This window comes from Coffea arabica, chromosome 4c (assembly GCF_036785885.1).
Source record: "Coffea arabica cultivar ET-39 chromosome 4c, Coffea Arabica ET-39 HiFi, whole genome shotgun sequence".
NCBI classification, from domain to species: Eukaryota; Viridiplantae; Streptophyta; class Magnoliopsida; order Gentianales; family Rubiaceae; genus Coffea; species Coffea arabica.
The window spans coordinates 26,934,939-27,007,027 of NC_092316.1; the positions used below are offsets into that span (position 1 = coordinate 26,934,939).

Below are 72,089 nucleotides of genomic sequence, written 5' to 3' on the forward strand. Positions count from 1 at the left end.
TATTTATTTATTTATTAAGTTTTTAGCATAGAATTTCTTAAAATGAATGAAAAAAGAGGAAAAGGGAAAAATCATGAAAAAATGAAAAAAAGAAAAATCATGAAAAAAAAAGAAAAATGTAGAAAAAATTGAAAATGGCCACTTTGTTTAGTTATTTTAAATTGTGTTCATTACTATTATTATTACCTGGTTTTTGTCAATTTTGTTATTTTGTTATTATTATTATTTATATTTTATTAATTTTTGTATTAATAGTTAAAAAAAAAAAAAGCACCTGCGTCATGCAAGCTGCGTTTTGCCGCAGCTTGCAAAAGGGCTCATAGCAGCCCCTTATCTGCAAAATATAGAAGAGTGTTTAAGGGTTTTAGGGTAGAGGATTCGCATATAAATAGGAAAAGAAAGGCAGCCGACATGGAGAGTTTTTGGAGGGGAGAGGGGGAAGGAACGGTAAAAGGAAAATCAGAACAAAGTGACGGCTGGAAGCTTGGAGAGGCTAGTGACGGTGGGATAGCTAGCAGGGACCGAGAAAGAGCTAAGCAGAGAGAGAAAAGCTTCAGAGAGGAAAAGGATAGCTACGGCTGGGGAAAAGAAACGGAGTCCAAGCAAGGGAGATTGAGGGTGTGAGAACCCGTAAAACCCTAATTATTTTCCTAGGGTTTATTTCCCCCTTAATTGCATGTTTTCTGCATTTTCTGGCTTAGAAATATTTTCTTAGTGGATTTTATGAGCAATTATAGTTTTAAGATGATTTTTCTAGTATTGGAGAGTTTTTGGAAAATTAAGAGTGTATAATGGACGTGGGACCCACTAGTGCGAGAAGTTCGGAAAATTCGGCCAATTTAGGTTAAATTCCGGATACTGTGTAAAATTTATCGGGTGTTAAGAGATAAGTAGAGAGTGAGATTTGATTGATGTGAGAGGAAAGAGAAAGATAAGATTGCATTTATGAAGGTGACAAGTGTCACCACTACATTGGTTTTAACTTAAGAGTTACTATTCACCTTTTTGACTTTTGACCCATTTGAGTAAATATCTTCAAAAATTGCCCAAAAATCACCATTTTTCACCTCTTGTTGGCCGGCCCTCTTAGCTCAAGAAGGAAGAAAGCTTCTTCAATTTTCAAGCTCCCAATTAGCTCAAATCAACCAAAACAATTGCCTAAATTAGATTCTACTCCATAAAATCCTTTCATTTGGTACTAGTGAGTGTTGTGGTGAAGTTTGTTTGAAGAGCTAAGGTGTCCAACATCTTCCTTTCTCTTGTTTCCTAGGTAAGTGATGGTTGAACATCCTACTACACCTAATGATGCTTAAGTGATGCTTAGTAGTAGCTAAAGTGATGGATTATGTGAATTATTTCTTGATTTGAAGTGATTTGGTGAAGTTTTTATATTTTTGAGGAATTTTATGGTTTAATATGAATGAGATGTTGTGGTCATCTATGATGGTTGATAATGAGGGGGAATGACTCTAGTAGGTGTGAATTAGTGATAATTGCAACCAATTTTGGGTTTGGAATGAATTGAGAAATGTTAGGGTTTCAAAACCCCCTTTTCTGTCCGGTTTTGTATCTCAGACTTAGAGGCCGAATTGGCCTTTGTTCAAAACATGAACGTTGTAGGTATTGATGTGGTTGAGGTGCCTGTAAAATTTCAGGTCATTTGGACTAGTGTAGAGTGAGATATATCGATTTTACTGTTGCTGTTCTGGGTTGATCAGAATGCGAAAACTGCACTAGTAATTGGCCATTTTGACTGGAATTGCTTTGGATTTGGATGTTGGTGTCTTCTGATGAAATGTAGCTGGATGTCTTAGCTACCATATGCCTTTGGAATCAATGCATTTGGACTTGTATGGACCGACTTGGACTCATTACAGCATTGTGTGATTTGTGAACCTGTTTTAGTGGTTCTGGTTTGGTATTTTTGGCATATTTGACCTAGTTTTGCTAGGAACTGGACTGAGTGATCTTCTACATTGTTGTAGCCCTGGTTCTTAGCTTCGAAACGGTGGGTCTTACACCCCCATCCGATAATCATAGTGAAATTGACACCATTACCGCAAAATGACGTCAAAACTGTTTTTCTGGTTTTGAGCTTAACCTTCATTTCCAGACTTTTTCCCTAGCTTGACTTGTCTTTGTACTTCTTGGAGCTTGCTGAATGGATATTAGATGAACTTATTTGTGTGACTTTGGGACTGGCTGAAGAAATAATGAAGCCATGATGGCTGGGAAAGTAAGCAAATTTAGGGGAAGTGCTATCCGAAGTTTTAAGGGATCTAAGACTTGAATTTGAGCAAGGCAATGTTATGTGATGGATGATTTCTGAGCCGTGGAGGTGAGTGACCTCAAACTACTTCTAAAGTTATTTATGAACCGTTTCTTACATTATTTACTTTTGAACTGTTTCCAAAGTTACTTTTGAAATGTTTTCTTGCATATCATGCGTGCTGGCATGTGAGTGTGCCTTGTTTGCTATATTTCTTGACTTCATGACTTGTATTTTGGTTGATAACGTGTTAAACGCTTATAATGATTTCCAAAACGAGTTTTCGAGGCGAGTGTGTACTTTATCGCACTCGATCTCGATAAATGTGAAATTTTCGATTGAAATGTTACTTGCGCATGAATGTAAGCCTTTTGGGCTGAACTGGCCATTGCCCCTTGTTACCGGTCATCTTGAGCCAGAAGCGGACTCGGTCAGGCGATTAGGAACTTGGGTGAACGTTTGGTATACTCGAGTATTACCTATGTAGGTTGGTGGAGCCTGGCCAAAAGCCAGGGACGGGGTGAATGAAATGAAATAAATGATCAAATGAGCGAGGAAATGTCACGAGAATGAATGTATCCTTTCATGAATATTACTATCGCTTTCCATTGTACATGTTTCTTGAATTATTGATACTCCATATTTAATGTTTTGTAAATGCTGTAATCGTTTCTGGACTTATCATTTGATTTATGACATCATTGATTTATGACATCATTGAAAAGAAATATTGTTAAACCAATTTGATTACTGATTTTCTGGTTACTCGCTGAGCTTCTAGCTCACCCCAAAAATGTTTTATTTCCCCCCCACAGGGCTCAAGGCGAAGAAAAGCTTGGAGTGCTTATTCACGTGACTGGATGGCTTATATCGTGTACAGTTTAAGTTTGGATCTATTTTATGTATGAGTTGGCCTTGTGTAAATATTTGAAATTGATATGGATGTAAGTATACGTTCCATGATTGGAATCAGTTTCCGCTGCATTTGTAATATGTAATCATTGGAGAATTTGATGTAATTTTGAGATTTATATTGTAATTGGGTTGAGAACTGTAGTGAGCGACTGAGTCCCGGCGAGAGCTGGGCAGGCGGTCCGCCGAACCCTCTGGTTCGCCTTAGGGGGAGGTGGGGCCGTCACAGGTGGTATCAGAGCCACTTCGCGTGGTCTCTGCGCGGAGTGAGACTGGGCCAAGTGGTGTTGTGGTCCTAATTTCATGAATATGTCTAAGTGCTCGTTTGGGCGTAAGTTATGAACCGGGCATGTGATAAGTGTACGAATCATTAGCATGGGACTCGAGGAAGCTAGGTATGTATGTCGGGTAGGAATCTTTAATAAGGATGGTTTACTCTTGGGACCGGCCGGCTCGAGAAGTGAATTATCTTAGACGAGATTCTTGCGCCCGGATACGAAAGATATGAAGGTCTAGGGTAGAAAGGATTTGGTGAACTAGAAAGGCAATTCTATGGAACTTCGTATGGATTGTTCGGGTGGTTAAGCATGATCGACCTTGATTAAGATATAAATATTTGGACGAAGCCCTAGAAGGGGAAAATGCTTGCTCTGTGGGAGTGCTGAACATCAAATTGCTAACTGTCCAGCTCGCCTGCGCGAGCGGCAAGGGACTCTGCCACCAACCACGACCCACCCTGACCAGTCGAAGGGGGACAAGGATGGATCAAAAGTGTCCTCTCGGGTGTACTCTTTAGAACAACATCAAGTTTTTTGACCCATTAGAGGACGTGGAAGGTAAGAATTTACTGAACCTGGCCAGTGAAGGGGCACAGATCTGTTAGCGAAGTATAAAGCTCAATTTAATCCCGGAGTAGTCAATGATAAGGAATTTCGAGGACGAAATTCTTTTAAGGGGGGGAGAGTGTGAGAACCTGTAAAACCCTAATTATTTTCCTAGGGTTTATTTCCCCCTTAATTGCATGTTTTCTGCATTTTCTGGCTTAGAAATATTTTCTTAGTGGATTTTATGAGCAATTATAGTTTTAAGATGATTTTTCTAGTATTGGAGAGTTTTTGGAAAATTAAGAGTGTATAATGGACGTGGGACCCACTAGTGCGAGAAGTTCGGAAAATTCGGCCAATTTAGGTTAAATTCCGGATACTGTGTAAAATTTATCGGGTGTTAAGAGATAAGTAGAGAGTGAGATTTGATTGATGTGAGAGGAAAGAGAAAGATAAGATTGCATTTATGAAGGTGACAAGTGTCACCACTACATTGGTTTTAACTTAAGAGTTACTATTCACCTTTTTGACTTTTGACCCATTTGAGTAAATATCTTCAAAAATTGCCCAAAAATCACCATTTTTCACCTCTTGTTGGCCGGCCCTCTTAGCTCAAGAAGGAAGAAAGCTTCTTCAATTTTCAAGCTCCCAATTAGCTCAAATCAACCAAAACAATTGCCTAAATTAGATTCTACTCCATAAAATCCTTTCATTTGGTACTAGTGAGTGTTGTGGTGAAGTTTGTTTGAAGAGCTAAGGTGTCCAACATCTTCCTTTCTCTTGTTTCCTAGGTAAGTGATGGTTGAACATCCTACTACACCTAATGATGCTTAAGTGATGCTTAGTAGTAGCTAAAGTGATGGATTATGTGAATTATTTCTTGATTTGAAGTGATTTGGTGAAGTTTTTATATTTTTGAGGAATTTTATGGTTTAATATGAATGAGATGTTGTGGTCATCTATGATGGTTGATAATGAGGGGGAATGACTCTAGTAGGTGTGAATTAGTGATAATTGCAACCACTTTTGGGTTTGGAATGAATTGAGAAATGTTAGGGTTTCAAAACCCCTTTTCTGTCCGGTTTTGTATCTCAGGCTTAGAGGCCGAATTGGCCTTTGTTCAAAACATTAAAGTTGTAGGTATTGATGTGGTTGAGGTGCCTGTAAAATTTCAGGTCATTTGGACTAGTGTAGAGTGAGATATGTCGATTTTACTGTTGCTGTTCTGGGTTGATCAGAATGCGAAAACTGCACTAGTAATTGGCCATTTTGACTGGAATTGCTTTGGATTTGGATGTTGGTGTCTTCTGATGAAATGTAGCTGGATGTCTTAGCTACCATATGCCTTTGGAATCAATGAATTTGGACTTGTATGGACCGACTTGGACTCATTACAGCATTGTGTGATTTGTGAACCTGTTTTAGCGGTTCTGGTTTGGTATTTTTGGCATATTTGACCTAGTTTTGCTAGGAACTGGACTGAGTGATCTTCTACATTGTTGTAGCCCTGGTTCTTAGCTTCGAAACGGTGGGTCTTACACCCCCATCCGATAATCATAGTGAAATTGACACCATTACCGCAAAATGACGTCAAAACTGTTTTTCTGGTTTTGAGCTTAACCTTCATTTCCGGACTTTTTCCCTAGCTTGACTTGTCTTTGTACTTCTTGGAGCTTGCTGAATGGATATTAGATGAACTTATTTGTGTGACTTTGGGACTGGCTGAAGAAATAATGAAGCCATGATGGCTGGGAAAGTAAGCAAATTTGGGGGAAGTGCTATCCGAAGTTTTAAGGGACTTGTTTGCATTGAGTTTGTGATCTAAGACTTGGATTTGAGCAAGGCAATGTTATGTGATGGATGATTTCTGAGCCGTGGAGGTGAGTGACCTCAAACTACTTCTAAAGTTATTTATGAACCGTTTCTTACATTATTTACTTTTGAACTATTTCCAAAGTTACTTTTGAAATGTTTTCTTGCATATCATGCGTGCTGGCATGTGAGTGTGCCTTGTTTGCTATATTTCTTGACTTCATGACTTGTATTTTGGTTGATAACGTGTTAAACGCTTATAATGATTTCCAAAACGAGTTTTCGAGGCGAGTGTGTACTTTATCGCACTCGACCTCGATAAATGTGAAATTTTCGATTGAAATGTTACTTGCGCATGAATGTAAACCTTTTGGGCTGAACTGGCCATTGCCCCTTGTTACCGGTCGTCTTGAGCCAGAAGCGAACTCGGTCAGGCGATTAGGAACTTGGGTGAACGTTTGGTATACTCGAGTATTACCTATGTAGGTTGGTGGAGCCTGGCCAAAAGCCAGGGACGGGATGAATGAAATGAAATAAATGATCAAATGAGCGAGGAAATGTCAGGAGAATGAATGTATCCTTTCATGAATATTACTATCGCTTTCCATTGTACATGTTTCTTGAATTATTGATACTCCATATTTAATGTTTTGAAAATGCTGTAATCGTTTTTGGACTTATCATTTGATTTATGACATCATTGATTTATGACATCATTGAAAAGAAATATTGTTAAACCAATTTGATTACTGATTTTCTGGTTACTCGCTGAGCTTCTAGCTCACCCCAAAAATGTTTTATTTCCCCCCCCACAGGGCTCAAGGCGAAGAAAAGCTTGGAGTGCTTATTCACGTGACTGGATGGCTTATATCATGTACAGTTTAAGTTTGGATCTATTTTATGTATGAGTTGGTCTTGTGTAAATATTTGAAATTGATATGGATGTAAGTATACGTTCCATGATTGGAATCAGTTTCCGCTGCATTTGTAATATGTAATCATTGGAGAATTTGATGTAATTTTGAGATTTATATTGTAATTGGGTTGAGAACTGTAGTGAGCGACTGAGTCCCGGCGAGAGCTGGGCAGGCGGTCCGCCGAACCCTCTGGTTCGCCTTAGGGGGAGGTGGGGCCGTCACAGAGGGAGAGGTGGCGGCCGAAGTAGGAAAGAAAACTGGGAAAGGAGAGAGCTTGGTGAGCAATGAGGGAAGATTTGGGGCTGAAAAGAGAGAAGCGTGAGGGACTGGCGACGCAAAACTGGAGATTGAATCAAGAACAAGAGAGGGAGGTCGCGAGAGAACCAGGAAGTCTGGGAAAGAGAAGCCGCGTGAACAAACCAAGCGAGAAGGAACCAAGGACAGGAGAAGTAACTTCATCAGCGCAAGGGTATCTAGCAGGTCTTCGTTTCCAGGAATAGTGTGCTTGTTCTGAGGTAAATCGAGTTTAATTTCAGAAAGTTTGAGTTCATCATATCCATCTTGTTATTTCCTTGCACATGCACCTGTTAAATGATTTGGTTAGAAAGGCAGAAACTTTTGATGAATCTAGCTTTTGTTGGCCGCAAGTTTCTTTCTTTTCTGTATTTCTATGATTGGGCAACATGGTTAGATCTTCTGGAGTTGGGTAATGTTATGAGGGTCGTGTGATTTTAAATGGGCTGTGTGGTCCTATCCCTAGAGCAAACACCTGAGGTCGTGAATTCTTGTCCTAGTGCACCGTTTGTTTTTTCATGGTCCAGACCTGTTATGTTTTATGTTTAGTTGCTTCGATGAGTGTGAGTTTGATGACCGGGTTTGAATGATGGGGGATTACATCATGGTTTGTTTGTTTGAATTTATGGCCAGCATTTGTATGATGAAAAATTGCGGAAAGATAATATGAAGTTTTTGGCAAAGTTCATTTGCTTATGTCTTGTCAATTTCTACCGCCTCCCTTTTGTTGTTGTTTGTGTAGTTTGATGTCTTGTTTTCAGCAGTAAAATGTTGAGTTGTGCATCTTTGCTAGCTTGGGATTCATTTGTATGATATATCTGATTAATGAGAAAAGGAAAACTACTGCGCCAAAGATAGGCATGCTGCCGCAAGTCCTTTTCTTTTTTGTCATTTGTGCTGCATTCTTTGCCCTGTAACGGCTCAAGAGTTGGGTTTCCCTACCTTGTTTGTGTCATCACTATGGCCTTTGTTTATATCTTTGGCCATTTTTTTTTCTGGGTTGCTACAAGCTATGAACTCGCAGCAAAAATGGCCAAGTAGCAGCAGACCATAACGTTTCCCTTGTTCCCTCGTGTTGATGAAACTGGATTTCCGTCTTTGGGTAGCTGAGGTTCTGGTTTAGTCTGTTTGCTCCTTTGGGTCTGTTTTGCTATCGGATAGTGAGCTATTACATATGTTTACTACCATTTTAAAAGCAAGAAATGCATGACACGACAGTTGGCCGCACCTTTGTTTTACTATTATGAAAATTCTGGCTGCACTTTGTCTCCTGCTTTTGCTGTTATTTCTTGCATTTTTGACAGCCACCAATCCAGTTTTTCTGCCTTAATCCTGCAATAAAAGTGTAATATTTGGCTTGGTTGATGATTGGGAGTTGTAGCTTGAGGTTGTTTGATTCAAAGGATGATACTTGTTGATGTTCTATTCGGTTGAGCATGCTGCAGAGGAAAGGAAACCAGAAATGAAAGTCTTTTCTCGTCTGCATGCATGAAATGATTCCAGAAAATTGGACTTTAACCCCTCAAGTTTCCCCTTATGCCACTATGACCCAAGCAATTGAATAATCTCCTCAATTTGGTCCTTGGCAGCTCAAACTTTACCACTTTTCATTGCTTGTTTGCTTCAATTAACTACAATGTTTTGTTTAAATTGCACTTCATGCATGAATTTAAGAGCTTTATGACCATGTGAGCCCGTGTTTGCGTGTTTTTAGTTTTCACAAATAAATTGGTACCTTGACCATTTCTTTTATTTTGGAGGATAAATAAGCTATTTTTCTTTCATTTGGGCACCATTCCAAGGGAGGTATAACTTCTTTTATCTTTTTGTCTCCCCTACGTGCTCCTACGTGTTATGTGAATATGCATGTCTATCTTGCTTCCCTTACCTTTCTTTAATTCCTTTCATTTATTTCATCTTTACTTTTGCTTTTTATTTAAGTTATTCTTTTATGGGGTATGTGTACACCTCTTGGCTTGTAATAGTTAGGGATTTAATTGTTTTATTCCATCTTATTCCCCCTTTTTAGATTGTAGTAGGCCTTCTCCCCCCAATAATGTAATAGTTAGGGCCTTAATCGCTTTGTGTGTCTTGCATGCTTAGTTACTACGTGTTAATTTGCTTTGTTAGGGCCTTGCATCTAGTCGAGCATGCTAAATGTTATGTGCTATGTGTTTATAAGTGTTTGGCATGTCTACTCGCTTTTCATAGCCTGAATGAATGTGATGGATGAATGTACGTTTCCACTAGTCCAACGCTAGTCGGAATTCATAGAATGGGCTAGTCCAACGCTAGCCCTTAGGGATTTCCCCTCGTTAGTACATGTTTGCATGTTCATTACATGTCATGCATTCTTTTTAGTTTTATCATTTTGCATGCCCCTCGAACCCCTTTTCCCTCCATTTTAGGATTTTTGCATTTCATGCTAGTTATAGGGTTCATTTGCTTGAGAGTCCCCTTAAATATGGGATATAAACGAGTGTGGCTTTTTCTAAGCCTTAGCACGCTTGTATTCCCTCTATAAAAGGGCAAATTGAGTCACGATTTAGGTCTCCCCGTACCCAATATGCATGCATTCCCTAGGCTCATGCATTCTAAATCCATTCTATCATTACACTTTCACTTTTCCTCCCATTTGCACACGTACACCTTTTATCCCTTCACTTGCACACGAACACTTTTGTCTCATTTGCACACATGCACCTTTTATCCCTTCACTTGCACACGAACACTTTTATCTTCATTTTTGCACACCGACACTTTCACACTTTTCTCTAATTACATATATGCATTTTGCCCACCTGCACTTGGAGTATGTTTTTACGTTCAAAGACATTTTTTTGCACACCTCTCATATTTTCTCTCCTTACTTGAGCATTCCACTTGCATTATTCGTGACCTCTCCAAAGGGTCATTATTGGGCTTCACAATTAATGTGATTGGCACCACTCAACCTTTGAAGAGAAATTTCCCCATGTCCCCTAGGTCTAGGTTTTTGCATTCATGTAGTACACCCAAATGTAATAAATTCTTTGGTTAAAACAAGAAAATCTTTGATTAAATCACGCAACTAGCCTTGGCTAGGTCGAAGGGGTGCCTTGGATTTTTATCCTTGCCTTCCCCTTCGTCAAATGTGACTCCCGAACCTTTTTCGTTGGTTTACGTGGACTAGGAGCCGTTTAAAAGGGGTTTCTTACTACTTTTTCTTTAAATTCATTTTTAGGTGACTTGGTACACCTTAACTCATTACCAAGTGGCGACTCCGATTTTTTATTTTCAAAAACCCTTTTTGAACTATAATTTTGGGTCAAATCGTCGCATTCTCAAACCCCCATTTAAACCCATTTTTCTTTTAAATCACAATTCATTTTCCAATCACAAATTGAATCAAAAAATACATTTTTTTTTAAAACCATTTATTTATTTATCAAAAAATGGGGCGCGACAGTTGGCGACTCCACTGGGGACATTTGAGAGTCCGAGCAAAATTTGATTTAATCAATCTTTTTCTTCTTTTAATCTTTTCATATATCACATTTGGGTGTTTAGGATTGCATTTTTTCCTTTTATTAGGATTTTTGCATTTCACGCGTATCCAACTACTCTCTCGCTCACGAATGTATGATTGGTTGATTGGATGTATGTTTACTTGCTTACCTCGCTCTTGCATTGCATTTGGGGGGGGTGTGTCACCTTAGAGCCTCGCGTTGGTTCTTGATCCCTCCCCTCCAAACGAGCACTAGCATACGCGCATACGCTTTAATTATTTTTACCCCTCATTTATTTTTCTTTTAGTGGCTTTTCACGCCACTCCACCCTATTAGGATTTTAGGCGACCCACTTGGACATGTGATCGTATCACGACGTGTGCGTAGCATGATCCGAGGGGTCACTCGATCTTCCACTTAAAACTTTAGGTTGATGACCTATTAGTTTTTAGTCGAAGGTTGAGGATTGTTTTTAGATTCGCCCAGACGGGTAGCCGTGACACGACGTGTGCGTAGCAACGTCTGGGGAATCGCTCGAGCCACCGACAAAGAACCTTGGGATTGATGACCCTTGGTTTCTAAGTCTGAAGGCTCGGGGACCTATGACCTATCGAGTCTAGATGCATTAGTGAGCCCTAACCTCATGCATCCATGATAGAATTGCCTAGGGTAGAGTCGGCCTTATCCTGAACTAGGGACACCATTCACGAGGGGAGGGATCCCACCCTCTTTCCTTATTTCTTTGTTGCTTTTATATCATCTAATTGTCCAACGTGTTATGTGATTATGTGTTGAACTAATGTTTTCTTGTTTCTTATCCTTCGCATTCACAAACGTTAGGAAATAAGAGGTCTGGCATGATCCTCTTTTAGGACCTACCCTTGGAGATAAGCTATTGCACGTTTGAAAATTGTGGTATATTTTGTTCATAAATTAATAATGACATACCATTTTAGGCCTACCCTGGCAAATAAAGGGTTCCTTAGGTCACGTTTCATTTCGAATTGCATATTTACATCGCTTTAATAAATGGCATCATGCATAACCCTAGAAAGGGAATGCCATTTAGGCGATCCCGTGTTAGGAATAAACCACCTTGTGTCTCGGATACTTAATCCAACGAGACTAGCACGTTTACATTTTGTACCATCCAAAGGGGTAGTGCACAAGGTAAGGTAGGATCCGATCGTCTTCATAGAGTGATCTTTGGAATATGAGCGTCTAAAATCACTTTTTGGCCATTGTATCAAAAATTGGTAAAAATCCCTTGCGTAAAAGGACATTAATTTGAAGAAAATTCATGAATGATTCCTCCTATTGAGATGATAAATCAATTGAGGCCAAAATTTGATTTTAGAAGGCTCATAGGCTAATGCATCGTAATAAGGTTTTCTGAAACTACCAGTGGATGGCTTGATTTTTAATAAGCTCCTAATTCCATCCAATCCATTGGACCATTTCATTCATCAATTTCATCCAGTCTATTTTTTATCAATTTGCCTTCAATTCATTTGACCAATTTACCCTTTCTAGGGTCATCTGGTCGAATTTTTGAATAAATCATCAATTCATTTGATCAATTTACCCTCTTTAGGGTCATCCGGTCGATTTTTGAATAAATCATCAATTCATTTGATCAATTTACCCTCTCTAGGGTCATCCGGTCGATTTTTGAATAAATCATCAATTCATTTGACCAATTTACCCTTTTTAGGGTCATCCGGTCGATTTTTGAATAAATCTTCATTTCATTTGGCTAATTCACCCATTTTTAGGGCAATCTGTTCGATCTTTGAATAAATCACCAATTTCATTCAATTCATTTGATTATTTAGAGCAATTTTGTCGATTTTCGATAAATCATCAATTTTGTCCGATTCATTGGACCAGTTTACCCTTTTAGGGCGATCTGGTTAATTCTAAATAAATTCTCGATTTCATTCAATTCATTTCATTTTTAAGATGATCCGGTCCATTTTCCATAAAATTGTCAATTTCATTTGATCAAGTTCCTTGTTTAGGATGATTCGGTCAATTTTGAGTAAATTTTTAATTTCCACTCAATTCATTTGACTAGTTTCCCTTTTTAGGGTAATCTGGTCGATTTTAAATAAATGGTCAATTTCATTCAACCCACTTGACCAATTAGGGTTTCAATGTCGAATTTCAAATAGGGAAACCTAGTCGGTTTTGAGAAAACCATCCATGGCATTTGATTAGTTGGGATTTTTGGACCCGTGCTTCACTGAGAAAAGTTGGTCAACGAATCCCAATCTCTACCCGTGCGTTTTTGCAAATTCTTGTATCGATCACAAGTGATCAATCCATTTGGGTGTTGACCTCATTTTTACAAATGTCTCTCGTCACTCCAATTGATCAAATTTTTCAAAGAATTATTTTTTTTACTCAATGAGTTGATCAGATCCGTCAGGTATGGTATAGTGCCTATCCTAGAGGATTGCATTTTCATGCTAGGCCTACCCTTGGCACAAAAAGGGTCCCCCCATAGGACATGCATACCGATTTTATATTCTTTCTTACTAACTCAGAGTATTTTTCTTTTGTTTTCCCCCTCCCCTGCATTCATGAAAGAAAAATGCTTCAATAAGGTGAAAATATTTTTCTACATCTGATGATAATTTGGATCTAATAAAGTGTCAAAATTGCAAGTATTGTGTGATTTTTGGGCAGATCCTACAATGAAAACATAAATGATCTATCTGGAAGCTCTACGCTAAAGCCTCTGGGAGATGTTGTAATTGTTTTTCAAAGGAACTTTTGTATATTTGATTTGTTAATACATTTTGTTCCAAAAGGAAAGGAGACAAAAGTGTATATTTTGAGCTCTTTACGAGTTTCTCTCTTCTCATTTGTATCATAATTGAACGAGAAATTTTGTTTCAAATTGTTTTTCAGCAATAAAATTTTTGGATAATCATTGTTTTGTGTATATTTATGTATATTTCATTCTTTATTCTTACTCATTAGAGATTTCATCATGAATTTTGAAAAATAAGACCAAATTGAGTTTTTTTTTCAACCTTCAGCCTGAAAATTCACAAGTGTATACTTTCTAAAATCCTCATGTACACTAGGTTGGTGATCCGAGCCATACAATAAGAGTGCTCAAAATTAAAAGAGGTCACTCAAAAGGCCCAATGAGATACCTTTCCTCCTTCACTGTATAATTCATATTTTTGCCCACTTCTATTGATCCAGAATAAAATCAGTCACATTGATTGATAAATTGCAAATTGGGGCCATCTTTACTTGAAAATATCCATTGTGTTTAACCGATTCAGTTCACATCCAAGTGAAAGCAAAAATGTGCATTACTCTTGTTTGTTTTGAAAATTTGGAATGATACTTCGAGCATTCTTTTCTCTACCTATATACATTTTATCATTTGCTCTCCTATTTGAGCCTTTGAAAGAATAATTTCGTTTCAAATAAGAGCCCTAATGATCACTACCCTATATTGGGAAATTTTCAAAAATCAAAAAGGGGAATGAATTCTCAATGAGCATTGCGTTACTTTGGTTGTCATGAAGCGTGAGAATGATACTTTGGTCGTCATTTCTTCAACCTAAACACCATTTATCCCTTGCATCCCCGTTTGAGCTAAAATTGGTGGTTCTTTTCGATTGCACATATGATCGCACCCCACATTGGGGAAGGAGATTGGGAAATTTTGAAAAAGAAAAAGATAAAAGGAGAGGGAACCGCAAATTGGGGAAATTTGATTTGGGTTCCAATTTTTTTTAAAAAAAGAGAGAGAGGAAAAGGAAGAGTTTTGTCCGCGTGGATCGCGTATGTTTCACAAATATGGATGAACAAGGGTCTCCCTCAGTCAGTTAATTCGGATACATTCCAGAAGTTTCGCATTAACGAAAGTTTCCTCTCAGAGTTATTGTAAGGAACGGAATAAAAGTCAGGCTCTCTTCTTTTCCAATCAAACATTCTATCCCTAGTTATCCCGTTTGAGCCATCAGAATAAAATATTTCGTTTGGGCAACCCCTGAGAATCGCAAACCCCACACTGGGGCAAGTTTGAGTTGAAAAGGAAAACTTCAAGAAGTGAAAAGGTGAAAAGCCACAAAATCAAAAGGAAAAGAGAAAAGAGAACCTCAGTTCAAAAATAAACTGGGGCAAATTTTGTGAAAGTTTCAAAGAATGGCAAAAGGCCGAAAAATCAAAAAAGAAAGAAAAATGAAAGAGAAAAAGCCTCAATTGAGCATAAACTGGGGCAAATTCTGATTTAACCCTAAAATAGGGTTGGCGTAACAATGCGATCTCAGATTCTTTAAACCACTCTTGAAATCTGCCTTCAAGCCTTAACTTTTCTAAACACCCCACCAGACCCCATTACAAAAGCCGGAAGTCCTGACTTCTGTTCTTTGCAATGGCCCTGTCAAGAAAATTTCTGATGCCGAAAAATTTTAGCTGTATTTCTGAATTGCTTGAGTATGAGGTTGACGCTACTCACCATGTGAAAACCCATCAGCTCGAGGGAAAAGAAAAGAGGCAAAAAGCAAAGCAAGAAAAGTAAATGCAAGGAAAATGCAAAAAGACTTGACGCTGAAGTCCCTGGGGAATGATGAGAAAATCCAAACAAAGTCTGAAATCTTTTGAGTTCAAAATAGGGGCAATTTTGGGAAAATGCGATCTACGGTGCTATGTCCTTGAAAGTTTTATTCTTTAGCTATCGTTTTCAAGCCACATTACAAGCTAACAAAGTCCATCGTTGACTTATTCCTTCATGACAATCCAAAGTGAGGATTATGCTCGTAAGAAATCCATCAATCATTCGTGATCATGGGAGTATAACCAGTTTTCACAGTTTTAGCTATCGCTTCTACCCATTGTGTTGCAAGCCTATAAAGCTTGTATGTTGACTAAGTTTTCTTGAAAAAAATAAGGGTGACAAACTATTTTGCTTTCGCGAAGACGTGATATCGAATGAGCACAAAATGAGACAAATCTTGACCTCCCATTTTCCTTTAGCCATTTCCAAATCAAAAATAAAGTCACTTGATTGGTCCTGACAGATGAGCCAACCAAAAATGGTGACCCGTTACCCTAAACACCAATGCTAAAAGTGAGGAAGAAATCTTCTTGAATTTGGTGTTATTTCGAGGAATTCATCATGAAATTTCTGCATGAGTTCAAACTTGACGTTTAAAGTTTCTTCACATTGTTGTATATGTGCATTCTTTTCTAAATTTTAGAAAGTGCGGTTTTTCTTTGTTCAAATAAATGGGAAATCATCTGAATGAATTTTTGCAATCAAGGGAGCCCACACTGGGGCAAAATTTTATTTGTAAGATTTCATGATATAAGCCCATACTGGGGCAAATTTTTTGTAATACATTTGAGATTTTTGTCCAAAATCAAATAATGACATTTTTCGGATCAATCCCGCTGCTCTTTTCCTGGATTTTAAGTGCATGTCATACTTTGATGAATCCCTTGTACAGGTATTCATGGTTCAAAATGACGAAAAGCATCCAGTGAGGCGGGAAGGCCGATACTGCAAAGAGAAGCAAGAAGGAGGAGGGAAAAATGGACTCGACACTGGGGCAAATTATTTTGAAAAGGATTCTCTCGAAAAATCAGAAAAATTCGAAAAAAAAAATCCAAAAGTCAAAAATCAAGTTCAAATTCTTGTTTCTTGAAAAATCAAATTTAATTGCTCGTTTCTTGACAAATCAAATTCAATTTCTTGTTCACAATATCAAGTTGGGCCTGGACTTCGTGCCGCCAACATTCCAAAGATCACGTTGGGCCTGGATTTTGTGCCGCCAACATCACAAATATCAAGTTGGGCCTGGATTTGGTGCCGCCAACTTCACAAGATCCCGTTGGGCCTGGATTTGGTGCCGCCAACTTCACAAGATCCCGTTGGGCCTGGAATTTCGTGCCGCTAACTTCACAAGATCACATTGGGCCTGGATTTCGTGCCGCCAACTTCCCATTGGGCAGGCTTGGGTTTAATCCCACTGACCAATTCATCACACTGAGGCAAATTATTTCGACAAGTCGCTCTCAGTCAGGAAAATTCAAAAAAAAATCAAAAATCAAAAAAATCAAAAATAAAAAAAAAATCAAAAAATCAAATCAAGTTCATCACGGCAGGCTCGGGTTTGATCCCACTGTCCGATTGTCAAAAGCATCTTATTTTCATTGCCACTGGATCGTGGGTTGGTCCCGCCAGTGAGCATTTTTTTTCCGTTCTGCCACTAGCCGTGGGTCAGTCCCACTAGTGAGCACTTCCTTTTGTTCCGCCACTAGCCGTGGGTCAGTCCCACTAGTGAGCACTTCCTTTTATTCTGCCGCTAGCCGTGGGTCAGTCCCACTAGTGAGCACTTCCTTTTATTCTGCCACTAGCCGTGGGCCAGTCCCACTAGTGAGCATTTCCTTTTATTCAGCCACTAGCCGTGGGTTAGTCCCACTAGTGAGCATTTCCTTTTTGGCACCGCCACTAGCCGTGGGTCGAGCGTCCCATGATTAAAAGCTTATTCGGGCCAGTCCCATAATTAAAAGCTTATTCGGGTCAGTCCCATGATTAAAAGCTTATTCGTGTCAGTCCCATGATTTTAAGTTTATTCGGGTCAGTCCCATGATTAAAAGTTTATTCGGGTCAGTCCCATGATTTTATGTTTTATTCGGGCCAGTCCCATGATTTAAAGCTTGTTCGGGTCAGTCCCATGATTAAAAGCTTATCCGGGTCAGTCCCATGATTAAAAGCTTATTCGGGTCAGTCCCATGATTTTATGTTTTATTCGGGCCAGTCCCATGATTAAAAGTTTATTCGGGTCAGTCCCATGATTTTAAATTTCTGTCTGGGTCTATCCCATTTAAATTTCTGTTCAGGTCTATCCCATTTTTACATTTCTGTCTGGGTCTATCCCATTTAAATTTCTGTCCGGGTCTATCCCGTTTGCATTTTCTGTTCGGGTCTATCCCGTGGGTCTATCCCATTTAAATTTCTGTCTGGGTCTATCCCATTTTACATTTTCTGTTCGGGTCTATCCCGTGGGTCTATCCCATTTGAGTTTCTGTTCGAGTCTATCCCGTGGGTCTATCCCATTTACGTTTCTGTTCCGGTCTATCCCGTGGGTCTATCCCATTTAAATTTCTGTCCGGATCTATCCCGTTTGCATTTTCTGTTCGGGTCTATCCCGTGAGTCTATCCCATTTAAATTTCTGTCTGGGTCTATCCCATTTTACAGTTTCTGTTCGGGTCTATCCCGTGGGTCTATCCCATTTTACATTTTCTGTTTGGGTCTATCCCATTTTACATTTTCTGTTCGGGTCTATCCCAAATTTTTCATTTTCTGTTCGAGTCTATCCCGTGGGTCTATCCCATTTACGTTTCTGTTCGGGTCTATCCCATTTTACATTTTCTGTTCGGGTCAGTCCCGTTTTTTTAATTTTATGTTTGGGTCAGTCCCATTTTAGAATTCTTGTTCGTTGGAATCATTTTTGCAGCCAAATAATGCAGGTAAGTATTTGGTGTCTATTTCTTTGTCTCAAGTTTTTTCAAAACTCAGACAAAGAGGGGCAAACTATATACACCAAATTTTTGGTGTAATTTCATTTACTGTTTATTTTTAGTTTTTTATTTGTCATGTTAGTTTTATTCGTTTTTTGGTTTTTAGTTTTTAGTTTTATTTTTATTTATTTTTTTTTTAAGTTTTTAGCATAGAATTTCTTAAAATGAATGAAAATAGAGGAAAAGGGAAAAATCATGAAAAAATGAAAAAATGAAAAATCATGAAAAAATGAAAAAAAGAAAAATCATGAAAAAAAAAGAAAAATGTAGAAAAAATTGAAAATGGCCACTTTGTTTAGTTATTTTAAATCGTGTTCATTACTATTATTATTACCTAGTTTTTGTCAATTTTGTTATTATTATTATTTATATTTTATTAATTTTTGTATTAATAGTTAAAAAAAAAAAAAAAAAGCTCCTGCCGCATGCAAGCTGCGTTTTGCCGCAGCTTGCAAAAGGGCTCATTGCATCCCCTTATCTGCAAAATATAGAAGAGTGTTTAAGGGTTTTAGGGTAGAGGATTCGCATATAAATAGGAAAAGAAGGGCAGCCGACATGGAGAGTTTTTGGAGGGGAGAGGGGGAAGGAACGGTAAAAGGAAAATCAGAACAAAGTGACGGCTGGAAGCTTGGAGAGGCTAGTGACGGTGGGATAGCTAGCAGGGACCGAGAAAGAGCTAAGCAGAGAGAGAAAAGCTTCAGAGAGGAAAAGGATAGCTACGGCTGGGGAAAAGAAACGGGGTCCAAGCAAGGGAGATTGAGGGAGAGGTGGCGGCCGAAGTAGGAAAGAAAATTGGGAAAGGAGAGAGCTTGGTGAGCAATGAGGGAAGATTTGGGGCTGAAAAGAGAGAAGCGTGAGGGACTGGCGACGCAAAACTGGAGATTGAATCAAGAACAAGAGAGGGAGGTCGCGAGAGAACCAGGAAGTCTGGGAAAGAGAAGCCGCGTGAACAAACCAAGCGAGAAGGAACCAAGGACAGGAGAAGTAACTTCATCAGCGCAAGGGTATCTAGCAGGTCTTCGTTTCCAGGAATAGTGTGCTTGTTCTGAGGTAAATCGAGTTTAATTTCAGAAAGTTTGAGTTCATCATATCCATCTTGTTATTTCCTTGCACATGCACCTGTTAAATGATTTGGTTAGAAAGGCAGAAACTTTTGATGAATCTAGCTTTTGTTGGCCGCAAGTTTCTTTCTTTTCTGTATTTCTATGATTGGGCAACATGGTTAGATCTTCTGGAGTTGGGTAATGTTATGAGGGTCGTGTGATTTTAAATGGGCTGTGTGGTCCTATCCCTAGAGCAAACACCTGAGGTCGTGAATTCTTGTCCTAGTGCACCGTTTGTTTTTTCATGGTCCAGACCTGTTATGTTTTATGTTTAGTTGCTTCGATGAGTGTGAGTTTGATGACCGGGTTTGAATGATGGGGGATTACATCATGGTTTGTTTGTTTGAATTTATGGCCAGCATTTGTATGATGAAAAATTGCGGAAAGATAATATGAAGTTTTTGGCAAAGTTCATTTGCTTATGTCTTGTCAATTTCTACCGCCTCCCTTTTGTTGTTGTTTGTGTAGTTTGATGTCTTGTTTTCAGCAGTAAAATGTTGAGTTGTGCATCTTTGCTAGCTTGGGATTCATTTGTATGATATATCTGATTAATGAGAAAAGGAAAACTACTGCGCCAAAGATAGGCATGCTGCCGCAAGTCCTTTTCTTTTTTGTCATTTGTGCTGCATTCTTTGCCCTGTAACGGCTCAAGAGTTGGGTTTCCCTACCTTGTTTGTGTCATCACTATGGGCTTTGTTTATATCTTTGGCCATTTTTTTTTTCTGGGTTGCTACAAGCTATGAACTCGCAGCAAAAATGGCCAAGTAGCAGCAGACCATAACGTTTCCCTTGTTCCCTCGTGTTGATGAAACTGGATTTCCGTCTTTGGGTAGCTGAGGTTCTGGTTTAGTCTGTTTGCTCCTTTGGGTCTGTTTTGCTATCGGATAGTGAGCTATTACATATGTTTACTACCATTTTAAAAGCAAGAAATGCATGACACGACAGTTGGCCGCACCTTTGTTTTACTATTATGAAAATTCTGGCTGCACTTTGTCTCCTGCTTTTGCTGTTATTTCTTGCATTTTTGACAGCCACCAATCCAGTTTTTCTGCCTTAATCCTGCAATAAAAGTGTAATATTTGGCTTGGTTGATGATTGGGAGTTGTAGCTTGAGGTTGTTTGATTCAAAGGATGATACTTGTTGATGTTCTATTCGGTTGAGCATGCTGCAGAGGAAAGGAAACCAGAAATGAAAGTCTTTTCTCGTCTGCATGCATGAAATGATTCCAGAAAATTGGACTTTAACCCCTCAAGTTTCCCCTTATGCCACTATGACCCAAGCAATTGAATAATCTCCTCAATTTGGTCCTTGGCAGCTCAAACTTTACCACTTTTCATTGCTTGTTTGCTTCAATTAACTACAATGTTTTGTTTAAATTGCACTTCATGCATGAATTTAAGAGCTTTATGACCATGTGAGCCCGTGTTTGCGTGTTTTTAGTTTTCACAAATAAATTGGTACCTTGACCATTTCTTTTATTTTGGAGGATAAATAAGCTATTTTTCTTTCATTTGGGCACCATTCCAAGGGAGGTATAACTTCTTTTATCTTTTTGTCTCCCCTACGTGCTCCTACGTGTTATGTGAATATGCATGTCTAACTTGCTTCCCTTACCTTTCTTTAATTCCTTTCATTTATTTCATCTTTACTTTTGCTTTTTATTTAAGTTATTCTTTTATGGGGTATGTGTACACCTCTTGGCTTGTAATAGTTAGGGATTTAATTGTTTTATTCCATCTTATTCCCCCTTTTTAGATTGTAGTAGGCCTTCTCCCCCCAATAATGTAATAGTTAGGGCCTTAATCGCTTTGTGTGTCTTGCATGCTTAGTTACTACGTGTTAATTTGCTTTGTTAGGGCCTTGCATCTAGTCGAGCATGCTAAATGTTATGTGCTATGTGTTTATAAGTGTTTGGCATGTCTACTCGCTTTTCATAGCCTGAATGAATGTGATGGATGAATGTACGTTTCCACTAGTCCAACGCTAGTCGGAATTCATAGAATGGGCTAGTCCAACGCTAGACCCTTAGGGATTTCCCTTCGTTAGTACATGTTTGCATGTTCATTACATGTCATGCATTCTTTTTAGTTTTATCATTTTGCATGCCCCTCGAACCCCTTTTCCCTCCATTTTAGGATTTTTGCATTTCATGCTAGTTATAGGGTTCATTTGCTTGAGACTCCCCTTAAATGTGAGATATAGACGAGTGTGGCTTTTTCTAAGCCTTAGCACGCTTGTATTCCCTCTATAAAAGGGCAAATTGAGTCACGATTTAGGTCTCCCCGTACCCAATATGCATGCATTCCCTAGGCTCATGCATTCTAAATCCATTCTATCATTACACTTTCACTTTTCCTCCCATTTGCACACGTACACCTTTTATCCCTTCACTTGCACACGAACACTTTTGTCTCATTTGCACACATGCACCTTTTATCCCTTCACTTGCACACGAACACTTTTATCTTCATTTTTGCACACCGACACTTTCACACTTTTCTCTAATTACATATATGCATTTTGCCCACCTGCACTTGGAGTATGTTTTTACGTTCAAAGACATTTTTTTGCACACCTCTCATATTTTCTCTCCTTACTTGAGCATTCCACTTGCATTATTCGTGACCTCTCCAAAGGGTCATTATTGGGCTTCACAATTAATGTGATTGGCACCACTCAACCTTTGAAGAGAAATTTCCCCATGTCCCCTAGGTCTAGGTTTTTGCATTCATGTAGTACACCCAAATGTAATAAATTCTTTGGTTAAAACAAGAAAATCTTTGAATAAATCACGCAACTAGCCTTGGCTAGGTCGAAGGGGTGCCTTGGATTTTTATCCTTGCCTTCCCCTTCGTCAAATGTGACTCCCGAACCTTTTTCGTTGGTTTACGTGGACTAGGAGTCGTTTAAAAGGGGTTTCTTACTACTTTTTCTTTAAATTCATTTTTAGGTGACTTGGTACACCTTAACTCATTACCAAGTGGCGACTCCGATTTTTTATTTTCAAAAACCCTTTTTGAACTATAATTTTGGGTCAAATCGTCGCATTCTCAAACCCCCATTTAAACCCATTTTTCTTTTAAATCACAATTCATTTTCCAATCACAAATTGAATCAAAAAATACATTTTTTTTAAAACCATTTATTTATTTATCAAAAAATGGGGCGCGACAGTTGGTCTCCTTGATGAGAAGCACGTTCTAATTCGGCCTTTTGTGGAAGAAGATTTCACTCGTTTGTTCGCTCGTATGGTGTGGTATATTCACGACTCGCCAATGTCGATCTCGAAGTGGAGCATAGACTTCAGGGCGGACCAAGAGATAGCCATAGTGTGACGCCCCCACTTCTCCCTAAGGCGAACCAAAGGGTATCTGTGGGACGCCTGCCTAGCTCTCGCCAGGACTCAAGCAATTCCATTCAAGCTTATTATCGAACTACACAACACACGTAAATAACTTAAATACAGTAAATGCGGAAGCGTTCAAACTTAACAATATTCATCCATTATCCAACCCGCACGTCGGATGTTCAAAGTACATCATGAATCCCAAAAGTTACATTTTAAATTCCAAAAGTACAACCCAAAAATCAAGGCATAGCCAAAATGTAACAGAAACCCTAAACAAAAGCACATCAGGAGGGTTTCTCCAGTACACCTCCGAGTTCAAACCTGTTAAGAAAAACAAATCTACAAGGTGAGCAAAAACGCTTGTGAGGCCAAGAACACACATGCAGGCACATAGTTCAGGTAACAAACCCAGGTAACAATTCAAGTGATAACTTGCAAGTAATCAATAATGCCGGCAAAAATGTAAACAGAAACAATCCAAGGATATGGTAGCTCTCAGGAGCTAAGTTCCACTTGTTTCGCCAGTTCATTCGTATATCTTCCCGCGATGGCTCTCCGTCAACCGGATTGATATTTCCAAACCGTAGATCACCACTTACTTCTCATCCGTCCACCATACACCGCTTCGGGCCCGCACGACATTTATAAGTCGATACTCCACGAGTATGCCAAGCAAGATCTCTCAATAGATCAAGCTTATCATGTGAATCTCATGGCTCACCGAGGTTCCCGACCAAACCCATGCCGGCTCGAGTTCCAAGGTCGTCTTATGAGTTTGGGCGTCCCCCATGTATCATGTAAGTGTCGAGAATATTCACTCCAACGACGTATGCAGCCATAGCATACCATGTCATGTATTCAAGCATTTGACAGCTTTAAGCATGTATTTCAGGTCATGTAAACCAGGCAAATCATGTTAAGCATGTATCATTTATTGCAAATGAGAACGAGTGCGATAAAGTACACACTCGACTGCATTTTTCAAAACCAAGTAGGCTAAGCATGTAATCAGGTAAGCCAAGCATGAATCATATCCATAAAGTTCAAGTAGTCATACACTTGACACTCACCGAGCAAATCAAGAAGAAATATTTTCTGAAAGTTCAAGTGTTCACTGTAGGATCCTCTTGAAGGTCTTTGCGTGCGCCTGAGCAAATAATAATGTATTATCATTCACGTGCCCCAATTATCAAGGAAGATTGTATGTTAGTACAATCTAAGGAAATTTCACGAAAACGAACCTCAATTACTCGTAAATCGAGATTCAACTAGAGTTTCTTAAAGTACAAGAGCGATCAAGTTTTCATTTTGGGAAATCAAGGATAAAACGTTCAAATAATATCGAAGGGATAAGGAGTGCTTGAAGACTCCCTTCCTTTGGAATTCGGAAAATTTTTAGTTTTGATACGATATTTTGAAAAATCGTATCTCACATTCTACATGTCAAAAATTGGAAAACTTGGTACCGTTGGAAACCTCTTTGAAAGTACTAAAAGTTCTTAGAAGACACGTTTCCGTGATTCTAAATGAAAAATATTCAAAAATGGGCTCAAAGTTACTGTTTCAGAGTACTTAAGGTTGTGTTGGGTTGGTTTTTCGCTAACTTTGGAAATTCGGCAAAATTCACACGTTGCAAGCTAGCCTCTGAAATTTGTAAATCAATTAGAGTTGCAAGTAAGGTTTATAACAGAGAAAGCGGATCAAGAATTGGAGTTTTGAACACCGAGATACGGTAGCTCAAAGTTAGGGAAAAATTCAAAACTGGTGAACAAATTTCCGGATTTGAGCTTCCAACTTTAGGACTTTAGTTAGGTATCGAAATGGACTTGGATTGGTATAAAATTTGGTAGTATAATACTCATATATAAATAGTACCCCTCTATCAAATTTCATGGAAAAATACCTTCGGGAAGGTAGTCAATCAAACAACCAAAGTTTTCAAAATTCCAAGACAAAACTGCCTTGACCCTTTTGTTTTCCATTCCAAACATTTGGTCAAGGAAAAATCCCTCAAACATGGCTCATTAGTGTAGCCAAGGCCTAAGAAACATTCATGGTACACTTGGAAAGTGCTTAGAACCAAAATATTCAGTTAGCAAGTCTATACCAAACCTTGCATCAAATCTGTCCAAAAGTCAGGGTTTTCAAGAGCAGGGCAGGCTTCGTATTTGGATCACAAATCACTCAAATTAACTCGGAATTGGGCATGGTTTATGGCATTGGAAAACACATTCATAGAGCTATAATTTCAGAGAAGAAATTATTCGGAAATTCGGCACACAACTAGCTCGAATTCGAGCCACAAGTTGCAGCCTCAGCATTTCGTTCCAGTAAAACAAAGAAACAGAACAGCCGAATTTAAATGGTTGGTTCGACTCACATACATGGAACCAGAATGTACATTTTATACCGTCGGAAAGGTGGGAATGTGTAGTTTCAAATGCCACTGACGGCACTTGATTTCGACATCGTATTACAAAATTATAGCCGAAACACGAAAACTGGTCAGAGCATTACGGGAACAGTTCCAGATTTACTAGTTTTCTGTAATTGATTCATTTGACCAACCAAACCTCAATATTTTTCAATAACATTTTATACACCATCTATACAACATATAAACATCATAAATAAGTCATTACAACCTCAAAATTCCGCAAAAATAGGTATGTTCAAGGCAGGGGCAGAATTGGAACGTTTCCCCTCATGCATCTCTTGAAGTTCATACGACTAATACACCATTAATCTACCATTTTGAGCACGCAACCAACATTACACCCATCATTAATCATCACATCAGCCATCAAGATAAGAGTGGGAGTTCATAGAGCCTACCTTCACAATTTTCCAACAATCACAACCACCCATTTGGATACAAGAGTTTAAAGGTGTTAGACAACCTCTATAAACCAAGATTAGAGTGTTGGATCATTACCTAATTTAGTTGAAGACCAAGGCAGAATTTTCGGTCCTTAGAAGCTCCAAGAAACTCGTGAAAAACTCCTCCTTTTGATAGCTAGATGAACTCTCCAAGTGACAAGCTAAGTGGTCTTCAATTTTGGTGTGAATCTATGAAGGTTTGGTGCAAGAATTGAAGATGAAAAATGACAACTTTGTGTTGTGTTTTGCAGCTGAGAATTTGGCCAAGAGAGAGACTAAGAGAGAGAGTGTTTGGTCCAATTTTAGCTTCCTAAGAAAGATACAATGTGTGGTGCAAAATCATCCCTAAAGTCAACTCTCAATAGGGCGCGTTTGGGCTCGATTTCTCTCACATTTGTTTCACTAGTGCACTAAACCTCTAATGCACTTATATTCACACAAATATTATTCACTCTTAATTGTCCCAAAATAATGGTCTAAAGTCCCTCATTTAAGCGCACGCGTGAAAACGCGTATTTCCAATCTAGGCGCGATAACGTGAAACCTTCAAGAAATTCTTATAATGATCGTACCACTAACTATCACTTGAGTACTTAAACCTAAAATTACCTATTTTAGGATCATTGTACATGTCTCCAAATTTTCGAGCTTATTGTACTCCCAATTGGCTAAAGTTTTCAGACACGTTTTCACTATTTACATTAATCGAGCTTCCAAAAATTAATTTTCGAAACGAGTCACTTTAAAAATATAATGAGGTCATAACTCCATGTATTTAAGTCTAATAAAGTTAGAAAATAATAATCGAGGCAAATATTCGAATAAATAATTAAATAAGCAAAATTAGGAGTCGAATAAATAATAATAATTTTTACGAGTCCTCACACATAGCTCCGATTTGGGTAAGCTTTCCAAGTTTGCCTATTTCGTTCTTCCAAAGGCATCAGTTGATGAAATTAGCTTCGACCTTGGGGTGTCCACTCAAGATTGATGCGGCCACCAGCGACCTTCATCGCCCTTCTGTCACATGGGTGCTGGTAGAGATAGATGTGACTCTGCCCATCGTCAAGCGCGTTTGGATAGGGGATGAGGAATATGGGTTCTAGCAAAACGTGGACTTTGAAGATGTCCCCCTTTACTGTTCTTTCTGCACCAAATTCGGACATCAGCAGGAGTGCTGCTTTCGGAAAGACCCTTCCCTTCACCTTGTGAATGTGGGTTAGCCTTCACAGAAGATTCGACAAGTTTTTGCCCATAGCAAGGGAGGAAAAGGGCAAGGCTAAGCTAGGGGAGATAGTTTCTGCGCCCGCGCTTGGGACTCTTGCGACAGTGGCGAAGCTCGTTAGCACTGGGACGGAAGCAGCTTTGGTTTCGGTGGAAACCCAGGCACAGGGTCAGGAAGCTCGGGCGGCCACGGGAGACACTGTGCAGCACCCAGATCACGTGCTGCTAGTTGCAGAGGTTACCACTGCAGCTGCACTGGAGAGGGTCCCTTGTGCTAGTGCTTCCATGGTGGTGGCAGCAATGGAGGACCTGGGGACGGCAGTGGTCGAAGTTCAGGCACCAATGACGAAAACTCTTGCATGCAGACTGGGGGAAGGGGACGTCGAACTGGAGACCGAGAATGCTTTTAGTCCTTTAGTAGCTTTGGAGTGTGAGGGAGATGCAGATTCGCTCCCAGCTAGTGGCTCTTCACTCTCGTCTCCTCGGGGCTTGCGGCTAAGCCATCTACCGAAAAAGATGTCGGCAAACAACATTGGGCAGCTGGTCGCGTCGGCAGCGGAGTTGAAGGATTTCCACGAGGACCTTGTTAGGCATTTACGGCAGGTTTCCTCTTCAGAGCTGGAGGCAACTCAAGGGGGTGTTCTTGCCGATGACGTTTTGACATCGAAGACTTCAGTGGATACGGAGAATAAGCTGCCAGCCACCAAAATGAGGCGCGGTAGACCTCGAAAAGAGGAACGTGCTGGTCATACGTCCCTCACTTTAAATTCTTACCCTTTGCAGTCTCATGTTAGATCCGATTAACTTGCTTGTGTGGAATATTAGGGGTGCTTCTCGTGCTGATTCTTTATGTTACTTACGAAAACTTTGTCATGACAATGGCATCCGCTTGCTTGTTCTTTTAGAACCCATATCTAATGATGATCAACGAGAGGTAGTGCGCCGCCAGCTACGGTTTGACAGGTCCTCTAGTTTTATTGGCGGGAAGATTTGGTTTTTCTGGTCAAATATGTTACGGGTCAACTGTATTGAGTATGCTGAACAATTGGTCCATGCCCAGGTCTCTTTTTTTTCTGGTGCTTCTTTTTGGTTGTCTGGGGTTTATGCGAGGTATACCCGTATCGAGAGACGGCCACTGTGGGAGGCGATGGAGGGCCTGGCCTAGGGGATGAGTCAACCATGGATGGCAGTAGGGGATTTCAATGTTATTGCCTCGAGTGACGAACGCAAAGGAGGAGCCCCAGCCAACACCCGCAACATGGAGGAATTCAATACCTCTATGTTCAAATGCGGTCTATCCTCTTTAGCTTTCGATGGATCCACGTTCACGTGGACTAATGGCTCTATCTGGCAGCGGCTAGATAGGGCAATAGTAAATAGGCAATGGTTGGGTGCCTACCCAATCTCTAGAGTGTCTCACTTAGCAAGGGGGCATTCGGATCATGCCCCTTTACTCATTTAAATGTACAGCCCATCGGTTCGCTTCCTCTTGCTTTCGATTTTTGAACATTTGCCATCAACATCCCCAGTTTCATAAGGTAGTTTCTATGACATGGGGAATGCAGGTCCAGGGAGTTGGTATGACCAAGTTCTTTAAGAAGTTGATGGCAGTGAGGAAGGCTCTGAGGCGGTGGAACCGAGAAGTGTTTGGTAATGTCACATCCACTGTAAAGAAGGCAGAATAGGTGTTGCGACAATTGAGAGTGTTTATGATCACTGCTATGATGAGTAATCTAGGACTCTTCTGCAGGAAGCTAGAGCAATCTTTAACAAGGCCCTGGCTCAAGAGTGTGCTTTTTGGCGACAGAAGGCGGGGGTCAGGTGGCTTCAAGAGGGGGATGCTAATACCGCGTACTTTCACTCCTTGGTCCAACAACGACGGAACACTAACTTTATTTCTCGAATCAAGATGGACGACGGGCGATGGTGCGAGTCTCTACCAGGTATCAAAGTCTCCGCTATTACGTTCTTTTCGAGACTTTTCTCATCTAACGGACATCGGGGGTCCCTTGAGGAGCTACCCTTCGATGTCCCATCCATTGGGGCGGCAAACAACGCGATGATGAAGGATCTCCTGACATTGGAATAGTTTCACTTGGTGGTATTTTCGTTGGATATTGACAGTGCCCCGAGCTCGGATGGATTTGGAGCAGGATTTTATCAAAGCTGCTGGAGCACTACAAAAGATTATCTGATAGAGGTGGTTCGGGACTTCTTTAGAGGCATGCAGCAATCGCGAGGCTGGACTAGCTCTCTCCTAGTGCTCATTCCCAAAATAGAGAGTGCTTCCCAATGGCGGGACTTTCAACCAATTAGCCTGTGCAATGTTGGCTCGAAAATTATTTCTAAGATTCTAGCTAATCATTTGAATAGGCTCCTGCAAGATCTGATTTTGCCATGGCAGACTGGCTTCGTTCCGAGGAGAGGGATCTTTGATAACATCTTATTGGCACAAGAGCTTATCCATGAATTAGATAGGAGGTTGGTTGACCCAAATTTGGTTCTAAAATTGGACTTGGACAAAGCGTATGACAGGGTTGACTGGTCATTTTTGTTGTTCATGCTTAGACAGTTTGGGTTTGACGAGCAGGTGGTTGATTTGTTGTTCCGCACATTCTCCAATTCTTGGTTCTCAATCCTAATCAATGGAGAAGCTGTAGGCTTCTTTAAGTCTACCCAAGGGGTGAGGCAAGGCGATCCCATTTTCCCGGCTTTGTTCCTGTTTGTTGCCGAGTTTCTTGGGAGGGGTTTATAGCAGCTATGTCAAGCTTCGAGCAGTCGTTATTACGTGTCTGCTGGCTTGCGGGTCCCGTACCTTGCATTTGCAGATGACACGATTATCTTCACCAGGTGCTCAGCTGACACTTTGACCGCGATCAAGGATCTTTTGCCACTCTATCAAGCCTGCTCTGGTCAAAAGGTAAATGTCGCCAAGAGTTCTGTATCTCCGTCACTGAGGATGACAAAAGCTTGCTATAGTCTAGTTCGGTCAATTCTTGGGTTTAGGGAGCAGAAATTACCCTTTACATATTTGGGAGTACCTATGATTAGGGGCAGGGTAACTTGTGCTGTGTTTGACGGACTACTGTCTAAGATGCGGCAACAGCTTTGTCATTGGAGTTCGAGAATCCTTCAATGGGCGGCAAAATAGTCCTTATACGACACGTTCTGTGCTCCCTTCCCATCTATTGGCTATAGGTCCTCTCCCCTCCGAGAGCTGTAGTTGCAGCACTGGCTAAAATCTGTAATGGCTTTCTCTGAGATAACTCCATTGAGTCCAAGAGGATCTATTGGGATGCTTGGGAGAAGGTATGTTTTCCGGTTGGGGAAATAGGACTAGGGTTTCGCTCGTTTGATGCTGTGGTCAACACTTTCTCGTGCAAACTGTGGTGGTATCCCTATTTGGTGGTAGTAGACCATCCATCCCCTGTGTGGCGCCGTTTGGTTCAAGTTAGGGATCTGGCTGAGGGGAATATTCGATGGTCCCTGGGGGAGGGCCTCGTCAACTTTTGGCATGATCGATGGTGCACGGATGTCCCCCTGGCTACCTTGGTGCCTGGCTCGGCCTGCCCCCATATGCTGGTAGTGGAGTTATATAGACCTCACAGATGGGATGAGCACCGTCTTCGGCAGTTTCTCCCTGGCCACATTGTGACACAAATCTTAAAGCTCCGGATCTTCCTTGGTCGTAAAGATAAGATGGTTTGGGGTGCATCCTCTTCGGGTGCTTTCACGGTGGCATCAGCATGGGAGCAGTTGTGGTGTGAAAAGAATCTGTCCACAGTCCACTCACTGGTTTGGAGCACGGTGGTTCCGCTCAAGGTCTCATTCTTCACATGGCGTCTGTTACACAGATGGGTGCCTCTGGATCATGCCTTCTAGCGGAAGGGTGCTATGCTAGCCTCTAGGTGTTGTTGCTATGGGAATGATATGGAAACGAGCAACTAACTTTTTGTCATGGGGCTGGTGGCAGCAAAGGTATGGCAGTTTTTTAATAATTTGTTTGGTATCATGGACCAAGTGAGTGGGGTGTCTGCTAAGTTGGCTTCTTGGTTCTTCTCACATCGCTTTGTGATGCGGAACCATGTTTGTGTTATTATTCCTCTTTTGGTCCTGTGGTTTATGTGGAGGACTAGAAATCAAGCGCGGTACAAGGGTTCGCCTCTGTCGGCGAACCAAGTCATTTTTCAGGTCTGCAACTTCATGGAGCAAATGCATGTGGGTCGGCTCTTGCAGCCACAATATTTCAAAGGCGATGCGGATTGTATATGCGCTAAGAGTGTCTAGGGGAGAAGGAGGAGGCTTCGTCAACCTTAGGTGGTCACTTGGGTTAATCCTCCACAGGGCAGTTGTAAGCTGAATATGGACGCGAGTGTGTCGCCCACAGGGGCCTTTGGCGGGGGGATTCTTCGATCGACAGAGGGGGATCTCATATTTGCGTTCTACAAAGAATCTGGGGATTGGGATGTTCTCATGGCGGAGGCACTGGCGCCGTTGGAAGGGTTGTTGCTTTGTCAGCAAAGGAACCTGCGACATTGTGTGGCAGAGGTGGATTCCAGGGTGCTGGTTAGCTTGGTCTCGTTGGATGCTTCCTCCCATTGGCCTTTATGTAACTCTATTCGACATATTAAAATAGTGGTAACGGCTTTGGGTGCATTTGTGGCCCATATTTTTTGTGAAGCAAACTCGGTTGCGGATGCTTTGGCCTCGTCAAAACTCCCATCAGATGTTGTTTTCTCTTCTGAGGCATCTCTGCCACCTAGGACCCGCTCTACCCTTCAGTTGGACAGACTCCAAATTCCTTATGTGCAGTTTTGCCATTTACAGTAGCAGTAGTATCATTATAGGAGTGTCTTCCCCCACTCATTGTATCTCATTCTTGAATTCTTCATGGTGAATAAAGAATACCAATTTTGAAAAAAAAAATCAGAAATTTGAAAATTTAATTAACGAATGTAAGTTGAAAGGTAAAAAGAAAGTGGCTTTAGATGTTCAAAATAGGTAGGATTCTACCTTCACAATGCTTGATACTGCATTACCACTAAAGGAAGCTTTGATCAATTAGACCAAATAGACAAAAACTATAAGTATAATCCATCTCAAAAGGAGTGGGAAGTTGTTGCTGCTGTTCATGGTTGATTAATACAGTTTTATGATGCAACTCGTCATTTTAGTAGTACTCATTTTCCAATAGAAAATGTGTTTTTTCCTAATATTTGTAGCATTCAACTTCAATTGATGAAATGGGAACAAAGTCAATATGTCTTTCTTATACATATGGCTGGTCCAATGAATTAAAGAGAAATTTGAAAAATATTAGGAAGAGTGTAGTTTGGTGTTGGCAATACCTGTAGTGCTTGATCCAAGGTTTAAGATAGATTTGGTAGAGTATTATTATAGACAAATTCTTGGGCATAATGCTGAAAAATATATTCAATGAGTTCGTAGTACTTTTGTTGATTTGTATATGAATCATGGAGGTGAACTTCTACCATCATTAGATCTTTGGAATAGTGAAAGTGTTGAGAAAAATATTTCAAGTAATGATACATTGATTGACTTTGGTATATGGTACTTTGAGTCTTGCTCATCTAGCCTTCATGCAAATCAAAAGTCAGAATTGGATCAATACTTAGAAGAGCCAAAGTTTCCAAGAAAGTACAATTTTGATATTTTAGAATGATGGAAAGCTAATTGTCTAAAATTCCCTATTTTGGCAAAAATGGCACATGATATATTGGCTATTTCAGCTAGTACAATTGCATCCAAATCTACATTTATTTTTTTTGAAAATTGAATTTATTGATTGAAAGCGAATCAACATGGATACAAAGCCAACCCGGACTCCTGTCTCACCCACCCATCAGAGCTAGCCTACTCTCCTTCTTCGAACCGAAGGAACACCTGACTTATCTAGCCGAATTTCACCCCGTGCCAATTGTGGGAGAGCACTGAACTGTTCGTAGATGCTAACATTCGGGTGATGAGTCGAAGCGCCTACTCTCCAAATCTACATTTAATGTTGGTGGTAGGCTGATTGATGAGATTCGTGGCAAATTGCTACCAAATATTGTTGAAACATAAGTGAAAACTGATGATTAGATTGAATCAAAGAAAAAAATGAGTAAGTGTTTATAAATCTTCCTATTCTATTATTTATTTTCCATCGATTTTTAGTCAAATGACTTTTGTCTCGTTCACCATTTTAAGGCTAGATTGCTAGACATCTACCGACATTGAGACTTAAACAAGAGAAAGAGGTACAAAATTATATTTTTTAATAAGGCTGAATATTTATATATGTTATGATTGTTTTCTTTGTTTTTTAACTAATCCTAGTTGTTATTGTAATTGGTACAAACTTTTTCAAGAAACGGAGAAAGTAAAGGCAGACAAATGAAAGATTAGACGTGGATGCAGTTGAATCTTTGAAAATATATAGAAATAGTCAATAATATTTCTTTCTTTCAGTTCATAATATTGCATGCAATTTGTTAAATGTTAATTTTACTATTTGATAACAAAAATTGGATAGTATTTATATTATTTATGAAATCTATATAATTTTACTTTAGTATGTTCAAAAGGGTCTAGATATGGGTTTACACTTTTATATTCAAAAGGGTCTGGATCTAGATTTTGATCTAACTAAATTAAATGGGTCTAAATTTGAATCAAAGAGATTCAACTCAAACCCTACCTATTGACATGCCTATCTGTCGCTGTCACATTACTATGTCCATTGTGTTTCCCCATGTGAACTGTAGGACACACGTACTTTTTTTCACGATTTACATGACTTCCTATCACTTTTCTGTCGTTCACTATCTGTAAGCAAAAATAGCATCGCTGGTAGAAGAATTTTCTACATATATATACATACAAAGGGTAATAAGGAACAATGACTGCTATTATCATCTGAGATGAGGAATAATGTTATGTTTAAGGTCAGTCACCTTTAGTTCTAATCGACCTTTAATTTTTACCTATCTTTTGATTCTTTTCTTTTTTTCCCCTTTCTTTGTAGATATACATATATATACATACACACATAGGAACAATGACTTCTACAGCACAAAAAGATAGATCACCTACAGCACAAAAAGATGCAGAGTGGCTTTTTCCCAGTTTTAACTCCAATGCGTAAGTTAGTAAAATTACGAATTCAATAATTAAGGGATAGGAGAATGAAGATGAATGTTGGGTTACCTCAAAATAGTGCAAAAGAGAGTATTTATAATATGAGAAAAGTGCATAGTTTTATAGGTTTTTTGGCTGCCATAGTGGGGTAGAGAGCTGCCATAGGTCAGCTGCAAGGCTAGATGGAGTGTAGCATAGGTCTATAGGGGTGACTGTTAAACGATAGAGGTCACATCAATCACTTAACCCACATGCACGTCATATGGGACTTCCTAAACTCTTTTTGAATGGCTTCCAATATGAGACATCAGTTTAGGAAGATTGCCAAGGACATTCTGGGTCCCACAATTAGTCCCTCAACTCGGGTGGTTTCAAAACTAGTTACGTGTGCAATTTTTGTGAGATAGAGTATTCAGTGTTGTGGAAAAAGATTGACGGGGCATGTAGCAAATATGGGCATCTTACATCACTAAATGCAAGGTACAAACTACGAATGGTTTCATTGAACCACCTTCTTGTCTTCCCTTCCCTATAAATATAAGGGTTAGTTTTTCATTTCTACACTCTGCTTTTGCAGATGCTAGATTGGTTTCTTATTCCTAAGGTGATCAGATTTACGCATGATTTTCTTATTAACTTTGGCAACATTTCCAGAAGTTACGCATGGATATTTCTTCCTTTCGAGACAAATCCCAATAAGTAAATTGCTTTCTTCATGGTACATAGAGTACACCATCATCTACAACCCTCAGGAGAGGAAATGAGTAGAGTAAGGGAGGACCTGAGTGAACAAGTAGAATCAAACTAGGTTAGAATGGATTTGGATGAGCATGATTGTTCTCAAGAGGAAGATTCTAGAAACCCTAAGAAATCCGTGCTCACATCGAATTTCTAGAACTAGCTGAGGTGTTCCTGTCTCTTGAGAACTTGGCAGAAATTGATTTTGGGGTAGTCTAATTTTAAGAGTTATGTCATATCCCAAAACGTAGATGATATCATTGACCAATAGCCATGGCCTTTTGGGATGACAGCAAAGATCCCAATCAAAGGATGAAGATGTTATCGGCCCATTTATCACAAGCAAGTAAAAGCTAAGCTGAGACTTCCATTGATGAGATTCTTCCAAGCCAATCTCTTCTACTAGATGGTTCAAATTACTCAATTCGTGCTGAGTGCTATTGGAACATTGGTTGGTTTTGAGATGCTCTGCAAGTATCTTGGGAATACTATTTTTGTGGATTTGTTTAGGAGGTTTTATACTATAAAATGCAAGGAGTAGGACAATGGATCGTTCTATTTTGAGGTTTGTACCTAATCAAGAGTGCAGATGTGACCATTGGTGGTAGAGGTTCCATCTTCAATAAAGCATTGGAAGAATGAATCTCAATTCTTCCCGAAAGGTTTTTATGGCTAGCTGATGCGACCATGGATCTGGATCCCAAAAATGTGGAAAAAGATTCTTTTAAAAAGTTGAACGACTATGTGTTAATAAATTTTAACTACTTCTTTGCCAAGACTGTGTTGACAGATGATGGAATAAACCATGCTTATATCAGTCCAAAGAGCAAGCCTTACTATTTCAAGAGGCTTAAGAAGAATTGTAATTTCTCTTCCCTTGTGCTTCTTGATTTAGTAGTCAAAAATAGGAGTCCTCTTTAGTTTGATCAAGACAAACTTTGACACTAGTTGCCACGTCAAAAAAGAATAGGACATATCCTCCTAACCACTTTTGTCCAAAATGGGATGTGAATGTCAATGACCTAGCTTCTATCCCTAGTGTAGCTCAGGATTTTGGCTTGGCTACAATCCTTCCTTATGACTGAGCATACACTAAGTAGATGACCCCTAAGCTCTTGGACGATTACTTTGTTACAAACACCGCTATTAGTTTTTTACCATATTTTCCATACTTTTTTTTAATGGCAATATCTAAGAATAATGCTCTCATTTGTCAAAATGATGCATTTATTGTAGGTATCCTCTCCTGATAGTAAAATCTTTGACGAATGCTCTATGTGAGAATCCAAAAAATTTCTTTATTTTATTTTATTTCTTCAAAAATATTTTCTTTACCTTACTTTACTACCTTAATTTCCTAGATATTTTTTATAAGAGAGTTAAGATTCTTAACCATTTTCCATGTATAAGTTAGTGTATGTTAAGTTCGTAGTGCATTATGGTAGTGGGACCCACTAATGTAGTGTGTGCTATAAATTTTTGAAGATTAGGAGGAGTTTTGTGCAAAGGAATATTATTTTATAAGGTGTTCAGGGATAATTAGAAGTAGGCTAGATATTAGCATTTCAAAGACAATAGGATGAGGATTTCCCCTTGGAAGCCACTTGTCACAAAAGCCATGGAGCTTGGACTTTGACTAAGACCTTTCTTAACCTTTAATTAACAAAAAAATTGACCAAAAAAAAACATCATCTTTCCCTTTCCTTTCGCCGACTTCTTGGAGAGAGAAAAAGGAGAAAAAACTCCATCTTCAACCTCCAACTCTTGCTTGAATCCTTGAGTTTTCACCATAAACTTGCAATCTACTCCATAAAAGGTGATCTTTAGGAAGGATTAAGGGTTTTGGTGGAAAGATTTGGGGGAGAAAAGCTCTTGGCTTTCTTTTCTTCTTAGGGTTTCAAGGTAACTATATGAAAAAACCATCTTCTCTTTTATTACTTGCATATGAGTAGATTTAAGACTTGATTTTGGTAGTTTTCATGGAAAATTTCATGGTATGTGTGGTGATTGGAAAATTCCAGCTTTGAGTGAGAAACTTCAGCTTTGGTATGATGCGTTGAGCTTGGATATAATCTAGTAGCTTTGCCATGTGAATTTTCTAGCTTTTATATATTATTTTGGCTTGATTATAGAAAATTTGAGCTTGTATTTGTAAATTTCAGCTTAGGGTTACAAATTTTCAGCCCTATTGTGATTGAATTGGAGCTAGATAATTGGCTATTTTGGATGGTTTTGTAGCCTTAAACAATTGTACTTTATAGCTTATGTGGCGCCCCACATCTCCCTAAGGCGGACCAAAGGGTATCCGCGGACGCCTGCCCAGCTCACGCCAGGACTCAAGCAATTCCATCCAAATTCAAACCGAACTAAACACTTCGATGAGAGCAACATGAATACAATAATGCGGAAGCGTTCAAGCTTGAGAAGTCACTTAATGTATAACCAGTACATCGGTAAATCATGCAACGACTTAAATTCAAAGTACACATCAGGGCCCAAATCTTTCAAGTTTACAATTTCCAAAAGTACAACCCAAACCAGGGCCTAGTCAAAATATATAACAGGAGTCTTAACAAAATTACAACGGATGGTTTCTCCATATTTCTCCAAGAGTCGGTCCTGTTAAGGAAAACAAAACTATAGGGTGAGCTAACGCTCGTGAGGCCAAGAACACACATGCAAGCACTTAGTCAAATAACAAACCCAAATTTAATAAATAAAACCATGTCTTTTCAATAATCAATTATTCAAACAGGAAAAGTAATCAGAAACAATTCAAGGATATAGTAGCTCTCAGGAGCTAAGTTCCACTCGATCTGCCGTTGTCATTCGTATACCTTCCCGCATTGACCCTCCTGTCAACCGGGTCGGTATTTCCATTTCCGTAGATCACCACTTACTTCCCTCCGTCCACCGTACACCTCAAGGGCCCACAAGTCTATTATTGGGCGATACTCTACAAGTATGCCAAGCAAGACCTCTTATTAGGTCGAGCTTATAATCTCATGGCTCGTTCGAATCCCCGACCAAGCCCATTGCTGGCTCGAGTCTAAGGACGGCCTATGAGTTTGGGCGTCCCCCATTCATTTGAAAGTCGAGGAGGTTCACTCCAACGACACAAGCATTCATGACATAACATTTCATTTCATTCATTCATTCAAGACATTCCATTCATTCATTTGAAATTAGAACGAGTGCGATAAAGTACACACCCGCCCTTAATTTTTAAACTTTCAACAAATACCACAATTAAACAAGTATCAAAATTCACACACTTGACACTCACCGAGCTATTCAACAAGAATTATTTTCCGGAAGTTCAAGTGTCCACGGTGAGATCCTCTTGAAGGTCTCTTTGTGTGCCTGGCAAATTAGTAGTGGATAATCACACAATTAACCCACTTATCAAGAAAGATTGTACACTAGTACAATCTAAGAATTATTTTGCAAAAAGGAACCTCAATTACACGTAAATCGAGGTTCAACTTGCCTTTTATTAGGTATAATATTATTTGAGTTTTTATCATGAAATTCGTAAGCAAAGCGTTTAAGAACATCAAAAGAATAAAGAGTTTTTTTGAAAAACTCTATTTCTTTGAAATTGGAAAATTTTCCAGTTTTATGATGAATCTTTGAAAAATCGTAACTCGCTCGGTATAAGTCGAAAATTGGAAAACTTTATACCGTTGGAAACCTCTTAGAGAGTACTATAAGTTTCTAGAAGACACTTTTCCATGAATCAAAGTGAAAAGTGGTCGAAAATGAGCTTGAAGATGCAGGGTCGGTTTTCATGGCAGAACGAAGTTGGTTTTTGGCCAACTTTGAAAATTCGGCACGATTCGTACGTTGCAAACCGGCCTCTGAAATTTTCAGCTCAATTAGTGTTGCAAGTGAAGTGTATGAAAAAACAAGCGGATCAAGAATCGGAGTTTCGAGCACCGAGATACGGTAGCCCGAAGTTGAGCAAATTCAAGACTGGAGAAGAATTTCCAGATTTGAACCCCCAACTTTGGAATTTTAATTAGGTATCGAAACGAACTTGAATTGGCACCAAAATTGGCAGTGTTTCAATACTATATGGAAGGTATCTCTCTATCGAATTTCGGGGAAAAATACCTTCGGTAAGGTAGTTAATGAGCCAACCGAAGTTCAAGAAAATCCTTAGGCAAACTGCCTTTGACTTGCATTTCCCAATTTGCAATCGTCTAACCAAGAAAGTTATCCAACCATGGTTCATTTGTGAAATAAGGGTCTAAGATACACCCATAATATCTTTGGTAAGTGTTTAATACTAAAACATCAACTAACAAGTTCATTCCAAGATTTGGTTCCAAACCAGTCCCAACATTAGGGTTTTCCAAAACAGAGCAGTTCACTTGATTCAGTCACAACTCAGTCATTATAGCTCGAAATCGAGCATGGCTTACGCCGTTGGAAAATACATTCATAGAGTTAAAATATCACAGAAGAAATCATTTCCAAATTCGGCACCCATCTGGTTCAAATTTGGGCATCAAGTTGCTGCCTGAACACTTCATTCCAGATGAACAGAGCAACAGGACAGCGAACTTAAAACATTTGGTTCGGCTTTCTCACAAGGAATCAGAACGTGCATTATATACCAAATTAAAGCTAGGAATGTCTAGTTTCAAACGCCACCGACGGCACATGATTTCGACATCCGAGGACAGAGTTATGGCCAAATTACTACTGCTGGTCAGAGCATACGCGAATCAGTTTTCCAGATTTGCTGGTTTCGAACAAAAATTCATTTGCTCCATCAAACCCCAATATTTTCCAATGAAATTTTTCACACATCAAATACATCCTATAAACATCCAATCCAAGCCATTAAACCATTAAAATTTGGCCTGGAAATGGCCGAACATAGCAGGGGCAAAATCGGAAAGTTTAGCTTCTTACACCCAATGAAGTTTCCACTAATTACCCATCACTAATGCATCATTATAATCACTAAACCAACAATATAATCACCATTAATCATCACATCAGCAACAACAACCCAAGTGTGGGAATTCCAAGAGCCCACAATCACATTTTTACACCATAAACAAGTAACTAAGTGCATGCATGAGCTTAATCTTGCTATATAACCTCCAAAAGACAAGAATTCATGGGTTGATCATTACCTCTTCCTTAGGTGTGCAAGACCAGAAAATTTCGGCCCTCTTGAAGCTCCAAGAAACCGTGAAGATGCAGCCTTTTGTTAGCTAAATGTAGTCTCCAAGTGGTTTGCTAAGAGATCTCCAAGTTTGGTGTGATTTGGGTGGATTTTGGTGCATGGATTGAAGATGAAAAATGAAGACAATGGAGAGCTCTTCTCCTTCTTGTTGTTCGGCCAAGTGAGGTGAAGAGAGAGAGAGAGTGCTGATGCAATTGGCTTCCAAAGGAAGATTCTTTGTGTGGTGCAAAATGCACCTCAAAGTCAACTCGAAATAGTGTAATTTAGGGTGCGTTTGGACTTGATTTCTCGCGCGTTTGGTTCACTAGTGCACTAAACCTCTAATGCACTCATGTTAATATAGATATTATTCACTCTTAATTGTCTCGAAACAAGGGTCTAAAGTTCCTCAAATAAAGTCGCGCGTGTGAAAACGCGTACCGCCCATTTTACCGCTATAACGCGAAACTTTCGAAAAATTCTTATAACGATTGCACTACTAACTATCACTTGAATATTTATGCTTAAAATTACCTATTTTAGGACCATGGTACAAGTCTCCAATATTCCAAGCTTATTGTGCTAATACGCGGATAAAATCTCCAAGTACTATTCACTATTTTTACTAAACGCGCTCTAGGAAATTAATTTTCGAAACGAATCATTTTAAAAATATAACGAAGATATACTACCACTTATATAGGTCTAACAGGACTAGAAAATATTCCTTGGAAATAAAATCCAATTAAATAATTTGTTAAGCCATAAATTAGGCATAAAATAATAGTTTTTGCGAGTCCTCACATCCTCTCCCCCTTAAGAAAATTTCGTCCTCGAAATTTACCTTGGTCGATGAACAAGTCTGGATACTTCTCCTTGATTGTCTCTTCAACTTCCCATGTTGCTTCCTCGACTCCATGGTTCTTCCATAGAACTTTCACTAGTGGTATCTGCTTGTTCCTCAATTCCTTCACCTTTCGATCCAGAAGTTTTACCGGTCTCTCCTCATAGGTCAGGGTTTCATCAATCTCAATATTCTCCGGTTGTAAAACATGAGAGGGGTCTGGATGATACTTCTTAAGCATGGACACATGAAACACGTTATGGATACGAGATAAACTCGGTGGTAATTCCAGCTTATAGGCTACATTCCCAACTCGCTGAATAATCTTATAAGGCCCTACAAACCTTGGTTGTAGTTTCTTCCCTTTTCCGGACATCAAACTTGCTTTTAAAGGCGTAATCTTGAGAAATACCATATCTCCAACAGTGAACTTCAAATCCTTCCTCCGATTATCGGCATAACTCTTTTGTCTACTCTGAGCGGTTTGAATTCTTTGCCGTACCAATTTCACCTTCTCATTGGCCTCCTCAGTCCAAGATACAATAGTCGTGTCTAAGATTTTCCGTTCACCTACTTCATCCCAACAAATTGGGGATCTGTAAAAACCTCAAATGTCACTCCGTATAAATAGTGTCTCCATTTCTTCAAAGCAAAGACCACAGCCGCTAACTCCAAATCATGGGTCGGATAGTTCCCTTCATGCGGCTTCAATTTTCTAGAGGCATAAGCTATCACTTTATCATTTTGCATCAAACACATCCCAAACCTTCCTTAGATGCATCTGTGTAAACCACAAAACTATCATGTCCATTTGGTAGAGCTAGGACAGGCGCTCTAGTCAACCGTCTTTTCAACTCCTGAAAACTTCCTTCACACTTAGAACTCCAAATAAACTTTCCATTTTTCTTGGTCCACTTAGTCATAGGTCCAGCAATTTTCGAAAAATCCTGGATGAATCTCCGGTAATATCCTGCCAATCCTATAAAACTCCGAACTTCCGTTGGTTTTCCGGTCGTTTCCATTTCGAAACAGCTTCCACTTTAGCTGGATCCACTTTAAACCCATCCTTAGAAATTATATGCCCTAGGAAAGTCACTTCCTTCAGCCAGAATTCACACTTGCTAAACTTAGCATATAACTGATGTTCCCTCAAGATTTGTAAAATGATCCTCAAATGTTTCTCATGATCTTTCACATTCTTAGAATACACTAAAATGTCATCAATGAAAATCACCACAAATGGATCCAAGTAAGGCTTAAAAACCCTATGCATTAAATCCATGAAAGCGGCAGGTGCATTGGTTAACCCAAAAGGCATTACTGCAAACTCGAAGTGCCCATACCTCGAGTTAAAAGCAGTCTTAGGTATGTCCTTTTCCAAAATCCTCAATTGATAGTAACCTTGCCTTAGATCCAACTTTGAAAACACTACCGCCCCTTGCAATTGATCAAACAGTTCATCGATGTGGGGTAGTGGGTATTTATTCTTAATCGTAACATCATTTAAACCTCGATAATCTATACATAACCTCAAACTCCCATCTTTCTTCTTTACAAACAAAACTGGGGCTCCCCACGGAGAATCACTCTCTCGTATAAAACCTCGTTCCAACAAATCCTGTAATTGTAACTTCAACTCCTTCAACTCAGCTGGAGCCATCCTGTATGGTGTCCTTGATATAGGTGCTGTTCCCGGAGTTAAATCAATTTTAAAAGCTATTTCCCGTTCCGGAGGTAGAGACTCCAATTCTTCAGGAAAAACATTAGAAAATTCTTTTACTACCAGTGTGTCCTCCAGATTCACCTTATCGCTAGGGGTATTAATAAGAAAAGCCAAATACCCTTGAGCTCCTTTACTTAACAACTTTCTAGCCCGAATTCCCGAAATAAGTGCAGACGAGGCTAACTTACCCCTTACATCCAGTAGAGCATGGCTTATATAATAATCACTTATCAGGTTCAAGTATTACATATCACACCAATCCAACCTATCAAATAGTCATGGTCCAATATGGAATTAATCGCGTAATCAGATAAAACAGGCAAAAGACTTGAAGTCGGACGTAGAGTCCCAGACATTTGGAAGAAATTCAGGATATAGCGAAGTTTCAAATCAAAAGTTCATCCCTGGGGGTGCTGGACAACACAACAAGCAATGCCCCACCAGAGAGGTTCAGTTCAACCGCTACAGAAGAGTAGTTGCCGGTCTACAACCACACCAGTATGAATAAGTTCAAGAGTAGGGTCAAAGCGGAGCCAAATACTTCAGGTTCATGGTGCATGAGTACGAACAAAAGTATAAGTTCAAGTTCAAGTGCAAGTTCAAGTTCAAATTCAAGGGTCATGAGTACGAGTAAGAACACACTGGCCTAACCTCTGTCCAGCAATTCACATTCTTAAACAGTCACAAAATTCAAGTCCACATTCCATATATTCAGTCAAATTAGGTCCATTGAGGATACGCAAGAGCACACTAGCCTAAACAGGTTCAAGTCTCAAGTAAGCTCAGTCTAATCGGTTTCAGGTAGTTCGAGTTCTCTTACCAACCCACTGCAATACTTTCGGAGTTCAAACTTCCTAAGATTGAAATACTGGCACAGAACCAATCATAACAGGTGTTGCGCACAAGAAAAGCTCACCAAGTTTCTAGCTAGGTTAATCCATTATACACTAGTAGATCGGATCTTCGGGTTTATGTTCGATTCATATTCGGTACTAGGGACCTATTAAATTATATGAAACTGTCTATCAATTTGTCTCACAAGTACAGGGTTGTCTAAGCCCTCGGTCACGGTCCCCTTTTCTCGTTCCTGCTACCCTACTTAAGAAAAGTCTACAAGCACAGGAAAAGGCATAACTAAGCATAAAGAGCACATTGCGTATACAAGTTGCAAACACATTTAAAATCAGGTCATGATTCATTACATGTATCAAAAGTTATGGCACGGTTAGAAGTTACAAAACAAGACCAATATGTCCAATATTGCACATAGGCAATTAAGTGCCACAAAAGTATAGAAGTACATACAAGCAGGATACAAAAGGCCTCACAGCGTGCACTACCCCTTTCTAGGTCCATAGTTAAACCAAAGGGTCCAGACATCACTAATTTCAATCAGATCACACGCCTTTACGAAATTAGATCCAATAAAGCCATAACACAAGCTAAAACCAAGATTATCCATTCGAAGTTCAAAATCTTTAATAACCAGCCACCAGTCGGAACACCATTATCTCCAAAAATAACCAGTCTTAAGGTTTTGTAATTAAAGTTTCAAGCTCCAAGTTCAAACCCAAGAATAAGTACAACTTACAACCTTACGTGTCAAATGGAAACCAAATCAATTCACACTAACTTGTACTCTTGAATGCAGTTGCTCTCTATATCTCAAAGTTGCCTCAGTCCGTACATTTAAAATTGGCTCACTCTTCTTGAAAGTCAAGAATTTTAAAACATAAGAAGAGTATTTCAAGTAATCAAAAATCTTATCAAGTTCAGGATTCACATTATTAAACATAAGCTTGCCATTCTTTCGAAAACTCAGGATATATATATATATTTCTTCGTGTAAAGCATGGACAAATTCAAGTGTGAGATTACACCAATATACAATCAAGGGGGAAAACTTAGTTTAGAAAATGTTAATCTTGTATTAACCCATCATACACAAAGTTCAACTACTCATTAGTTATTCACAAATTTTCAAATGTGAAATTCAAGTAAAACTCACCCTTTTACCAAAATCGGAAAATTACACATATTTAAAGCATATATATATATCTTACTTCCACTCATTGCTTACAAATAAAACTAGTACATCCTAGTTTTTCTTTAAATTTTCAAAGCAGAATATCTTTAGAAGATATGTGGGCGGAAAATACATTTTATTCCTTTGTACTTTTATCTTGGTTCAAAATCATCACACATGGAGTTCGACTATCAAATCTCGGTCTCTTACCCTCCATAGCCTGTACTAATAATTATCTCAATTCTTTCCACACTTACAAATATAATGATAATTCAAATTCATCCAATCTTTCACTACAAATCTCTCATCCCATATCTTCCTTCAATATAACATCACCTAATTCCTCAGTTTCTTCTGCAAGTCCCAAATAAGAACTCCCAAATAATATATTTTTTTAACCCCTAAGATACAATAGATCCTTGTCACATAATATCCAAATTAATCCCACAGTCAAGCATCCTAAACTTTAAGCCTAGGATACGCTACAGAGATCTGAAGCCTAAGCTCTGATACCAACTGTGGCGCCCCACATCTCCCTAAGGCGGACCAAAGGGTATCCGCGGACGCCTGCCCAGCTCACGCCAGGACTCAAGCAATTCCATCCAAATTCAAACCGAACTAAACACTTCGATGAGAGCAACATGAATACAATAATGCGGAAGCGTTCAAGCTTGAGAAGTCACTTAATGTATAACCAGTACATCGGTAAATCATGCAACGACTTAAATTCAAAGTACACATCAGGGCCCAAATCTTTCAAGTTTACAATTTCCAAAAGTACAACCCAAACCAGGGCCTAGTCAAAATATATAACAGGAGTCTTAACAAAATTACAACGGATGGTTTCTCCATATTTCTCCAAGAGTCGGTCCTGTTAAGGAAAACAAAACTATAGGGTGAGCTAACGCTCGTGAGGCCAAGAACACACATGCAAGCACTTAGTCAAATAACAAACCCAAATTTAATAAATAAAACCATGTCTTTTCAATAATCAATTATTCAAACAGGAAAAGTAATCAGAAACAATTCAAGGATATAGTAGCTCTCAGGAGCTAAGTTCCACTCGATCTGCCGTTGTCATTCGTATACCTTCCCGCATTGACCCTCCTGTCAACCGGGTCGGTATTTCCATTTCCGTAGATCACCACTTACTTCCCTCCGTCCACCGTACACCTCAAGGGCCCACAAGTCTATTATTGGGCGATACTCTACAAGTATGCCAAGCAAGACCTCTTATTAGGTCGAGCTTATAATCTCATGGCTCGTTCGAATCCCCGACCAAGCCCATTGCTGGCTCGAGTCTAAGGACGGCCTATGAGTTTGGGCGTCCCCCATTCATTTGAAAGTCGAGGAGGTTCACTCCAACGACACAAGCATTCATGACATAACATTTCATTTCATTCATTCATTCAAGACATTCCATTCATTCATTTGAAATTAGAACGAGTGCGATAAAGTACACACCCGCCCTTAATTTTTAAACTTTCAACAAATACCACAATTAAACAAGTATCAAAATTCACACACTTGACACTCACCGAGCTATTCAACAAGAATTATTTTCCGGAAGTTCAAGTGTCCACGGTGAGATCCTCTTGAAGGTCTCCTTGTGTGCCTGGCAAATTAGTAGTGGATAATCACACAATTAACCCACTTATCAAGAAAGATTGTACACTAGTACAATCTAAGAATTATTTTGCAAAAAGGAACCTCAATTACACGTAAATCGAGGTTCAACTTGCCTTTTATTAGGTATAATATTATTTGAGTTTTTATCATGAAATTCGTAAGCAAAGCGTTTAAGAACATCAAAAGAATAAAGAGTTTTTTTGAAAAACTCTATTTCTTTGAAATTGGAAAATTTTCCAGTTTTATGATGAATCTTTGAAAAATCGTAACTCGCTCGGTATAAGTCGAAAATTGGAAAACTTTATACCGTTGGAAACCTCTTAGAGAGTACTATAAGTTTCTAGAAGACACTTTTCCATGAATCAAAGTGAAAAGTGGTCGAAAATGAGCTTGAAGATGCAGGGTCGGTTTTCATGGCAGAACGAAGTTGGTTTTTGGCCAACTTTGAAAATTCGGCACGATTCGTACGTTGCAAACCGGCCTCTGAAATTTTCAGCTCAATTAGTGTTGCAAGTGAAGTGTATGAAAAAACAAGCGGATTAAGAATCGGAGTTTCGAGCACCGAGATACGGTAGCCCGAAGTTGAGCAAATTCAAGACTGGAGAAGAATTTCCAGATTTGAACCCCCAACTTTGGAATTTTAATTAGGTATCGAAACGAACTTGAATTGGCACCAAAATTGGCAGTGTTTCAATACTATATGGAAGGTATCTCTCTATCGAATTTCGGGGAAAAATACCTTCGGTAAGGTAGTTAATGAGCCAACCGAAGTTCAAGAAAATCCTAAGGCAAACTGCCTTTGACTTGCATTTCCCAATTTGCAATCGTCTAACCAAGAAAGTTATCCAACCATGGTTCATTTGTGAAATAAGGGTCTAAGATACACCCATAATATCTTTGGTAAGTGTTTAATACTAAAACATCAACTAACAAGTTCATTCCAAGATTTGGTTCCAAACCAGTCCCAACATTAGGGTTTTCCAAAACAGAGCAGTTCACTTGATTCAGTCACAACTCAGTCATTATAGCTCGAAATCGAGCATGGCTTACGCCGTTGGAAAATACATTCATAGAGTTAAAATATCACAGAAGAAATCATTTCCAAATTCGGCACCCATCTGGTTCAAATTTGGGCATCAAGTTGCTGCCTGAACACTTCATTCCAGATGAACAGAGCAACAGGACAGCGAACTTAAAACATTTGGTTCGGCTTTCTCACAAGGAATCAGAACGTGCATTATATACCAAATTAAAGCTAGGAATGTCTAGTTTCAAACGCCACCGACGGCACATGATTTTGACATCCGAGGACAGAGTTATGGCCAAATTACTACTGCTGGTCAGAGCATACGCGAATCAGTTTTCCAGATTTGCTGGTTTCGAACAAAAATTCATTTGCTCCATCAAACCCCAATATTTTCCAATGAAATTTTTCACACATCAAATACATCCTATAAACATCCAATCCAAGCCATTAAACCATTAAAATTTGGCCTGGAAATGGCCGAACATAGCAGGGGCAAAATCGGAAAGTTTAGCTTCTTACACCCAATGAAGTTTCCACTAATTACCCATCACTAATGCATCATTATAATCACTAAACCAACAATATAATCACCATTAATCATCACATCAGCAACAACAACCCAAGTGTGGGAATTCCAAGAGCCCACAATCACATTTTTACACCATAAACAAGTAACTAAGTGCATGCATGAGCTTAATCTTGCTATATAACCTCCAAAAGACAAGAATTCATGGGTTGATCATTACCTCTTCCTTAGGTGTGCAAGACCAGAAAATTTCGGCCCTCTTGAAGCTCCAAGAAACCGTGAAGATGCAGCCTTTTGTTAGCTAAATGTAGTCTCCAAGTGGTTTGCTAAGAGATCTCCAAGTTTGGTGTGATTTGGGTGGATTTTGGTGCATGGATTGAAGATGAAAAATGAAGACAATGGAGAGCTCTTCTCCTTCTTGTTGTTCGGCCAAGTGAGGTGAAGAGAGAGAGAGAGTGCTGATGCAATTGGCTTCCAAAGGAAGATTCTTTGTGTGGTGCAAAATGCACCTCAAAGTCAACTCGAAATAGTGTAATTTAGGGTGCGTTTGGACTTGATTTCTCGCGCGTTTGGTTCACTAGTGCACTAAACCTCTAATGCACTCATGTTAATATAGATATTATTCACTCTTAATTGTCTCGAAACAAGGGTCTAAAGTTCCTCAAATAAAGTCGCGCGTGTGAAAACGCGTACCGCCCATTTTACCGCTATAACGCGAAACTTTCGAAAACTTCTTATAACGATTGCACTACTAACTATCACTTGAATATTTATGCTTAAAATTACCTATTTTAGGACCATGGTACAAGTCTCCAATATTCCAAGCTTATTGTGCTAATACGCGGATAAAATCTCCAAGTACTATTCACTATTTTTACTAAACGCGCTCTAGGAAATTAATTTTCGAAACGAATCATTTTAAAAATATAACGAAGATATACTACCACTTATATAGGTCTAACAGGACTAGAAAATATTCCTTGGAAATAAAATCCAATTAAATAATTTGTTAAGCCATAAATTAGGCATAAAATAATAGTTTTTGCGAGTCCTCACAGCTTATAACTTGTGGTTGTGATTGAGGTTGGATTGCTATGAATATAGGTGTTGAGTTTGGATGAAAAAGTTAAGAAAATAAGGGGAGGTGCTGCTGAAATTTTTATTACTTCCTTTCTTGTGAAATAAGTGATGTTAGAGGGATGATTTTGGGTTGGTTTGGATTTAGGTTACATGTGATTGATTGAGTTCACTCTGGTGGTGGTGTATAAGTGAAATTTTGATAAAATCATGTGTAAAATAAGAGAAAAAGTAATGGTTTCCTTTAGCATGCCTTCTAGTTCCATTTGTTCTACTCTAAGTTCGAGGTTGGTTGTTTTCTTCACTATTTTGCTACTGGAAATTTCCAGCCATGAATTGGAATGAGGATGTGACAGCCACACCTCCCCCTAAGGCGAACCAAAGGGTTCGGCGGACCGCCTGCCCAGCTCTCGCCGGGACTCAGTCGTTCACTTCCATCCTCAATTAAAACCAGAACAAACCCATAAGAATAAACATAACAACGATCCAAAAGTTAAACGAAAATTATATACATTGCTATCTCAAAAGGAAGTACAACCGTCGAATATACAAAGGTTTTCAATTCACCATACAACCAGCCCGTGCCAAACACTAGGGCGAGAACCATTACAGAAACCAAGAGCTAGACCAAGCTAGTCTATACAGAGCTCTCGTCCTTGCTCGCCTTCCCCTGTTAAGGAAAACAAAACTAAAAGGATGAGCTAAAAGCTCAGTGAGGTTCCGAACACATAATCAAACAATCAATCCATTACATTAAACATAGAGCATTAATAACTCAGGAAATATTTACAATGGAAAGCTAGAATAACACATTCATTAAAAGGATATGGGTTCACAGGGAGCCATTCATTCGTTCGTTCATTCGTTCTCCTGTCATTTCCCCTTATTCCTCCAATCATTTGAAAATGCATTTTTTGTTAGTAAAACCCTCGTTCGTTCATTTATTTCATTCACCCCCTTCCTGGAGGTTGGCCAGGCTCCACCAGAATTCAAGGTAATACTCGAGTATACCACTTTTACACCCAGGGTCACCATATCGCCCGACCGAGTCCGCTTCTGGCTCGAGACGATCAGTAACGAAAGGTAGGGCCCAGTTCAACCAAAAGGCTTACATCATGCACAACTAACGTTTCAATCATTAAATCATTGAAATTTCACATTCATTTAGGTCGAGTGCGATAAAGTACACACTCGCCTAAAAAACTCGTTTAAAAATCATTGAGAGCACTTAACATGTTATCAAACAATAACACAAATCATGAAGTCAAGGAAAATATAACAAACATGGAACACTCACCTATTTACACAAAATAACGACCAAAATATCCTTCCGGACAATACCCTCAGTCACCGATGAAACTAAGATTAAGCAAGAGAGAATCTTACAATCCATCTAGCAAAAGTTAGGTCGATCAAAGAAATCCAAAGTACCAAGTATACATATGATTTTTGGGATGAAAAGTGTACATTTAAACCAAGGGATACGGGGAACTAAAAGCTTTCCAAGTCAAACACAAAACCTACATATATTTAAGTAGATATTATATAACAAGTATCTTGGTGAAAATCATGTGAAAAGGAGGACAAAATACCTTAATTTCACACTAAAAATCTCACTTGAGAGTAGTTTTCTCGTGGCCGAGAAAACCCTAATTCATACCTCTTTATTTTGGTAAGAACTAAGTAAACATTTGAAGTTTCAAACTGAAGAGATATCCTGTTTTAAAATGGTTAAAACAGTCATGATATTTACCAAGTGAAAATATATAAGTTCATATAGAAGAGTAGCTCCTCGAACCCCCTTCGAGAGAACTAATATAACGAAATAAACCTAACTCGGTATAAAATCGCATTCCCAAAAGTCATTTTTACTCACTCAATTTACAAGAGAATAAATGGATAGCATTTCCCGTTAATTTGCTTATTTTCCATCCTACAAACAAACACCAACTCACATCCCAAATCAAATACAATTTCACATACAAATCATAGTCGATAAAACACCTTTTGGTATAACAACCACAACCGAAGCTATACTTATCGGATGGAAACGAATCTTATGGTGTTTCAAAGCCAAGACATATACCTACATTTCTTATGAAGACCTCCAAAGCCAAATCATGCATTTTCATGGTCAAAACTGGAAATCTCCACGAAAACAGAAATCTGTTCGAGAAACAGGCTCATGGGCAGTCAAGGGTATTTTGGTCATTTCACATGTTACAGTACTCCGATTGAGCTGAAATGTTACAGGAAGATTGCTAACTCAATTACCTACAACTTTCATGTTTTGAGCAAAGGCTGATTTAGTCCCTAACATGGTCAAACGTACAGTGCCAAAAACAGGACAGATTAAACCCTAAAACTGAAATTTGACTACACAAAATGAAATTTTCATAGGAAATCACACTAGCATATACAAGCTTCACTTCACACACAACAAGGCTATCAATCCATGGCATATGCTTAAGCATCAAATAAGGGCAGAAAATTCCCTTAAAATTGAAAAATTACCATAATACTACTTTAAACCATGAAATCTTCCACAAAACTACCTATTTAACAACTATAAACCACTACTATGCAATTATTAAAAATAAAGGGAGGTTTTCTTGGTGTAGACACCAAATTTTGAATTAATGCTTTGTGTTGCGTTTTAGTTCATTATTTGTTTGTCTAGCCCTTTTAGGTTTATTTTATTTTAGTTTTTAGTTGTTTTTGTAGTTTTTATTTTGTAAGTTTAGCGTAGAATTTTTAGAGAAAAAAAGAAAAAAGAGAAAAGGTGAAAAATGAAAAAACTATGGAAAAGAAAAATGTAGGAAAAAGATGGAAAAATGGCCATTTTTGTTGTTTCTAGTTGTTTAGTTTTTAAATTATTTTCATTATTATTATTATTACCTGGTTTTTGTCAATTTATTATTTTTATTTTTATTTTATCATTTTTGTAATTATCAAGTTGTTTTAAAAAAAAAGAAAAAAAGAAAAAAAGGGAAGGATAGCCGCGGCAAGCTGCATTTGTAGCAGCTTGCAAGGAAAGTTTGGGACGGCTCCTTTGGCTGCAAATACAGAAGAGGGCTGGGAGTGTTTAGGGTTGTGAGGTTTCCATATAAATAAAAAAGGGTGGACAGCCGCAAAGGAGGAGAGAGAGAGAGCTGGGGGAGTGAAGGTCGACAACAGCAAAGGAAAAGAAAAGCTACGGAGAAAGCTGAGGGAGAGGTTGGGGCCGCAAATCTGGAAAGGAAAAGAAAAAGAAAACAAACACAGCGAGAGGGACAAACAAAAAGAGAGGGGGCGGCAGGAAGAACTAGGGGGGGTGTTTCTGGAGTTCGGACCGTGATTAGAAAGGAAAAGCTGTCGGGCAAGCAAGTGAAAAGGGGAAGGAAGAAACAAGAAATAGAGAAAGAAAATCCGGAAAAGAGAGAGAGTGGAAAGAGGTCGACTTAGGAAAATCTGAGAAATTGCAATCGCCATCGCCGACCGCTTCTTCACCGCCGGCCGCCAATCGCCCCAACCCAAATCCTCCGATGCTCAGGTCAATAAAGTCACCGCTGTCGGCTGCTACCGACCATGCCATCATCGACCTCCTAGTCTAGCGGCAGCGGCAGGTGGTTGCTGCCCACCAGACGTTTCCTAGCGCTCCGACCGCTACCTCTGCTGCTCAAAACCACTCAATCTGTATCGGAGAAACCACCGTGAGAGGCCAAGGTAAGTTTTTCTTTCTCTTTTACATTTCAGTCTTCCTTCAAGTACGGGTTCTGGAAGCTCTCAGAGCATGGCTGCCGTGGGTCTGTCATCATGATTTTTTTTTCTGTTGAGGGTCTGTAATTTTTTGTTCGCATATGTTTTCTGTGTGTGTGTTGGACTGAATTCCTTGTTTTTCTGATGATTTTGGGGCCGGTTGTAATGTAATTTGAGCAGAAATCTGTTGAGTTTTTTCATGCCCATTTGCTGTTAGTTAAAATGCCCGAATGAACCTTCTGCTTGAAGATGATTAATTTTTTTTATGGAAGAAAGCTGTGTTGATTCGTTGTAGTTTTCATGTTTTAGTCTCATACCTCTATGCTGAATTCGAATTGATGTTATGAGAAGGAGCATTGAGAGTCTCATTGTTTGTTGAAATGGTTAGAAATTGAAACCAGATTTCTGGTTGCAGAATGTTAATTGATGTTAGCTCGGCGGAGAAGACAATTACTTGTCAAAATTGTGATTTCAATCCTTCCATTTTGGTTTCGTGTTGTGTTTTCGCCCCAGAGTTCCAGAACTTCAGAATTTTGCCCCCCAAGCTGCTATAATTCATTCAATTGGGTCCCTGTTCTTGTTACATCTAAACCCCTCAAGTTGCCCTTTGTTCTGCATTGGCCCAGAAAATTAGATAATTAACCAATTTTTGTCCTTTTAAATGTTTCCTTCTTTGATGCGATTTTATGTGACTTTGGATAGATTAATTTTGGGGTTTAATGCATAATCAGAGGTTAGCGATTTTTAGTTGGGTTTTATCTTGTTGGACTTTTCATAAAAATAAAATTTGATTTGGTTTGGACTTTTTTGTTTGGGCTCAAGCAAGTGGTTTTAGTTTATTTTGTTGGGTTTCTGACGTGGGTTTAGGAAGATAGAGCCCAACACTTTTGGTTGGGTTTTAGAATTGGGTTTGTGATTTAATTGGATCATTCTTAGGATCAGAATATTAGACTAGCCCATTTGTTTTGCTTGGATTTCTGTTGGGCCAAGTGAGTCTGACCCAAACAAATAAAAATGGCCCATTCTTTTTTGTTTTGAACTTCAGATTGGGCCAAGTGGTTTTGGCCCAAGAAATAATTAAAATGGCCCAACAGTTTGTTTGATTAAAAATCTGATAATTGGATCTGCGAATCAGTCCCTGAATTTCTCTTTAATTGTAATATGGCCCTGGATATTTTCAACCTCTTTCAATTGGGTCCATACTTTAATTGCAAATAAGTCCTTGAACTTTATTTTTTCTTTAAATTTGGCCCCAAAATTTTGTCAATCTTTGCAATCAAGTCCTTTCTTCTTTTGACTTCTTAAATGTGGGTTGTTGACATGATTTAATTGATTCAAATTCATGTTTATTTTTTATCCTTTGTGATTATTTGCCAAATAAACTGGTACCTTGACCATTTCTTTTATTTTGGAGGATAAATAAGTTGATTTCACTCCATTAGAGCTTCATTTCAAGGGAGGTATAATTTCTTTTATCTTTTTGTGTCTCTCCTATGTGAATCAACGTGCTACGTGAGAAATACATGTCTACTTTGCTTTCTTAGCCTTTCCTTAATTTCTTTTATTTATGTCATTTACTTTTGCTTTTTATTTAAGTTATTCTTTATGGGGTATGTGTACACCTCTTGGCTTGTAATAGATAGGGCTTGGCGAGCTTTCTTGTCCAATTTCCCTTTCCCCCCTTTGTTTTAGTTAGCAAATGCAATAAGTTCATTGCTTGCTTTCGTTGCTACGTGTTTAATCGCTTTATTAGGTCCTTGCATCTAGTCAAGCATGCTAAGTGTTATGTGCTACGTGTTTATAAGTGATTCGCATGTCTACTCGCTTTTTATAGTCATGAATGAATGTGATGGATGAATGGACGTCACCACACTAGTCCAATGCTAGTTGTGGCCCCCTTTCCCGTCACCACACTAGTCCAACGCTAGTTGTGGTTCATTGTTCCGTTTTCACTAGTCCAATGCTAGTAGAAATTCATAGAAAGGGCTAGTCCAATGCTAGACCCAATAAGCCATTTCCCTTTTTCGTTAGTACATGTTTGCATGATTCATTACATGTCATGCATTCTTTTTAGTTTTATCATTTCGCATGTCCCTCTAATCCCTTCCCTCTCACTTTAGGTTTTGCATTTCATACTAGTTATAGGGTTCATTTGCTTGAGAGTCCCCTTAAATATGGGATATAGACGAGTGTGGCTTTTTATAAGCCTTAGCACGCTTGTATTCCCTCTATAAAAGGGCAAATTGAGTCACGATTTAGGTCTCCCCGTACCCAATATGCATGAATTCCCTAGGTTCATGCATCCTAAGTCCACTCTATCACTACACTAACACTTTTTCCTCCCATTTTGCACACGTACACCTTTATATGTTCACTTGCACACGAACACTTTTATCATCACTTGCACACATACACTTCACATTTCACATACCGTACCTTGCTCACTCACGTGCACGTTTTCATTTACACATTCTTGTCTTTTATTATTTTTTCAAACTCATGTCCTCACATTGCATACATGCATTCCATTCATTTACATCGCACTCGCATTATTCGTGACTTCTTCAAAAGATCGTTATTGGGCTTTCACGATTAATGTGATTGGCACCACTCAACCTTTGAAGGGAAATTTTCCCCAATCCCCCTAGGTCTAGGGTTTGCATTCATGTAGTGCATCCAAATGTAATAAATTATTTGGTTGAAACAAGAAAATCTTTGATTAAATCATGCAACTAGCCTTGGCTAGGTCAAAGGGGTGCCTTGGATTTTATCCTTACCTTCCCCTTTGTCAAATGTGACTCCCGAACCTTTTTCTTTGGTTTACGTGGACTAGGAGTCGTTTAAAAGGGGTTTCTTATTACTTTTTCCTATTTTTCCTTTAAAAAATTCATTTTAGGTGACTTGGTACACCTTAACTCATTACCAAGTGGCGACTCCAATTTTGATTTCAAAAACCCTTTTTAAACTATAATTTTGGGTCAAATCGTCGCATTCTCAAAACCCCATTTAGACCCATTTTTCTTTAAATCACGATTCATCTTCCAATCAAAAAACACATTTTCAAACCATTTATTTTTCTTATCAAAAATGGGGCGCGACAGTTGGCGACTCCACTGGGGATATTCGAGAGTCCGAGTAAATTTGATTTAATCAATCTTTTTCTTCTTTTAATCTTTTCATATATCACATTTGGGTGTTTAGGATTGCATTTTTCCATTTTTTAGGATTTTTGCATTTCACGCGTATCCAACTACTCCCTCGCTCGCGAATGTATGTTTGGTTGATTGGATGTATGTTTACTTGCTTATCTCGCGCTTGCATTGCATTTGGGTGGGGGACATCACCTTAGAGCCTCACGTTGGTTCTTGATCCCTCCCCTCCAAACGAGCACTAGCATACGTGCATATGCTTTAATTATTTTTACCCCTCATTTATTTTTCTTTTAGTGGCTTGTCACGCCACTCCACCCTATTAGGATTTTAGGTGATCCACTTGGACATGTGATCACGACACGATGTGTGTGTAGCATGATCCAATGGGTCACTCAATCTTCCGCTTTAAGCTATGGGTTGATAGCCTTTAGCTTTTAGTCGAAGGTTGAGGATTTTGATAGATTCACTCAAACACGTAGCCGCGACACGATGTGTGCGTAGCGGTGTTTGGGGAATCGCTCGAGCCACCGACAAAAAACCTTGGGATTGATGACCCTTGGTTTCTAAGTCTGAAGGCTCGGGGACCTAAGATTATCGAGTCTAGATGCATTAGCGAACCCCAACCTCATGCATCCATATTAGAATTGCCTAGGGTAGAGTCGACCTTACCCTAAATTAGGAAACACTATTCACGAGGGGAGGGGTCCCATCCTTTTTTCCTTATCTGTCTCTGTTGCTCTTTATATTATCTAATTGTCCAAATGTGTTATGTGTTATGTGTTATGTGTTGAACTCACGTTTCCTTGTCTCTTGTCTTTTACATTCACAAACCCTAGCAAATAAGAGGTCTGGCATGACTTTCTTTTAGAACCTACCCTTGTAGATAGGCTATTACACGTTTAAAGATTTTTGTATATTGCATTCATAGATTAATGATTGCATATCATTCTAGGCCTACCCTGGCAGACAAAGGGTTCCTTAGGTCACGTTTCATTTCGAATTGCATTTTTTCTTGCTTTGATAAAAATGGCATCATGCATCCACCCTAGAAAGGGAATGCCATTTAGGCGATCCCGTGTTAGGGGATAAGCCACCTTGTGTCTCGGATACTTAATCCAACGAGACTTGCACGTTTACATTTTGTACCATCCAAAGGGGTAGTGCACAAGGTAAGGTAGGATCCAATCATTTTCATAGAGTGATTTTTGGAATATGAACGTCTAATAATCACTTTTTGGCCATTTTATCAAAGTTGGTAAAAATCCCTTGCGTAAAAGGACATTAATTTCAAGAAATTCACAAATGATTCCTCTTGTTGAGACGATGAATAAATTGAGGCCAAATCGTGATTTTAGAAGGCTCATAGACTAATTTTCTGAAACCACCAATGGCCGGCCGATTCAATCGATCCATTTTATCAATTCATAATCAATTTTGAATAAACCATCATTTGACCAATTTACCCTTTTTAGGGTCATCCGGTCGATTTTGAATAAATCGTCAATTCATTTGACCAATTTACCCTTTTTAGGGTCATCCGGTCGATTTTGAATAAATCGTCAATTCATTTGACCAATTTACCCTTTTTAGGGTCATTTGACCAATTTACCCTTTTTAGGGTCATCCGGTCAATTTTGAATAAATCGTCAATTCATTTGATCAATTTACCCTTTTTAGGGTCATTTGACCAATTTACCCTTTTTAGGGTCACCTGGTCGATTTTGGATAAATCGTCCATTCATTTGACCAATTTACCCTTTTTAGGGTCACCTAGTCGATTTTGAATAAATCTCAATTCATTTGGCCAATTTCATTTTTAAGATGATCCGGTCCATTCTGAATGAAATTCTCAATTGCATTCGATCAAGTTCCTTTTTAGGATGATTCGGTTAATTTTGAGTAAGTTTTAAATTTCACTCAATTCATTTGACCCGTTTCCCTTTTTAGGGTAATTCGGTCGATTTAAATAAATGGTCAACTTCATTCAACCCATTTGACCAATTTGGGTCTCAATGTCGAATTTCAAAACCTAGTCGAGTTTGAGAAAATCATCAGTTGGAGTTTTGATCCGTGCTTCATTGAGAAAATTTGTCAACGAATTCCAATCTCTTCGGTAGGAAGTTCGTCAAGGTCAAACCCGTACGTTTTTTGCAAGTTCTTGTATCGATCAAAAGTGATCAATCCCTTCGGACGAGATCCTCATTTTGACCAACGTCTCTTCTCATTCCAATGGGCCAAATTTTTCAAATTATTTTTCACTCCATGAGTTGATCAGATCCATCAGGTATGGTATGGTGCCTACCCTAGAGGATTGCATTTTCATGCTAGGCCTACCCTTGGCACAAAAAAGGGTTCCCCCCATAGGACATGCATAGCGATTTTGCAGTTTTGTCTACTAACTCGGGGTATTTTTCTTTTGTTTTCCCCCCTCCCCTGCATTCATAAAAAACACTTCAATAAAAGAGAAAATATTTTTCTATATCTGATGGCACTTCCGATCTAATAAAGAGTCAAAACTGCAAGTGTTATTTGATTTTTGGACAGATCCTACAATGAAAACATAAATGATTTATCTGGAAACTCTACGCTAAAGCCTCTGAGAGATTTTGTAATTATTTTCCAAAGGGAAATTCTGTTTATTTGATTTGTTAATACATTTTGTTCCAAAAGAAAAGGAGACAAAAGTGTATATTTTGAGCTCTTTATAAGTTTCTCTCTTCTCATTTGTATCATAATTGAATGAGAATTTTTTTCAGCAATAAAATTTTTGGACAATTCTTTGTTTTGTGTATATTTATGTACATTTCATTCTTTATTCTTACTCCTTGGAGAGTTCATGATGAATTTTGAGAAATAAGACCACATTAAGGTTTTTCAACCTCCAGCCTGAAAATTTGCAAGTGTATGCTTTCTAAAACTCTTGTATACACTAGATTGGTGATCTGAATTACACAATAAGAGTGCTCAGAATTAAAAGAAGTCACTCAAAAGGCCCAATGAGATACCTTTTCTCCTTCATTTGACTTCATTTGACCCCAAAATAAAATCAGTCACATTGATTGATAAATCATAAATTGGGGCAATCTTTGCTTGAAAATATCCATTGTGTTTAACCTATTCAATTCACATCTAAGTGAAAGCAAAGGTGCATTATCCTTATTTGTTTTGAAAATTTGGAATGATACTTTGAGCATTCGTTTCTCTACCTATACACATTTTATCATTTGCTCTCCCATTTGAGCCTTTGAAAGAGTAATTTCGTTTCAAATAAGAGCCCTAATGATCACTACCCTATATTGGAAAATTTTCAAATATCAAAAAGGGAATGGATTTTCAATGATCATTTCGTTACTTTAGTTGTCATGAGGTGTAAGAATGATACTTTGGCCGTCGTTTCTACAACCTAAACACTGGTCATCCCTTGCATCCTCATTTGAGCTAAAATTGGTGGTTCTTTTCAAAGCACTTACGATCGTACCCCGCATTGGGGAGGGAGATTGCAGAATTTTCCAAAAAGGAGAAAAGCAAAAATGCTAGAATAAGGAGGGAACCGCAAATTGGGGAAATTTGATTCCACTTGGGGTCCAATTCAAAAAAAAAAAAAAAAGAGAGTTTTGTCCACGTGAATCGCCTATGTTTCACAAATATGGATGTACAAGGGTCTCCCTCAGTCAGTTAATTCGGATACATGCCAGAAATTTCCCATTAATGAAAGTTTCCTTTCAGAGTTATTGTAAGGAACGGAATACAAGTCAGGCCATCTTCTTTTCCAGTCAGACGTTCTATCCCTAGTTATCCCTTTTTGAGCCCTCAAAATGAATTATTTCGTTTGGCAACCCCTGAGAATCGCAAACCCCACACTGGGGCAAGTTTGAGTTGAAAAAGAAGTTTCAAGAAGTGAAAAGTGAAAAGTCACAAAATCAAAAGACAAAAGAAGAAATGAGAACCTTAGTTCAAAAATAAATTGGGGCAAATTTTGAAAATTTCAAAGAATGGCAAAAGGCCGAAAAATCAAAAGAAGAAAGAAAATGAAAGAGAAAAGCCTCAATTGAGCATAAATTGGGGTAAATTCTGATTTAACCCTAAAATAGGGTTGGCACAACAATGCGATCTCAGATTACTCAAACCACTTTTGAAATCCGCTTTCAAGCCTTAACTCTTCTAAACACCCCACCTGACCCCATTACAAAAGCCGAAAGTCCTGACTTCTGTTCTTTGCAATGGCCCTGTCAAGAAAATTTCTGATGTCGGAAAATTTTAGCTGTATTTCTGAATTGTTTGGGTATGGGGTTGACACTACTCACCATGTGAAAACCCACCAAGTTGAGGGAAAGGGAAAAGAGGCAAAAAGCAAAGTAAGAAAAGTAAATGCAAGAAAAGCAGAAAAATTCGACGTTGAAGTCCCTGGTGAATGATGAGAGGAATACAAACAAATTCTGAGATCTTTGAGTTCAGAATAGGGGCAGTTTTGGAAAAATGCGATCTTCGGTGCAATGTCCTTGAAAGACTTATCCTTCAGCTATCGTTTCAAGCCACATTACAAGTTAATAAAGTCCATCGTTGACTTATTCCTTCATGACAATCCAAAGTGAGGATTATGCTCGTAAGAAATCCATCAATCATTTGTGATCATGGGGGTATAACCAGTTTCCACATGTTTAGCTATCACTTCTGCCCATACGTTGCATGCCTAGAAAGCTTGTATGTTGACTAAGTTTTCTTGAAAATAAGGGTGACAAACTCTTTGTTTTCACTAAGATGTGGTATTGAAGGAATTACAATTTTGGGCACAAGAACCAAACAAATCTCATCTTCTCATTTCCCTTAACCCCCTCAAAAAATCAGATCACTTGATTGGTCCTGACAGATGAACCAACAAGAAATAGTGACCCATTACCTAAAGCATTGATGCTAAAGTGGGGAAGAAATCTTTCGTAATTTGGCATTATTTTGAGAAATTCATCATGGAATGTGCTATATCAGTTTAAGCAAGACATTCAATTTTCTTCATGTTAGAAAAAGCAATTGCTTACCCTGTGCAAATAAATGGAGAAGCATCCAAACCAATTTTTACAATCAAATGGGCCCACACTGGGGAAAAATTTTTATTCATGGGATTTCACAGAATAAGCCCACACTGGGGCAAAATTTTTATAGTTCATTTGAGGATTTCGTCCAAGAATCAAATAATGCATTTTTCAAATCAATCACGCTGTTTCTTTTCATGAAATTCAAGTGCATGTCATATTTTGGTAAGCCCCTGTGCAGGTATTCATAGTTGAAATCGACGAAGGAGCATCTGGTGATGTGAAAGGCCAACGCCGAAGGAAGAAAAGAGAGAAGGAAAAAGGGACCCTACACTGAGGGCAATTTATTTTGAAAAAGATTTTCTCGAAAAATCAGAAAATTCAAAATTCAAAAAAATCAAAAAATCAAGTTCAAATTCTTGTTTCTTGGAAAATCAAATTTCTTGTTTCTTGACAATCACACTTAATTTCTTGACCAATTGGAGGCAGGAGTGGGTCTTATCCCACTGGCCATTCACAAATATCACATTGGGCCTGGACTTCGTGCCGCCAACCTTCCAAAAATCAAGTTGGGCCTGGACTTCGCGCCGCCAAAAATCACGTTGGGCCGGGATTTCATGCCGCCAACATCACAAATCACGTCGGGCCTGGATTTTGTGCCGCCGACATCCTATTGAGTCTGAAATTTGTGCCGCCAGTGCAACCAAGGCAGGCTTGGGTGTAATCCCACTAATCAATTCATCATACTGGGGCAAATTATTTTGGGAAGTTTTTCAAAAAATCAAAAAAAAAAATCAATCAAAAAAAAATCAAAAAAAATCAAAAAATCAAAAACCAAAAAAATCAGAAAAAAATAAAAAAATCAGAAAAAAAGAAAGGAAAAGAATCAAAATCAAAATCAAATCAAGTTTCATCACGGCAGGATTGGGTTTAATCCCACTGTCCGATTGTCAAAGTATTTTCGGGTCAGTCCCTCGATCAAAAGCATTTTCGGGTCAGTCCCACGATCAAAAGCATTTTCGGGTCAGTCCCTCGATCAAAAGCATTTTCGGGTCAGTCCCATGATCAAAAGTATTTTCGGGTCAGTCCCTCGATCAAAAGCATTTTCGGGTCAGTCCCATGATCAAAAGCTTATTCGGGTCAGTCCCATGATCAAAAGCATTTTCGGGTCAGTCCCTCGATCAAGAGTTTATTCGGGTCAGTCCCATGATCAAAAGCATTTTCGGGTCAGTCCCGCGATCAAAAGCATTTTCGGATCAGTCCTACGATCAAAATCTTATTCGGGTCAGTCCCACGATCAAAATCTTATTCGGGTCAGTCCCACGATCAAAAGCATTTTCGGGTCAGTCCCACGATTCAAAGTTTATTCGGGTCAGTCCCATGATTCAAAGCTTATTCGGGCCAGTCCCACGATTCAAAGCTTATTCGGGCCAGTCCCGCGATTCAAAGCCTGTTCGGGTCAGTCCCGCGATTAAAATCTTATTCGAGTCAGTCCCACGATTCAAAGCATTTTCGGGTCAGTCCCGTTAAAATTCCTGTTCGGGTCAGTCCCGTTTAAATTTCTGTTCGGGTCTATCCCGTTTAAAATTTCTGTTCGGGTCAGTCCCGTTTAAATTCCTGTTCGGGTCAGTCCCGTTTAAATTCCAGTTCGGGTCAGTCCCGTTTAAATTCTGTTCGGGTCAGTCCCGTTTAAAATTCCAGTTCGGGTCAGTCCCGTTTTAATTTCTGTTCGGGTCAGTCCCGTTTTAATTTCTGTTCGGGTCAGTCCCGTTTAATTTCTGTTCGGGTCAGTCCCGTTTTAAATTTCTGTTCGGGTCAGTCCCGTTTAAATTTCCGTTCGGGTCAGTCCCGTTTAATTCCTGTTCAGGCCAGTCCCATCTTTAATTTTTGTTCGGGCCAGTCCCGCTTTTAATTTCCTGATCTAAATCAATTACACTTTAAGTTTTGTCAAGAGGGGTCAGTCCCCATTTCTAAAAACGTCCACCATTCATGACGTTCGCCACCAAATAAAGCAGGTAGGTATTTGGTGTCTACTTCTTTGTCTCAAATTTTTTCAAAACTCAGACAAAGAGGGGCAAACTGTAGACACCAAATTTTGAATTAATGCTTTGTGTTGCGTTTTAGTTCATTATTTGTTTGTCTAGCCCTTTTAGGTTTATTTTATTTTAGTTTTATTCCCTTTTTAGTTTTTAGTTGTTTTTGTAGTTTTTATTTTGTAAGTTTAGCGTAGAATTTTTAGAGAAAAAAGAAAAAAGAGAAAAGGTGAAAAATGAAAAAACTATGGAAAAGAAAAATGTAGGAAAAAGATGGAAAAATGGCCATTTTTGTTGTTTCTAGTTGTTTAGTTTTTAAATTATTTTCATTATTATTATTATTACCTGGTTTTTGTCAATTTATTATTTTTATTTTTATTTTATCATTTTTGTAATTATCAAGTTGTTTTAAAAAAAAAGAAAAAAAGAAAAAAAGGGAAGGATAGCCGCGGCAAGCTGCATTTGTAGCAGCTTGCAAGGAAAGTTTGGGACGGCTCCTTTGGCTGCAAATACAGAAGAGGGCTGGGAGTGTTTAGGGTTGTGAGGTTTCCATATAAATAAAAAAGGGTGGACAGCCGCAAAGGAGGAGAGAGAGAGAGCTGGGGGAGTGAAGGTCGACAACAGCAAAGGAAAAGAAAAGCTACGGAGAAAGCTGAGGGAGAGGTTGGGGCCGCAAATCTGGAAAGGAAAAGAAAAAGAAAACAAACACAGCGAGAGGGACAAACAAAAAGAGAGGGGGCGGCAGGAAGAACTAGGGGGGTGTTTCTGGAGTTCGGACCGTGATTAGAAAGGAAAAGCTGTCGGGCAAGCAAGTGAAAAGGGGAAGGAAGAAACAAGAAATAGAGAAAGAAAATCCGGAAAAGAGAGAGAGTGGAAAGAGGTCGACTTAGGAAAATCTGAGAAATTGCAATCGCCATCGCCGACCGCTTCTTCACCGCCGGCCGCCAATCGCCCCAACCCAAATCCTCCGATGCTCAGGTCAATAAAGTCACCGCTGTCGGCTGCTACCGACCATGCCATCATCGACCTCCTAGTCTAGCGGCAGCGGCAGGTGGTTGCTGCCCACCAGACGTTTCCTAGCGCTCCGACCGCTACCTCTGCTGCTCAAAACCACTCAATCTGTATCGGAGAAACCACCGTGAGAGGCCAAGGTAAGTTTTTCTTTCTCTTTTACATTTCAGTCTTCCTTCAAGTACGGGTTCTGGAAGCTCTCAGAGCATGGCTGCCGTGGGTCTGTCATCATGATTTTTTTTTCTGTTGAGGGTCTGTAATTTTTTGTTCGCATATGTTTTCTGTGTGTGTGTTGGACTGAATTCCTTGTTTTTCTGATGATTTTGGGGCCGGTTGTAATGTAATTTGAGCAGAAATCTGTTGAGTTTTTTCATGCCCATTTGCTGTTAGTTAAAATGCCCGAATGAACCTTCTGCTTGAAGATGATTAATTTTTTTTATGGAAGAAAGCTGTGTTGATTTGTTGTAGTTTTCATGTTTTAGTCTCATACCTCTATGCTGAATTCGAATTGATGTTATGAGAAGGAGCATTGAGAGTCTCATTGTTTGTTGAAATGGTTAGAAATTGAAACCAGATTTCTGGTTGCAGAATGTTAATTGATGTTAGCTCGGCGGAGAAGACAATTACTTGTCAAAATTGTGATTTCAATCCTTCCATTTTGGTTTCGTGTTGTGTTTTCGCCCCAGAGTTCCAGAACTTCAGAATTTTGCCCCCCAAGCTGCTATAATTCATTCAATTGGGTCCCTGTTCTTGTTACATCTAAACCCCTCAAGTTGCCCTTTGTTCTGCATTGGCCCAGAAAATTAGATAATTAACCAATTTTTGTCCTTTTAAATGTTTCCTTCTTTGATGCGATTTTATGTGACTTTGGATAGATTAATTTTGGGGTTTAATGCATAATCAGAGGTTAGCGATTTTTAGTTGGGTTTTATCTTGTTGGACTTTTCATAAAAATAAAATTTGATTTGGTTTGGACTTTTTTGTTTGGGCTCAAGCAAGTGGTTTTAGTTTATTTTGTTGGGTTTCTGACGTGGGTTTAGGAAGATAGAGCCCAACACTTTTGGTTGGGTTTTAGAATTGGGTTTGTGATTTAATTGGATCATTCTTAGGATCAGAATATTAGACTAGCCCATTTGTTTTGCTTGGATTTCTGTTGGGCCAAGTGAGTCTGACCCAAACAAATAAAAATGGCCCATTCTTTTTTGTTTTGAACTTCAGATTGGGCCAAGTGGTTTTGGCCCAAGAAATAATTAAAATGGCCCAACAGTTTGTTTGATTAAAAATCTGATAATTGGATCTGCGAATCAGTCCCTGAATTTCTCTTTAATTGTAATATGGCCCTGGATATTTTCAACCTCTTTCAATTGGGTCCATACTTTAATTGCAAATAAGTCCTTGAACTTTATTTTTCTTTAAATTTGGCCCCAAAATTTTGTCAATCTTTGCAATCAAGTCCTTTCTTCTTTTGACTTCTTAAATGTGGGTTGTTGACATGATTTAATTGATTCAAATTCATGTTTATTTTTTATCCTTTGTGATTATTTGCCAAATAAACTGGTAACTTGACCATTTCTTTTATTTTGGAGGATAAATAAGTTGATTTCACTCCATTAGAGCTTCATTTCAAGGGAGGTATAATTTCTTTTATCTTTTTGTGTCTCTCCTATGTGAATCAACGTGCTACGTGAGAAATACATGTCTACTTTGCTTTCTTAGCCTTTCCTTAATTTCTTTTATTTATGTCATTTACTTTTGCTTTTTATTTAAGTTATTCTTTATGGGGTATGTGTACACCTCTTGGCTTGTAATAGATAGGGCTTGGCGAGCTTTCTTGTCCAATTTCCCTTTCCCCCCTTTGTTTTAGTTAGCAAATGCAATAAGTTCATTGCTTTCTTTCGTTGCTACGTGTTTAATCGCTTTATTAGGTCCTTGCATCTAGTCAAGCATGCTAAGTGTTATGTGCTACGTGTTTATAAGTGATTCGCATGTCTACTCGCTTTTTATAGTCATGAATGAATGTGATGGATGAATGGACGTCACCACACTAGTCCAATGCTAGTTGTGGCCCCCTTTCCCGTCACCACACTAGTCCAACGCTAGTTGTGGTTCATTGTTCCGTTTTCACTAGTCCAATGCTAGTAGAAATTCATAGAAAGGGCTAGTCCAATGCTAGACCCAATAAGCCATTTCCCCTTTTCGTTAGTACATGTTTGCATGATTCATTACATGTCATGCATTCTTTTTAGTTTTATCATTTCGCATGTCCCTCTAATCCCTTCCCTCTCACTTTAGGTTTTGCATTTCATACTAGTTATAGGGTTCATTTGCTTGAGAGTCCCCTTAAATATGGGATATAGACGAGTGTGGCTTTTTATAAGCCTTAGCACGCTTGTATTCCCTCTATAAAAGGGCAAATTGAGTCACGATTTAGGTCTCCCCGTACCCAATATGCATGAATTCCCTAGGTTCATGCATCCTAAGTCCACTCTATCACTACACTAACACTTTTTCCTCCCATTTTGGACACGTACACCTTTATATGTTCACTTGCACACGAACACTTTTATCATCACTTGCACACATACACTTCACATTTCACATACCGTACCTTGCTCACTCACGTGCACGTTTTCATTTACACATTCTTGTCTTTTATTATTTTTTCAAACTCATGTCCTCACATTGCATACATGCATTCCATTCATTTACATCGCACTCGCATTATTCGTGACTTCTTCAAAAGATCGTTATTGGGCTTTCACGATTAATGTGATTGGCACCACTCAACCTTTGAAGGGAAATTTTCCCCAATCCCCCTAGGTCTAGGGTTTGCATTCATGTAGTGCATCCAAATGTAATAAATTATTTGGTTGAAACAAGAAAATCTTTGATTAAATCATGCAACTAGCCTTGGCTAGGTCAAAGGGGTGCCTTGGATTTTATCCTTGCCTTCCCCTTTGTCAAATGTGACTCCCGAACCTTTTTTTTTGGTTTACGTGGACTAGGAGTCGTTTAAAAGGGGTTTCTTATTACTTTTTCCTATTTTTCCTTTAAAAAATTCATTTTAGGTGACTTGGTACACCTTAACTCATTACCAAGTGGCGACTCCAATTTTGATTTCAAAAACCCTTTTTAAACTATAATTTTGAGTCAAATCGTCGCATTCTCAAAACCCCATTTAGACCCATTTTTCTTTAAATCACGATTCATCTTCCAATCAAAAAACACATTTTCAAACCATTTATTTTTCTTATCAAAAATGGGGCGCGACACTTGGAAACTTACCTTAGAACACTAGAAAGATGGTAACTTAGTATCTTTCCTCCCAAATTGACTCCACTAAAACCATTAATCCTTCCTAGCAAGAAGTTTTTATGGAGTAATTTACAATTTTGATGGTTGGAAATCAAGATTGGAGAAAGAAATCGTTCTATGGTCTTTCTGGTGAAAAACCCCACAAACATGTCAAGGAATTCGAAGTAGTTCGCTCTAGCATGAAACCTCCTGGGGTCACTGAGGAGCAAATAAGACTGAGAGCCTTCCCTTTCTCTCTCAAGGACGCAGCGAAAGATTGGTTATACTACCTACCTGCAGGTAGTATCACCACGTGGGCACAATTGAAGAAGAAATTCCTGGAGAAATTTTTCCCCGCATCCCGGGCTGCAAGTTTGAGGAAGGAGATTTGCAGCATCAAGCAGTACTCCGGGGAGTCATTGTACGATTTTTGGGAAAGGTTCAACAAGTTGTGCGCTAGATGCCCACAACATCAGATTAGTGAACAACTGTTGATCTAGTACTTCTATGAGGGACTCCAGTCAACTGACAGGAGTATTATTGACGCTGCGAGTGGAGGAGCCCTGGCGAACAAGACACCGAGGGAAGCATGGGACCTTATCGAAGTCATGGCAGAAAACTCTCAGCAGTTCGGCTTCCGTGAGAGCAATCCTACCCGTAGAGTAAATGAGGCAGAGACGTCATCCATCCAGCAGCAACTGTCAGAGTTGACATCTGCTGTCAGGCAATTGGCCATGAGAGACACACAGCGAGCAAAGGTGTGTGGAATCTGTACTAGCATGGACCACTGCACGGATTCGTGCCCCATTCTGCAAGAGGACGGGGCGGAACAGGTAAATATGGCCGGAGGCGTGCCCGCGCCCCGCAGGCAGTATGACCCGTATTCCAACACATACAACCCCGGTTGGAGAGACCATCCCAATCTCAGTTATGGTAACAGGCAACAAGGTTCATTCCCGAATCGTCCACCAGGATTCCACCAGCCTTGGCAACCAAAATCTCAACCCTCGTCCTCCAATTCAGGAAGCTCCTTGGAGGACCTAGTCAAAAGCCTGGCCACAACTACTACTCAGATTCATCAGGAGATGAAGGCAGACAAGAAGGACCAAGACGCTCGAATAAGCCAACTGGCAACTGCCATTAACCGCTTGGAGTCCCACGTTTATGGGAAACTACCATCGCAACCCGAGGTGAATCCCAAGAATGTAAGTGCCATGACGTTGAGGAGTGGCAAGGAACTGGAAGGTCCTAAAGTGAAAAATTCAAAGAGCAAAAGTGAGGAGGAGATAGAAAAGGAAATTGAGGAGGAAGGACGTGTTCGTGAGGAGCCTAAGGTAACTTCCACCTCTCCACTCACTATTACCTCTAACTTACCCCCTTTTCCTTGCAGGTTGGAGAAGACAAGGAAAGTAGAGAAGGAAAAGGAACTTTTGGATGTATTCAGGAAAGTAGAGATCAACATTCCCCTGTTGGATGCAATCAAGCAGATACCGAAGTATGCTAAATTTTTGAAGGACTTATGCACCCACAAGAGGAAGTTAAGGGGAGATGAACGAGTGGCGGTGGGAGAAAACGTGTCAGCTATACTCCAGAGAAAGCTCCCACCGAAATGTGGAGACCCAGGTATGTTCACCATTCCCTGCAAGATAGGAGGTACTCCCATTAGAAAAGCAATGTTGGATTTGGGGGCGTCAATTAATGTTATGCCTAAGACAATTTATGCATCTCTAAATCTTGGCCCGTTAAAAGGCACAGGCATCATAATCCAACTTGCAGATCGTACCAATGCTTACCCAGAAGGGTTAGTTGAAGATGTTTTGGTACAGGTCAATGAGTTAGTTTTTCCTGCAGATTTCTATGTCCTAGACATGGGGGATGAAATGGCACTAAATCCGTCTCCTATTCTGTTAAGTAGGCCATTTTTAAGCACTGCTAGGACGAAAATAGATGTAAATGAGGGTACCTTGTCGATGGAGTTTGATGGGAAAATTGTAAATTTTAATATTTTTGAGGCAATGAAGTACCCAGATGAGACTAACTCGGTTTATGCTTTAAGTGTTGTTGAGCCCCTTGTACAGGAAATATTTGAATTGGATGGGGTTGATGCACTGGCAGTGGCATTGGCCAAACATCTTGAGTTGGGAGCAACTCTTGATGTAGAAATAAGTGATGAGCTATACCACGCTGTTGGAGCACTGCATTCGCTCCCACCAATTTCCCCAAGGTATGAGCTTGCTTCTGTTTTTGTACCAGAGACTCAGGCAAAATTGTTGCCTTCTATTGTGCAGGCACCTGAGTTGGAGCTCAAGCTTCTCCCAAAGCATTTGAAGTATGCTTTTCTCGGGGACAATGAGACACTACCAGTTATCATATCTGCACATCTGTCACCAGGGCAAGAAGACAGACTAATTCGTCTTCTTCGAGATCATAAGGAGGCGATTGGGTGGAGTGTAGCAGATATCAAAGGAATTAGCCCCTCCTTATGCATGCATCGGATCCGGCTTGAGGATGATGCAAAGCCATTTAGACAAGGGCAACGGAGATTGAACCCACTAATGATGGAAGTGGTAAAGAAGGAGATACTTAAACTCCTAGAGGTGGGGATCATCTTCGCCATCTCAGATAGTCCTTGGGTGAGCCCCGTGCAAGTAGTCTCGAAAAAGGCTGGAGTAACTGTTGAGGAGAACCAAGAGGGTGAGATGGTCCCGGTGAGAAAACCCACAGGATGGCGCCAATGCATTGATTACCGGCGTCTGAATGCTGTGACAAAGAAGGACCACTTCCCTCTACCTTTTATTGATCAGATGATAGAAAGGTTAGCTGGCCGTGTCTATTACTGTTTTCTTGATGGTTTCTCTGGTTATTTTCAGATAGCGATAGCACCAGAGGATCAGGAGAAAACTACCTTCACCTGCCCCTTCGGTACATTTGCATATCGGAGGATGCCTTTCGGCCTCTGCAATGCCCCAGCAACTTTTCAGATGTGTATGGTAAGTATATTCTCTGATTATGTAGAAAAGATTATTGAGGTGTTTATGGATGATTTTAGTGTGTATGGAGATAGTTTTGATGAATGCCTTGATAATTTAGCTTTAATTTTGAAAAGATGCATTGAGACAAATTTGGTTCTAAATTGGGAAAAATGTCATTTCATGGTGGATCATGGTATTGTTTTAGGGCATGTAGTGTCGGCCAGAGGTATAGAGGTAGACAAGGCAAAAGTCGATATTATTTCTGCTCTACCTTACCCCGCAAGTGTGCGGGAGGTGCGCTCCTTTTTGGGTCATGCAGGGTTCTACAGGAGATTCATCAAAGATTTCTCCAAAATTGGAGCGCCCCTGTTCAAACTGTTGCAAAAAGATGTAGCATATGACTTCACCGAAGAGTGCAAGGTGGCATTTGACAGGCTGCAGGAGTCATTGACATCACCGCCTGTTATCCAACCTCCAGACTGGAGCCTCCAATTTGAGATAATGTGTGACGCGAGTGACTATGCAGTGGGAGCGGTGCTGGGGCAACGGATTGGTAGAGCTGCACATGCAATCTACTATGCATCGAAGGCGTTAAATGGAGCTCAGCTCAACTACTCTACAACAGAAAAAGAATTGCTAGCTGTGGTTTTTGCATTAGAAAAATTTAGACCTTATTTGTTAGGTGCAAAAATAACAGTTTTCTCTGATCATGCAGCCTTGAGATACTTGATGACGAAGAAGGATGCTAAACCAAGGCTCATCAGATGGATCCTGCTTCTTCAAGAGTTTAACTTGGAGATTAAGGATAAGAGTGGGGCAGAAAACTTAGTCGCTGATCACTTGAGCCGCCTGCTTGCTCATAAGGAGGAGCCACCAGTGAGGGAGGCATTTCCAGAGGAGCAACTACTTGCTATTAACTCGTCTGTACCCTGGTATGCCGATTTAGTAAACTTTCTAGTGACTAATCAACTGCCTGCAGGGTGGCCAAAGGCTAAGAGAGACAAGTTGAAGAGTGGGGCCAAATATTACATTTGGGATGACCCGTACCTTTGGAGACAATGTTCGGATCAAGTGCTCAGGAGGTGTGTAAGTGCAGGTGAATTTCACTCCATTTAAAATTTTTGCCATTCATTTGCATGTGGAGGGCATTTTGGGCCCAAGCGAACAGCTCGCAAAGTGTTAGAGAGTGGTTTTTACTGGCCTACCCTGTTCAAAGATGCTTATTTATTCTGTAAATCCTGTGATAGGTGTCAAAGGGTAGGGAATATTTTTCGTAGGGACCAAATGCTTCAAACCCCCATGTTGTTTGTTGAAATTTTTGATGTTTGGGGGATAGATTTTATGGGTCCTTTTCCCTCATCTTTTGGTTTCCTACACATTTTACTTGTCGTAGATTATGTCTCTAAATGGGTTGAAACCAAAGCCACCCGTACTAATGATTCTAGAGTGGTTGCAGAGTTCTTAAAGTCTAATATCTTTGTCCGCTTTGGAATGCCAAGAGCTGTAGTTAGTGATAGAGGGACACATTTCTGCAACAAGACTATCACGGCCTTGTTTCGAAAATACGGCGTATTGTACAAGGTATCCACACCCTATCACCCGCAGGCAAACGGTCAGGCCGAAGTGTCGAACAGGGAAGTCAAGTCGATCTTGGAGAAGATGGTGCGTCCGGATAGGAAGGATTGGAGTTTAAAGCTAGAGGACGCACTATGGGTGTACAGAACCGCATATAAGACGCCGATTGGGATGTCTCCGTATAGACTTGTCTTCGGTAAGGCTTGCCATCTCCCCGTGGAGTTCGAACACAAGGCGTTTTGGGCAGTGAAGCAGTGTAACATGGGATTAGACGAAGCAGGGGTCCAAAGGAAATTGCAGCTACAAGAGTTAGAGGAAATAAGAAATGAGGCGTATGAGAATGACACGATCTATAAGGAAAAGAGTAAAATCTTTCATGATCAGCAGGTTTCTAGGAAAACTTTTGTAGTGGGGCAAAAAGTCCTCTTGTATCACTCAAGGCTTAAACTTTTTCCCGGTAAGTTGCGTTCTCGTTGGATTGGTCCATTTGTCGTTTCTAATGTGTTCTATTATGGTGCAGTGGAAATCCAAAGTTTAAAAACGGAGAAAAAGTTCGTGGTGAATGGCCATCGTCTCAAACCTTATTATGAGGGTTTCTATGTTGAAGAAGTAGAAGTTGAACACCTCCAAGATCCACTTTATCATGCTTGCGGGTTTTGGCCATGTCTAACCAAAGACATTAAAGAAAGGTGCTACTTGGGAGGCAACCCAAGACTATTTGTTTCAGTTTTCATGCATTTTTGAAGT

At 39.4% G+C, this 72,089-nt stretch overlaps 3 protein-coding genes across 3 annotated transcripts; all 3 read left to right on the forward strand.

Annotated features, from left to right (window-relative positions):
• Positions 1 to 27,811: 27,811 nt before the first annotated feature.
• Positions 27,812 to 28,717, forward strand: LOC140004747 (uncharacterized). Its single transcript, XM_072044891.1, has 3 exons — positions 27,812 to 28,000; positions 28,194 to 28,295; positions 28,379 to 28,717. Exons 1-3 carry the CDS (start codon positions 27,812 to 27,814, stop codon positions 28,715 to 28,717), a joined length of 630 nt encoding a protein of 209 aa, XP_071900992.1.
• Positions 28,718 to 28,852: 135 nt separating this feature from the next.
• LOC140004748 (uncharacterized) lies at positions 28,853 to 30,510 on the forward strand. The gene is made up of 3 exons (XM_072044892.1): positions 28,853 to 29,375; positions 29,457 to 29,548; positions 29,911 to 30,510. The coding sequence occupies exons 1-3, from the start codon at positions 28,853 to 28,855 to the stop codon at positions 30,508 to 30,510; spliced, it is 1,215 nt and encodes a 404-aa protein (XP_071900993.1).
• Positions 30,511 to 30,990: 480 nt separating this feature from the next.
• LOC140004749 (uncharacterized) lies at positions 30,991 to 31,458 on the forward strand. Its single transcript, XM_072044893.1, has one exon. It carries the CDS (start codon positions 30,991 to 30,993, stop codon positions 31,456 to 31,458), a length of 468 nt encoding a protein of 155 aa, XP_071900994.1.
• The last annotated feature ends 40,631 nt before the right edge of the window (positions 31,459 to 72,089 follow it).

What these genes read in the sequence shown, in the direction of transcription:
- LOC140004747 (XM_072044891.1), top strand. Translation starts at nt 27,812, where the DNA reads ATGGCAGTAGGGGATTTCAATGTTATTGCCTCGAGTGACGAACGCAAA. An exon ending in AGCGGCTAGATAGGGCAATA is followed by an intron (nt 28,001 to 28,193) that starts GTAAATAGGCAA and finishes TGGGGAATGCAG; the next exon opens with GTCCAGGGAGTTGGTATGAC. An exon ending in TTGGTAATGTCACATCCACT is followed by an intron (nt 28,296 to 28,378) that starts GTAAAGAAGGCA and finishes ACTCTTCTGCAG; the next exon opens with GAAGCTAGAGCAATCTTTAA.
- LOC140004748 (XM_072044892.1), top strand. Translation starts at nt 28,853, where the DNA reads ATGCAGCAATCGCGAGGCTGGACTAGCTCTCTCCTAGTGCTCATTCCC. An exon ending in TGCCGAGTTTCTTGGGAGGG is followed by an intron (nt 29,376 to 29,456) that starts GTTTATAGCAGC and finishes TTGCATTTGCAG; the next exon opens with ATGACACGATTATCTTCACC. An exon ending in AAGCCTGCTCTGGTCAAAAG is followed by an intron (nt 29,549 to 29,910) that starts GTAAATGTCGCC and finishes ATTGAGTCCAAG; the next exon opens with AGGATCTATTGGGATGCTTG.
- LOC140004749 (XM_072044893.1), top strand. Translation starts at nt 30,991, where the DNA reads ATGGACGCGAGTGTGTCGCCCACAGGGGCCTTTGGCGGGGGGATTCTT.